A 72,089-nucleotide genomic window follows, 5' to 3' on the forward strand; every position below is an offset into this window, starting at 1 on the left:
GGCTTATCAGGGCCAGAACATCGGCGCTGATGTGTCAGCACCCAAACAGCAGCGCAGTTTCATCAGCACCGACACAGCAGTCCCGGCATGGCAGTACCGACACAGCAACACCGGGACAACTGCACCGTCACTGCAGCACCGGGACAACTGCCCCGTCACTGCAGCACCGTCAAAGCAGCACAAGCATGGTGTCATCGTTAAAGCAACACAGCCACGTCGACAGCACGGGCACTGAAGCACGAACTTATCTGGGAGAGCACATCGACACTGATACGTCAGCACCCAGACAGCAGAACAGGTACATCAGCACCGACACAGCAGCATCAACACAGCAGCATCGACACAGCAGCACCGACACAGCACCACAGTCACAGCAGCACTGGCACAGTGGCACCGACAGCAGCACCAACACGTCAGCACTGGCAAAGCGGCACCGACACGGCAGCACTGGCACAGCGGCATCGACATAGCAGCTCCGATACGGCATCACTGGCACAACGGCACCGACACAGCAGCGCAGCGGCGGTGGTCGACCATTCAGCCGTGACATTCACCAGGCAAGGACATTTCAACAGGCGCCGAATAGGCGAAGCATGCAGCGGACACTGGCCACTTGTATGGATCGCAAATTTTGAGGTAGCCATGTCGCTGTTGAAGTGATCTCATTCTTAAGTCGCAGCAGATCCAGCAGGTCACGATGACGGTGGGCTAGGCCACACCAGCTGGAAACATTGCCGTGACGGCTGATCGATTTCTGGGATCACATGCCTAATTTAGACAAGTCATTGCATCTATTTGGGGGGCGCTCCGCTTGCACAGAGCCCCTTCATTCGACCGGCCATGCCTTCATGTGTTTGGAGACGCTCCGCTTGCATGAAGCCCTTCATTCGACGGTTCATGCCTTCGTGTGTTTGGGGGCGCTCCGCTTGCTTGGAGCCCCTTCATTCGACGACCTACGCCGTTAGCTGTTTTTGGACAGCTTGGGCTCACGTGTCAGGGCTTTGGCACAAAGATGTCAGCGTTCTGTCTTCCGTGTTCTATTAGTTGGACTATTACAATATTACGACATCTTATCTCCAAGCCTGTCTCACCTGTGCGATTCGCAGAGAATGCGACGCTCGACATAGACTGAAAACGTGTTACTTAGTCATGAATTATCTCCCAGCCTATGGCTAGTCATCCAAAAACGCATTCCAAGGTTTGTGTGTTTGTATTTTCTTACTGTCAGTGACGATGACGCTATATACATTACCTTAACGGAATAAAGATCACACACAGCTTGTCTGATATCCCCTGGGACAAGAACAAGTCTAATAGATCACTTACGAATGGATATAAGGGTGGCGTGTCGGCCAAACATCGGATATATATATATATATATATATATATATATATATATATATATATATATATATATATGTCTATATCTATATCTATATCTATATCTATATCTATATCTATATCTATATACATATATATATATACGTACATATATATATATACATATATATATATATATATATATATATATATATATATATACATATTGTCAGAATCCATTACACCCCAAAACACACTGGGTAGAAAAGCTTTACGTGTGTCTGAGAGCAAAAGTAAGCCTGCAAAATATCTTATCCGGATAGTGCAACGGCGCTCATTTTGCAGTCAATGGAATTTCCACACATCTGCAGTCTAACTGACCAGATAAGTACGCCGTTCACAAAAAAATGTATTTATCAATGCAAAATTTTGCGCCTAGCTTTAAAGCAGTGAGTTTTAGAGGTTTGGCTGTAAGGCATCTCAGTTGGCATCTTAATTCACTTCACTCAGTCTTCACTTCACACTTCACTCAGTTGGCACTTGAGGCATCTCAGTTGCGTGTGTTAAAGCGTGAAACCAATGCACTTTGATGGTTTGACTGCAGTTCTGAAGCGTGTTTATATTGAATGGTATTCAGACCATGTCAATAATGGAAGTCGAAATCGTTGTTGGAAATGCCATTACAAAGGTTCAGATCGATGGCGTTCGCAAATATATATGCATGCATAGATATACACTCAAGTGAGCTGAGGTCGAAATGTCCACAGATTAACCCGATTAATACCGATGCTCTGTCAGGCACGCGCCCCGAATTGTGCCACTAAGCGGCACCAAACAGCGACGAGCGCGGGATGAAACAACATAGGTCTGGTGGATGTCATGAAACAATGAATGACGGGCGCCAGTAACCATAGGTAGGTATGCCAGCAATCAATGAATCTGTCCGGAAGCTATCCGCGACCGTATCTCGCCGGTAGATGGCATGACTTCAGAGTGTGGCCGCTAGATGGCAGGACTTCAGAGTGTGGCCGGCAGATGGCAGGACTTCAGAGTGTGGCCGATGACGTCGGCGCTTCAGAGGAGCTCCGCGCTGTGCCGAGGATCACAGAGATGGCTGGCCACCTGGGCAGCCGTCACGCTGTGCGGGGATCGCAGAGAGGGCTGGTCACCTGGGCAGCTGTCACGCTGTAGTTTTACTTGATCTTCATGGTCAGCAAATCAGTAGGCATGTCGTGCATCAACCATTTATGCGTGAAATTCGTCGGATGTTAAAGGGTTTAGCCATATAGGGCTTCCCAGATATTTTCCATCATTCTTCGTAAGTAATATTTTTCTCACAGATATCTTACTTTCCAAACTGTCTCGACTTATTCCCTTTTTGTGCAAGTCGATGGCATATTTTGGTACAAACTTGATATCTTCAGAGCACAGTGCTTCGGGGTCCTGGTGGCGAGACCATCTCGTCAGCACGTGCACGTTCAGAGTTTTAATAGTGCTAAGAGCCTTTTCACGAAGGACAGTCACGTTGCCTTTGGGACCGCAAAACCTGTAGAGTATAGACTGACCCAACCATCTACAGGCGGGATAATGTCTGAATGATCGAGCTAAGTGATCACACAACTTTCTGTTGCTGCTGCGACACAGCGGCAACACAGCGAAATCGACAGCTTCCCTGAGAAACCAGCGCTGAAAGATTCGGTTTGATCGGATCGGAACAAATCTTGTTTTGTGGAAGCACCGCCGCATGTGGCGCAGATATAGGTTCATGACGCATGCGTGTGCACCGCACCGCGTGGCGCACGAGCGTCTCTCCAAAGCTCGCCCGGTGCACGCGCGTCGCTTCGAACTAAGACATCCGAAGAAAGCCTTTGCAAGCTACTGAGGCTTCGCAAAGCGGGACTCGCATTCACGTAAGCCCTTCAGACGGTCGTGGCCTACATCCGGAGAGGGGCTTTCAAAACCGACTCGTTAATCCAGCCTCCATCAATTTCGACGGATTCTGGTGGGATATGTGGGCTGTTTCTGTCACTTTCATACCGACAACCCCGCTTCATCGTAAGCCAGCTGGCGCCTGGGTGACTCCGCGCTCACAGCACGCTGAAAGGGATGTGTGCAACATTCCATCAGAAAAACGGTCACGAAACCCTGCGGCACGTTTTGATTACCCCTGGGAAAACTCCGGCTGATTAGTTTAGGTGGACTTGGCGGCGGCCGCCGTGTTAATTAGTTTGGCGGCCAGCCGCGTCGCCACCGCCCGCATCGAACCCTGGGAATCCGTGACCAAAGCAGCCGCCCAGTTGGGAGTCAGCTGCATTGAGGCCCGTCGCTCTCACGAACTGAAAATCCTACGGGCGGCCAGGTCTAATGGAGCAAATAAAGTAGCACACCAGCTTCGAGCTTTCGTTGCAAGTTTGTATCGACCAAACCATATTGTTTGTTCACACCACTTTGGGATAGTTTCGTTCTGGAGACATGTCACAGGTGGTCGTGATGTGAGGCTTGTCACAGGTGGTTGTGATGTGAAGCTTGTCACAGGTGGTCGCACTGCGAGGCTTGTCACAAGTGGTCGTGATGTGAGGCTTGCCACAGGTGATGGTGATGTGAGGCTTGCCACAGGTGGTCGTGATGTGAGGCTTGTCGCAGGTGGTCGTGATGTGAGGTTTGCCACAGGTGGTCGTGATGTGAGGTTTGCCACAGGTGGTCGTGATGTGAGGTTTGCCACAGGTGGTCGTGATGTGAGGTTTGCCACAGGTGGTCGTGATGTGAGGTTTGCCACAGGTGGTCGTGATGTGAGGCTTGCCACAGGTGGTCGTGATGTGAGGTTTGCCACAGGTGGTCGTGATGTGAGGTTTGCCACAGGTGGTCGTGATGTGAGGTTTGCCACAGGTGGTCGTGATGTGAGGTTTGCCACAGGTAGTCGTGATGTGAGGTTTGCCACAGGTGGTCGTGATGTGAGGTTTGTCACAGGTGGTCGTGATGTGAGGCTTGTCACAGGTGGTCGTGATGTGAGGATTGTCACAGGTGGTCGTGATGTGAGGCTTGTCACAGGTCGTCGTGATGTGAGGCTTGTCACAGGTGGTCGTAATGTGGGGTTTGTCACAGGTGGTCGTGATGTAGCTGTGGTCGAGGTTCGGGACACCACCCACATTATCCGGAATGACAGCTGGCAGGCATTATCTCAGCACCGATCTGGCACAGCACAAGAAAGACGCGCCGATTATCGCGCTCGGCTCGGTCCAGATCGGCGTCGGCTGTTGACGTGCATCGATCATACGAGATCCGTGTGACGGAGCAGCTTCCGCACCGCGCCCAGCATGCCTCTTCGCCATGTATATTGATATCTGAGATGCATGGTCACTGGTCAGCTATACAATACAATCACATAACACGGACACGGCGCGACGCATGACTGTTATGACGACACACTCGCGATCGGTGCACATCGCTGTCAATTACAGTAGGACATGATCTGAAACACGCACCAGCTGACACTCCCAAGAGTTCGCCAGTAACACAGTAACACAATAGCGCACCGCAGATTAGGTTTCACAGACAGGCGCAATACCTGGTCAAAAAGCGCCTTCCACCGCCTCAGGTTGCTCCTGGTCAAGCCGTGCGGCGCCGGCAGGCGCGACCTCCATCTCGCCCGGCGCGCACACCTCATTTGATTGGCACCTCTCTTTCCGGAGGCTGCGGACTCGAGTCTACCACCAGTCGAGGCGAGGCAAGACGACGCCCGAGCGCAAGCGTGTCACGTGACCACGCGTGACCTGCCGCGCCCGCAGCAGGCGCTGATCACGTGGGGCCGTGCCGCCCCTGCCGGAGCGCGTGATTGGCGGAGCGGCCGCTGTAGGCGGTGAGCGCCAGCGAGGGCGGCCCGCGGCTCCGCACCGGCTCCTCTTGATCGAAGTCGTGAATGTCGTAGTACACTAGACTTTGGTCCTGCGGAACAACCGAAGCAGGCCGGTATTAGAGTCAGACGCCGACGTGGCAGCTGGTGACGCAGCTCGAGGCACAGCGAAGGAGCGTGTCATGGTGTGCGTGGTGGGCACCTCATGCAGCGGAAGAGTATCAAATACCGAATATGCAGTATTAAGAGAACCAAATATGCAGTATTCAAAGCGGAAACAGTCGCGACGAGACCAGTTCGTCACAACTTATCTACTACAACTTATATTATCTACTACAACTACAACTTATCTACTATGCATACACAAGCACTGGATACAGATAATGAGAGGGCATTTCGAAGAACTGAAGTCCCTGTCGGCACTGAAGACAGACATGGTGAGAACAAACTGGTGCAAGACGATACATGATTATCCATGAGCTCTTCTAAAGCCAATGTCTTTTCCAATCCAAAACACCATTTCACGACAGCTGAACCAAGCTTCTATGTATGTTCCTGCCAACGGTTGCATCACAACCGGGGTCCATATATCCTCCGAAGCGTAATCGCGAGCCCGGTGAGCTTGTCTCGTCGGTCAGAGTCAGCGTCGGCGCGGCGTCTGTGGTCTGGCCAGCCCGAGAAGGTCTCGGCTGACGCCAGAGCGTCAGCTTTAGTACGGGTCGTGTTCTCTGTTCACGCCATCTTAGTGGTCACCGATGGGCAGCCTCACAGGCAGACTTGGCCTCTGGTGACCGTCGTCAGGGGACGTCGAGGGAAACACGGCACCCGCCGTGAAAGCGAGGACCTTCTTTACCCCACGGGGGATACAACGGTATCCCCCGTGGGGCATACTGGGGTATATCGTATGCCGCACCCGACTTACGCTTGATTCCGCTACGAAGGAATCGATTCTCGACTAGGGATTCCCATTTTCGGTTTCAATTCCAGATTCCGACCGCGGGTTTAAAGCGCAAGGAAACTGTCTCGATCCCTTCTCCAGAGTAGCAGAACTCAATATTGAATACACTCGGATCCCCACTCATAGAGACTTGGCTACATTCCGGTTTCCACAACCGACTCCAATAAAGCCGATTGCAGTGACGGTGGTCCTGAACGGAAGCCACGTCTGTGGTTTGCAAGGAGCCTGGAGTGGACATTCTGCCATCATACCTTAGTAAAGCATCCCGTACGAATACCAGCTTGCATCGAGCGGAAGAAGGTTTTTTACATGTCTTTTTGAGCCTACTCATCGACCACGTCTTCCAATACGTGTGATTAACCTCCAGCTTCGACTTACCTATTCTCGAAATAAATCAATTCCACATTAACTCCAAAATTCAGTGACTCCCTGATCAACTCGGACTCTGCGCAGTCACGTGTCTCCGACTCTGGCCTCAGCCGGTGGATGGCGGCTTGCTGTGCTGTTTCTAGCCAATGGACAACAGTACGCCATTCTGCAGTCCAACCGGCGCACAACAGCGCGCCCTGTCTCAGTTGAGCTGAGCTTGCGACAGCCGGACCGCCCGAGCCGCAAACCCACGTCGGTCGCATTTCGTCCGCAAATATGGCGGTGCTGTGAGAAATACGGACCAGATGCCCCGATGGAATTTTAAACTACGCAAATACCGAGACCGAAGCCCCCAGCTTGGTGATATAAGAACGTTAGGCGGCATACAGATGAGGTCATTTGTGAAACAAAGGGCCTGGCTGACGGCTGCTGCAGTGACAGCATTGTCGTTCTGATTGAAAATTGTTGTGCACATAACACTCTGTTCGCTGGCTCATGGATGATGTTACTGATGGTGATGATGCTACATCGATTCGCTATGTCAGAGAGTCGCACAGAGTACTCACTTTCCGCAGGGATCATGAATCCGTTCGTCAATCCTCAACTATTTAGTCACATTTCGCCATAAATAGTTCCAATTTCCAATTTCCATTTTTTTCATTTCCAGGAGGATTTGCCATCTCTTGGTAGATTTTTTTGCCTCAAAACGGCCTTTTCACACAATTTCCTTTGTGTTAAGCCAGGTACCCCTGAAAGGCTGTAGGCGCGGTCGGGTGGGTCGGGCCGAGCGCTGCCGGCGCCTGCCGTCCGGAGGTCGTACCTGCGTGGCGCGCGCCTCAGAACGCCATTCGCCAGCTGTTGCTCTTCTCAAAGAGCAGCTCGTCGCGGCTGCGCTCGAAGGCGTGGCGGCGGGCCGCGCCGCCGCCACCGCCGCCACCACCGCCGCTGCCGTGCGGTGTCAGCGTCTCGTACAGGCTGTCCCGCGAGCCGGCGCGGCCCGCCCGGCCCGGCTCGTACACCAGCTGATGCGTGGAGCTGGCGCTGGCGGGGTGCAGTGGGAAGTCGTGCGCCGACAGTGTCGGGAAGTCGTACTGCAAGCGTCAGACGTCCGTCAGGGGGAGCTGCCTGCCGCGCCGTCGGGGAGGGGCGGGACGGCGCTTCCACCGGGGTGTCAGTCTGTCGTTGGCGTCTGCTGACCGGTGCCCGCTGGTGGATGCTTGGGTGTGACCCTGCACCGCGCTCTGTGATAGGGTATATATGTACATACATTGAGGCCTGTGAACAGCATGAGGTTTCTACTATTGTTTGAAGGGCCTGCCTTCTAGTTTTGGTGTCACATTGTATTTTGATTGATGGATTTGTTGTTATAAATATGAACTCGCGACTCTGACTCGGTTTGTTTTGGGAAAATGGGCAATTCACAGCCGATAAATTAGCTTAGTAGCTTAGTAGCTTTGCATGGTAAATACCTTTGTACCTTAGTAGCTTTGCACTGTAAGTAGTTCTGTTTGAGAGTAGCCAGGGAAGTGTCAGGAGGCTTCATTGAACCGATTGAGATAATTTTTTTCTAGTGGAGTGTGAGTGCTTATACCATTTACTGTAACCATGTCACAGGGAAGCCTCATTTGTTGTATTACGGAGCCGAGGTCGACAGGAAAGCTAGACCCGACAGCACCCGATTCCTCCAGCTATCTAACTACGTCCCCAGGCACCCTCGAACCACCCGTCGGCCCCAAACACCATCTCCATGCACCCTACCTACCGCTCCCAGCCTTGGCTGAGTATACACCAGCCGTCCCCCAAGCCGCGGTGACCGGTGACCTGCCCGGCCGCCCGGTGACCGGTGACCTGGCCCGGCCGCCCGGTGACCCGCCACTCACCGCCAACGAGCCGCGGGACCGGGGCCGTGGCAGCCCGTGGCCCGTTCGCGCCTCCTCGTCGTCGCCGGGCGGCGGCGCCGGCGTGCGGCCGGCCCGGCCCGGCGCCAGCCGCTCCCCGCCGCCGTACACCGGCGTCATGCAGCGCATGGCCTGCGCCGCGAACGCCGGCCGACCTGAGGCAGACGGCGCTGCCGGTCAGGGCCGGGTCGCACCGACGGCTGAGCAGGGCGACTAGTATTCACATGTGGCGGCCGACACGGACGCCGACGTTATCATCGTCATGTGGCAGATATAAGTAACAGCTGGTACCTACACTTTTAATTTTTAGGAACGAAAACCTAAAATGCTGCAGTACAGATTGCGTGCATTTTTCACTACAGAGCACATGTGCCTGAGACAGGTCATCGGATGCTAATTAAGCCACGGCCAATGGTCAACATACCGAGACAGCGGGGGCATGTTCTGACCCGAAAGACCACCAGGAAGCCCATCGCCCAGATAAGGGCGAGTCGTCTATCTGAGCGCTCGGTCTCATGCATTGCAAATTGGTCCGAGACCCGCCCCGATGGAGCGTTTAGGGTGAGAGTACTCCACAAACGACCATTTCCACCCACAGATGGCTTCATAACCGTCGCACGGGTAAAGCGTCTAGGCCAGACCGGCTCATTCAGGACGCTTCACACCGGCTGATGAATGCTGCGTCCGAGCCTTTCACAGCCTGCATGCAACGCAATCATGAAGGGTCGACGATACCATAGGCATTGTCAGCCGAGTACTGCAGGACCGATGCGTGACCGATACGAACCGCGGCGCCATGAGTTGAGACGGCGATGCAGAGACGTCACATCCCATCGTCCCGTCGACGTCACATCCCATCGTCCCATCGACGTCATATCCCATTCCTGATGACTAACGAGTGGGCCTCCCAGTTCTCCCGTGCCTCAGGTCCTGTAGACGAGTGAAGGGAGACGCGCCAACGACTAGTTGCGGGACAGACATCCGGCCGCGATCCGTCACTGCCCGACGCGTCACCCACCGTTCCTCGTGAGGTTGAGGCTGGCCGGCCGTCACTGCCCGACGCGTCACCCACCGTTCCTCGTGAGGTTGAGGCTGGCCGGCCGTCACTGCCCGACGCGTCACCCACCGTTCCTCGTGAGGTTGAGGCTGGCCGGCCGTCACTGCCCGACGCGCCACCCACCGTTCCTCGTGAGGTTGAGGCTGGCCGGCCGTCACTGCCCGACGCGTCACCCACCGTTCCTCGTGAGGTTGAGGCTGGCCGGCCCGTCCGCCATGGTGCCCTGTAGGTTGGGCTGCGAGGCGTATAGCGGCACCCCTCCGGCCCCGTACAGCGGCTCCGGCTGCGGGGCAGGCGGAATGTCAGCCGACAGTGGGAGGCGGGTGTGACGGCCGGCTGGGACCCGGGCCGCGGCTGGCAGCGCCACGCACCGACACATGGGTACGACAGCCGTAGCGGGTAGGGAATAGATTAGGTGTGGTTAGATATTCGTCCGTTTATCACTGAGTGGGTGCCCGTTCACACTGAACAACTTTTTGCTGGCCACCATCCATTCAAGACGTGTTGTTAATATTACTCAAATGATTGCGCCTTAACAACAGACATTTGCAAGCCGGTGATTTCTTTCCGTGATGCCGTGCAACTGTACAACAAAAACCATAGAGCATATTGCCAGCAATAAACACAATTACGATACACGCGTGATGCACAATGGCCAGTGTGCAGGTAAAGTGTAGTGGAAAAACGTCATGAAGGCCACATAACCACTTCAGCAAATCTGCACACGTTTGTCCACCATGTAGATGGCGAGTGATATGCAGACGCCGCCACATTACCGTCATATTGGCATGCCATTCATCGCCTCTTCAGTGTTGTGAATAGCCATGATGCAGTTAGTCATATTTTGAAGTTGATTATGCTGGGTCCGTATCTCAAACAATGTGGTTTACCTGATAAACTCTTTGACCCATTGCGTGCACTTAAATTGTTCGAATTAACGCGCACGCCGACGCAAACCAGTCGCGCCAGCCGCGACGCCTCGGGCTCCTGCTGACAGCCGCACGCTCTCCCGGTGGAAGCCGCAAGCTCTCCTGGTGGAAGCTGCAAGCTCTCCTAGTGGAAGCTGCAAGCTCTCCTGGTGGCAGCAGGCCGTCCATGCCGCTCCTGTGAGCGCTCCGCGGTTCCAGCTCGGCAACGTCCCGCGGCCTCGACCGGCCGTCAGCCCCGGTGTGTGCCCGTGCGTGCGGTGGTGCTCACAGCGGGCCGTACATGCAGTACTAACTTGTCCGCGGATGTTCGGTTCTCGGTCGCGCGGCGGCCGGCGGTGCCGCGTCCGCGGCCGGGGCGCGCCGCGGCCGGGGCGCGAGCGAGGCCGAACGGTCATCGCTCCGCTCCATAGCGCCGCATTCACTCCGCTGTCGAGCGAGAGCGGCTGGCGACACGCGGCGCCCGCCGCGCTTCTAGGTCTAGTGTTAGCGGAGGGGAACCAGCCGCCCGGGTCGCGCCGGCTACTAACTTTTTCGCCGCTCCTGGACAGCGTCTTCTTGCTGGCCCGGAGGCGGGCGGGCAGCCACCAGGGGCCGGCCTTGGGCGAGGCCACCCGCTGCTGGGGAGGCAGGGAGAGGGTGCGGGAGAAGGCGCCGCCGCCCGATCCGTGTCGAGAGCGCGGCGCCGCCACCACTGGGGTCAGGATGTAGTCTAGGGAGGAGTGAACGGCACCCGCGCGGCTGCGCGCCAGCGAGAGGTGCACGGCCCCGGGCGGGTGGCGTGGCATAGAGGAGTGCACGGTGCCGGAGCGGTTCAGCGCTGGGTGGGAGGCGTACATGGGGACCTGCGAACGTCAGAGGTCCGTCGTTAGGCAGTGTCCGTCGGTCGCGTCCACAGGCGCCGCTGAAGCGGTGAGGTAAGCTGGTGAGTGGCTATAGACAGCGGTGAGATAGGTACTGAAGGTCTACGAAGTGTTAATAGGCGTCAGAAAGAAGCGATACACACAGAAGAGCAGTCCAGGTGTTAGAGCGACACGAGCTACAACACATAGCAGCCGTTTTCACACCGAGAGTAAAGTCAATTGGACTTGGCGATCTGGTGTTTGATGAACCCTGTGGTCGGATGGCAGTCAAAGTCATAAAGGTGCAGGCAAAAGATCCCAATGCGCGCAACCTTCAACAATATTTTGAAAAAACTTGCTGGGCCACGTAGTTTGCTAGTTGTTGGTCGGGAAGAGGACTTTTATTTGTTGTGCTCTCCTCTCAGTATTAGATGAGTTGCGAAAGCCATGGCAAAGCAATTTCGCAGTCCACAGCAAAAGCAAACTAGAATGCATTCGTCTTGGTTCCACCGAAAAGAGTATGAGGTACAGAAAACCATAAGCCTCAGTCCTTTTGTAAGACATCTTGGCCATTGTTTCTGCCTGGTTTGAGGAGCTGTGGTGTGAAAACGACTGCGGTAAAGCACAAGACGGCGCGGCCGCCACAAACTCAAGCTACACATGGTGGTCAGGTGCAGAAGTGAGTCGTGAATCTGTGGTCAGTCCAGTCTAGTCTAGTGCAGTCCAGTCGTGTCTACAGCTCCCGCCACGCTGCCCCGCCGCGTCTCGCCTGCCTCTGTCACCTCTGCGGAGCAGCTGCCAACAACGGACCGTCGGCGGTGCCGCCTGCCAATAACGGCCATCGGAGGCCGCACTTGACGGCGCCACTCACCGCGTACAGATTCTGGTGGCCCATCGCCTCAGCCATCTGCGCCCAGCGCATGCGCTCCTCCATCGAGAGGGCAAAGTTGGCGTGCGCCGCGGCCGCCGCCGACGGCTTCATGAAGGAGTAGCCGCTGGCGGCGCCCAGCGTGCCCATCTCGACCTTGTTGTGGCCCTGGCCGCGGTGCCAGCGTTTGCTGCCGGAGACGAGACAGGTCAGCAGGGTGTCGTTGAGATGTACTAGTGGAGTTTGGTCCATGTGAGCTAGCTGTGTCTCAATGAATGACTAGATGGCAAGTGCAGACAATAACGGTCTCCATGGCACTACAGCACGGACCGTATCGCCATGAGACCAGCCTGACCATGCAAACAGACCGTCTGGGTTCTTTCTATACGATGATGACGTAAGTTCTCATCCCACGACGTTCAGGGAAGTGACTTGTCGCCATTTGTCCCGATCGCGGGGTTAGTTCGAACCGACCCGGCGGTGACGGGGCCTCCCCGTGGCCGGCGCCAGAGCCTGGACTCCGCCGGCCGCCGGACGGTTACCTCCATTTGCAGAGGCAGATGAAGGTGGCCACGATAACGAGGGCGGCTGCGGCTGTGGCGCCCAGCGCCGCGCCCAGCACCTCGCCGTCCACGTCACAACGCGCGCCGTAGTACGAGCCGCGACATCTGTCGAGGAAAATGGTAACTACTACGGCCGCCAAGGCTGTCCGCCAGCACGTTTCGGTGGACGCTCCGACGTGCAGGATTTCTTGAAAACCGGAAATGGTGCAGCCGATGGGTGAATGGTGCACCCGAAGGATGAATGGTGCGGCCGATGGATGAATGGGAAAATCGACGAGCGGCCGCCGCAGTCAGTCGGACGTGTGCCCCCAATTCAACACGCTTGGTTCACTGGTAACTGAGCTTCGGGCAACTACGCCCCTCTGTTTTTGCCCTCGGCAGGGAAAGAGAGTGCAAGGATTGCACGGCCAAAATCATACGCTGAAGTGGCAGCTCATCAACAGCAGCATATGTTCTTCCGACTACATCACTACTGATGTCGTAAAGTGGGGGAGGGAGGGGGGCAGATAGCACGCGACTAAGCTAGTCCAACTGCCCTGTACACCCGCGCCAGCCTCTGCGCTTCAACATAGCAGCCGATGGGCAGCCAGCGGGGCTCCAAAGCCGTGGCACAACACAGCACAACACAGCGCAACACAGCGCGGCGATACTGGACTTGGCGTCACTCACAGGCAGGTCTTCTCCCCGTCGTAGATCTGGCAGGTGCCGCGGTCGCTGCAGTAGTCGTCAGTGCACGAGTCGCAGTACCGGCCGGCCCTCTGCACGTCGCTGCGGTACCTGCCGCCCGACATTAGTTACACGGTGTCATACCAGCCCCGTGTACCAGACGCGGATACTGTGAATGTGGGCATCACTGAGAATCTTTGTGTCAAAACATGTTTTAGTTCAGTTTGAATCGATGAGCGGTCTCGGTTTAACAACAATATACGCCAACAGCACGACACAGGTGCCACGCTTATCAACCACTGCTATAATCGAAACAGCGCGTACGAGACTGTATCGCAACATTTCTTTTGAGCGCATGTGAGACCATCTCAGAGCGTTTTAGCGTGCAAAACCTTCCCCTCTCTGCCGACACTGCGTGCATTCGTCATTCTCTGCTATTCTGGCGTGTGCCTTCACTCGTCTGTCGGCTGATGTCGTCAGCGGCGCGCTGGCACGGCCCGCTGACCTGGCTGTCTGCCGGGCCCTCTGGCGGCGTCACGCCACGCGACATGCCTGTGGCCGCACGTGCCACCCGTCGCCGTTTGCGACACGGCCGCCGTCACGGCTGAGTCAGCGCCAGCGGGGCGCGGCGCCATCAGGAATCATTCATTCTCGGCGCACGACCCGTAAATGCCATCGTTCCTCAATGGCACTGTGGTCTCCATTGGCACTGCGGTCTCCAATGGCACTGCGCTCCCCAATGGGACTGCGGTCTCCAATGGCACTGCGGTCTCCATTGGCACTGGGGTCGCTAATGGCACTGCGGTTTCCAATGGCACTGCGGTCTGCGATGGCACTGCGGTCCCCAATGGGACTGCGGTCTCCAATGGCACTGCGGTCTCCATTGACACTGCGGTCTCCAATGGCACTGCGGTCTCCAATGGCACTGCGGTCTCCATTGGCACTGCGGTCTCTAATGGCACTGCGGTCTCCAATGGCACTGCGGTCTCCAGTGGCACGGCGGTCTCCAATGGCACTGTGATATCCAATGGCATTGCGGTCTCCAATGGCACTGCGGTCTCCAATGGCACTGCGGTCTCCAACGCCAGTGGGCGTGGAACGCACTCATGCTGGCGATTTATCATCGGGCATCTCTTCGTTTTGGAAAGTCACATTCCCGCACAAATGTATCGGCCAATCACAGAATGTAATCCCAGACCGGTACTTGACAAGCCAGATGACCAGCACAAACTCGAGGCTGCTCCCATTCCGCGTTCTCCTTCTTTGGGCACAAGATTAGGAGGACTTGACTCACTGGATAACGATGACTCCCTGGACCAATTACTTCTTAAGTCACATAAACATTCTGTGGATACTTGGAGTTGCTCACGTCGCCCGCTTGAGGGTGGCGGGGGTAGCGTCCAGAAAACACTGCCCGTGCTGACGCGAGAGATTCCAGGACACCCAGCCTTGCTCCCGGCCGGCCGCAGCCGGGGCGTTCCAGCCCGGCCTCCAAGTGCGCGCTACCCTCACCTATCGTCGTATCCGGGCTGACAGCGACAGAGGAAGCTGCCGAACACGTTGCTACACTCGGCGTGCTCGTCGCAGTCGTGCTGGTCAGGATCGCTGCACTCGTTCAGGTCTGTGGATTAAGGGGACGCCGAGTTCACACGCTGGTGATCAGAGCAGAGTTGCGTCTGGATTGCATAGGTGCAATTTTGGTTTATTTCTTTGTATGCTAACCATGCCAACGAAAATAGCAAAACAAACTGTGGATAACTTTGAGACAAAATGCTGTGGCGACGAGGTAGCAACGGAGTGAAAACAGATCAGAGATCCACCGGCACCTTCTAAAACCATTCCGTAGTTGACTCCTCACAGATCGCATAATTAAGCAAAGCAAAGACCCCAGACCCCGAACTCCTATCAAACAGCTGCATCCTTCACCACCGGCAAACCCCTGCCAAACGGTCCCCCCCCCCCTGCCCTCACCTTGTACGCCGGGCACTGGGTTGAGCGGGCCCTCGACAAAGAGAGTCGAGTCGCCGATGTTGTTGTCGCTGGCCTTGATGGCACGCACCATCTGACGCTGCAGCTCGTCTTTGACCTGGCGCCGCCGCGTCTGCGCCGTGTCTAGCAGGCTGACCGTCGTGTTCAGTACCACGCCGCCGGACAGCGGGTAGAACGCGCTTACCCGGTTCCCCATGTAGATGTCGCGCATGGTGGTGCCGGACATGGCCGAGCCAATCTGCGTGCGGGGAAGGGAGACGCCACGTCATTTCACGCGACGCCAAGCTGTTGAAAGACATGCCATGCGCTGGCCGCCCTCATGTGTTAGGGAGAACTAGGTTTTATTGCGACATGGGCTTGGGCACTCGTGCTGAAGGCTCGAGGTTTCCTCATATTGGTGTTTTGGTGGGGAGTCGAAAGGAGATTTTCTCAGAGTTCGTAGTCGGCGGGGCTGAGCTGGCAGCCTCTGTCACAGCCTGAAGTTGGCATGTCAGATCAGGTCAGGTCAGGTCATGGGGTATACGCAGGTACTTCAGTGCATCAGCCATAAGCCTCTGTACGCACGGCGTGCTGAGCGTCCCAGGCCAGCTGCTGGAAGACCTCGGAGTCCGGGTCGGCCAGCGACGAGTCCCAGGACAGGCGCTGGTCTCCGACGCCGTCCACCTTCACCGACATCACCACCGACACCACACCTGCCGGTGACAGGGGCGCCGGCGTCATCACACAATGCGATACCAACACAACAGTACAGCGCAACACTGGAATACGCTTAGTCGCCAGTGCGTCAATCTCGCCATGCGACGTTTTGATGCCATCAAATTTGTACAGAAATGATGATACTTACATCCGTCGTGGACCCTCCAACGTCACAAACAATCGCACCAGCTTGAAAGTCGGTTACGTCTTGTAACAGACCCGCCACTCCACCCACCGGTCGTCCCGAGCGCCACCTCAGCGCACATAATAAACTGGAAATCGCCAACTCCACACAGCGAGATGGCAGCCGAATGGACAACACGGACGCCGTGTAAGCCCCTTCCCGCCACCGTCACCCAGCCCAAACTCGTCGCTGCTTTCGACGGTAGGTGGAGGAGCTGGCTGTCTGGCGGCCTCCGTGGGCGTGTGCCCTCGTGGGCGGGCGGCCTCGGCCGGGAGGGGCGCTCACGTTTGCAGGCCGTGCGAGGCCGCAGTCGGTTGTAGCCGGGCCGGCAGAGGCACGACGAGACGCCGTCCTCAGTCCGGCACCGCTCGTTGTACTCGCGCTTGCACGTGCTGTCGTCGCCCACGATACACGTGTCGATCCTGATGAGGAGCACGTGGCACGTTTTGAAGGAAAGAAAGCTCGAAACGCCAGTGACGTGATGATAAGAGTGAGTCATGTAACATAAGCTAGGTCAACGTCGTACTGACACAAATGGCATAAATGTATTTACCGTAGCACCCAGTCGGCTAAAGACATATGATGAGCTGGTAGGCGCAGTGTTTTGATTACATGATCACCTGTTCGCCTATCCTCTAAACGGAGCTAAGCCACGTCCCCATCTCTGCATATTAACATTTACGTCAATTTATCACGCATCCCCTCTCAACTCATAGTCATATTTTCCCACGCTCCAAAAATCATGGAGCAGCACGATAGGTGCAATAACAGCCACTAGAATGTGTAAATATTCCGGTCGTGCAAATGCGCATCCAATGCTGAATCGACAAGACCCTCTGGCCGGTAGTGTTGAGGCCCACTCCGGCAATGTTTCGCCGGTCTCTCACCGGATGGGCGGCGGTGACGGCCTGCGGCGCTGGCCAGCGTACATCGACGCCGCCTGCTGAGGCCGCTGAGGCCGCTGGGGTCGCTGGGGCCGCTGGGGCCGCTGCGGCCGCTGAGGCCGCTGGGGCCGCTGAGGTCGCTGGCGGCTGGGCGGCGGGGTGGGTTGGACGGGTCGCCGCGTCGGGCGTGAGGGTCGGCTGGACGGCGCCTGACCCACTGGGCCGAGACCTGCACCCACCGTCTGCCGGGCACAAGGACACGTCAGCGCTTAGTGACCGTGAACGATCCCGTAATGAAGCACTGCTCGATAGAAAGCGGCTAAGTACGAGCCACAGCAAGCAAAAAACATGGCCGAATCTTGCGGGAGGGGTTAGGAATTACGGGTAGACATAGTTTACGCGGCGGATTGGGCGTCCATATCATAAGCCAGTACGTCTGTTTTCTAAGCTAAAATGCATCCGTGCAGGTATAACGGAATGCATCTTTTAAATAAAGTACTTCAAAATAATGAGAGCTCTCGTCATGCACGGTGATTTGAACATTCCTGACCTTTTGGAGCGTCACGGTGCCGGAGTAAACGCAGTGGTACATAACAGGGGCGCGGAATATCTCCATCGGTCGACATGACCTGGACATTCCAGAGCATGCTTTCGCAACACGCAGCGATTCATGCGGCGAGTCTGACCTGGTAGGCCCCGCCTGCCTTGGTGGCGTCGGTGGGCGCCAGGTCAAAGTAGGTGCGCCGACCGTCGATGGAGACCACGTTGTTGACGGCGTCTGGCTCGGTAATGATGTCTCCTGGCCTGCGCAGCTGGTTGATATCCACTGCGCGTGGAAGGTGTGCACTTCGTGAGCTTTAGAAAGAGGCTTCCGAAACTAAAGTGGATACCGTCTGTACTACATTATGCAAGGCAAGCCAACTTCTGAAGAGATGCATGGTTTCATGAGGTGCGTAGCACATATTTACGCGCGATTGCCAAGACTTAGCCAACCAAGATCCCTTCAGTGCGAACCAGATGACATTTACAGCCTACATTTACAGATAGACGGACCAGTCTCTGTGTTTACCAATCCCTTGCAAACTGTCAACAAGACCAAACACTTTCTCCGCTGAGCATTTGGACCGAGTCTATGTAAGCCTGGTGATGATCAGCCGCCGGTACCTGGGAAGACGTAGGGCTGTCCGGAGGGCGTCTGCGGCGGGGGCGGTCGGCGGCCGCCGCCGAACCCTTGGGCCGCCGACACGGTGATGTCAAACACTTCGCCAACCCGCTGCGCCTGGATGACCTGGGGTCTGCCGGGCGGCCGGTGCGGCGGCGGCCGGGGCCGCGTGGCGTCCACCACCGACCCCGGCCGACCGGAGAACACCGACAGCGGCCGAACGGAGGGCCGCAGCGGCGGCGTGGCGGCCGGTGCCGGCGGCGGACCGCCCAGTCCGGCGGCCGGGCTCTCGGACGATGAGAGCGGCTCATGCGGCGTGCTTGGGATCTCCACCCACTGCTGGACCTCTCGCGTGGGCGTCGGCGGCGGCGGGTCGGCGGTGGAGGGGCCCACGGGTTTGGTCGGGGGCTCGGAGGTCGTGGTCTCTCGCGCCTCTGTCGTGGTCTCCGAGCGGGGCGCGTCCGTCGTCGTCGGCTGCGACGGCTGGTCGGTCACCGCCGACTCGGCCGTCTCCGTCGTCGTCTCCTCATTCAATGTTGTGGCGGTCACCACGTCACTCTCCCCGCTCTCATCTCCACTCGTCCCGCTCTCCGTCGAAGCTTCCGTCGCCGACGTCGTCTCCGTCGTTGTGACTTGCGGCGGCAGTGGCGGCGGCGGCGGCGGCGGCGGCGAACTCGGCGCAGGCGCCGCCGTGGCCACCGTCTCGGCGCTGGCCGTGACCGTCGGTGCGACCGTCGCTGTCGCCTGCGGCCGCTCGCTAGCCGGCAGCTGGTCCACGTCGGTGACGACGGTCTGCCGAATGGGCGGCGCCGGCGTGGTGGGCGTGGCTTCGCCTCGCAGTGGCACCAACTGCTCGGGCAGCGGAACGCCGTTGGCGTACGGCGCGATGGGCGGCCGCTGCTGCGGCTGGGGCCGCGGGCGGGGCTGCGGCCGCAGCGGCGGCGGCAGGTGGCTCGGGTACGGCCGCACCGCCGGCCGGTTCTTTACAGCCACAAACTGCGGCGGACCACGGTTGTTGATGCGCGTGGGCGCCACAGGTCGGTTGCCGGGCGGTCGCGGTCGCGGCCGCTGCCTGTTCGGGCCTCGGTTGGGCGCGCGGTCGGCCGGCGGACCCACCAGCCGCACGTTGTCGCCCAGCAAGCTGATGATGCTGTTGAGCACGCTGTTGACGTCCGGCTTGCCGGCGCGGCCATCGCGCCGCTCACCGGCCGCGTCCTGCGACGAGAAGCTGGCGCGCGGCTCCCAGGGCGATGGGCTCTGGCGGCCGCCAGGCGGCGGCGCGATGACGGTTGCCTCGCGCGTCTGGCGGGGCGAGGTCTCGGAAGGCTGGTTCTCGGTGGGCGTCACCGACCGCTGCACCCGCGCCGAGGGTATCACCAGCGAGACGGGCACGAGCGGCAGCAGCCGGCCGGACGTCACCTGGACCGGCTCGGACGCGTCGGCCGCGGCCGCGGTCGCGAGCGCCAGCGACTCCGCGTGGAGTCCCTCCGCAGACCTGACCTCTGCCGACCTGACCTCTGCGCGCCTGACCTCTGCCGACGCCCGCGGTGCCAGACCTTCGGCGGTCTCACCGCCCCACATCACAGCCAATTCAGCTGACGGCGGTGCCACGCCCCTGGTGCCGCCACTATTCACCGCGAGCACCGCTGTCGTCGCACCGCTCTCCGCTGCGTCCGCACTGTTGGCTCTGACGGCTGATCGTCTGTGCACTCCACCGCCACTGGAGGAGCCTCGCCGCTCGATGTGATCGGACGAGACGCTCGGACTTGGGGGTGACCTGTCCGGAGCATGGAGCGCAGTCGTGGCCCCGGAGCTCAGGGCCAGTTCAGTCGCCTCCAAGGCACCTGAAACGGAAACATTAATCCTTGTCACGCTTGAAGCTAACCGGTGTTTACCATCAATAAGGAGACTTCCATTCACAAGATGGTCTCACACGGATTTATGATTTATGCGCAATAAACCTGGATCGTGATTACAAGCCATGGCGCTGTTCCGAACCCAGTGTGGCACATGTTTTCAGCTGCGCGTCGCGTTTATCCCCTTGCTTTTTTCTAGGATGACACACTTAGTCACGCTTATGGTTTCTGTCATACAAACACATTCGAGGCCGACCGCGAGCCCTCAACAAAAGGAGCAGGTCAGCTTGTGGTTACGTGTAGACCAGTGCTCCAGAGCTCACAATGCCCCAGCCTTTGTACGGTGTGAACCCAGCCACATGTCATGCGGCGTTCTGTGTGCCAGCCACTTCCACCCGTCGGCGACCTTTTGAAAGAGCCCCGGCAGTCGGAACGGTGATGTGTTTTTGTTCGGCTATCGAGGTCGCTAGCGACGTTAACGCACAATAGCACACAACTGCTGCTGCACGCGTCCGCCGGCCTGCGGCGCCGGCACGCCTCCCATTCTCGGCACGTCCGCTGCTGTTCCGGGGGCGCCGGAACGCCCGCCGGCGCAGGCCCAGGGCCCGTGCCCAGTCGCGCCGGCAGCGCAGCATGAGCGACAGGCACTGGCCGTGAGCCGGCCGTCCCGACGGCGGCCAGGACAGGGCGGCGCGCGGGCGGCGCTCTGTGCGTGAGGCGGCTGCTGCCGCCGCCGCCGCCGCTGCAGTACTAATGACAGGCCCCGTTAGTGGCTGTGACCAGCTGACGCCGGCCGGCGGTCGGGCGTGGCTGAGAGGGCCGGACGGGAGGCGGCGAGGCGACCACCGCACTGGGCGCGCACTGACCGCCGCGCTGGGCGCGCACCGACCACCGCGCTGGGGGCGCGCCAACCACCGCACTGGGCGTCACAAGCGATGGAGAGGCGGCATCAGACCATAATCGCAACATCTTGACGACTGACGATTGACGGCTGACGACTGACGACTGACGGCCACGACTGATCCTGAGTCTAGCCGGGCGGCAGGAGCGAAGGCTGCTCCGTCGCTCGTCAAGAGACCGGACGCAGCCATCGTAGCACGTTGGCGAGCCTACACGGACACTGTGTGAAGTATCGAAGCTCTGCGGACCATGCACGTCAACCCGGGCAGTTTCAGAGCGAGACGTGTGGACATAATGATTCTGTTTTTGTTGATCAACTTAAGCGCTCGGCTTATGTTAAATGTCATCTCGTGGTATCCCATGACTAAGTTCTTGCTGTAGCAACAAACGAGGTTTGTGATTTCATTCCATTGTAAATGCTGACATTGTGGTGGATTCCTGATCGGAGTCTGTCGCCAACCACATGCCTCAATTGGATCGATCGCCCGAGAATGATGGATAGCAATAGCATGTAGGTGATTCGCATGCATATTTCTCTCTAACAAATATCATAACAAGCTAAATACCACTCTGATATGCTCTCTCTCCACCATCCGCTATGACTGCCTGAGCTCCACATTTCCGGCATCAATCCAGCGTGATGGAATTCTGCCACTCAGTCATTCGGCGCCTCGACCGCTAAACAAATGGAGCAGGCTCGTGCCACCATTACCCATTCGTTTCAGCGCCGGGTAGTGGGTGGTGGGCAGTGGGCAGCGCCGCTCCATTTTGGGGCGCTGCCGGCCGGCCGCACCCGGCGTTCCATTTAGGCTGGCAGCAGCGGGCCAGCCGGTCCCATTCCCATGTGCCTACCGCGCCGGACCGTCGGAGCTCAGTGACAGGTAACGGACGAGACACGCACCGACCGCGGCTCCCACAGTCGTGCGTCCTCCTCTCCCACTCTCTCTTTTCATTCTCCTCTCTCCCCTTCTCCCTCTCTCTCTCTCTCTCTTCCTCTCTCTCGCTCTGCCTCTGCCCTCTCCTTTTTCTTTAATCTTTCTCTTTCGTTGTCTCTTCATGGCTCTCGCTCTCTCTTTCTCATCTTGTTCCTTTAAAACGCCGCTTCTGAAGCCTTTATTTGGAGCAATTAAGTGTTCACGGCGGCTCTTCCTGTCCCCTGCTCTCTGCGTGCCTGTGCTGATCTCTCCTGTCACCCCTGTCGTTCCGCTATCCGCTCCACCGGGCAGCATTGACGGATTTCCTGTCTGCCTACCGACCTGGCTGTGGGCGGCCGGGGGGAGAGCCGGAGGATGGTCTGTTTCTGTAGCTGCTCCAGCGGCGGGGCGGAACGCCGTCTGCTCTGCTAGCACCAGCAGAGAAAACACGCGCGGACCGTGGCAGACGGTCACGACGAGTCGCACGGCACACTGCCTGCCACCGGTGATCGTGACAGGGCGATTCCGGCATCGCGCCAGCACCCGCCCGCGCCAGCACCCGCCCGCGGCAGCACCCACCCGCGCCAGCATCCGCCGCGGCAACATCCATCGCGGCAGTATCCGCTGCGGCATCACACTCGGCGCCAGCACATACCGCGGCAGCACCCATCACGACAGCAGCCATCGCGGCAGCACCCGCCGCGACAGCACCCGCCACACTAGCACCCGCCGCGACACCAGCCATTGCAGCAGCACACACCGCGACGGTAACCATCGCGGCAGCACCCGCTACACTAGCACCCACCGCGCCAGCACCCACCGCGGCAGTATCCGCCGCAGCAACATCCGCCGATGCTGCACCCACCGCGTCAGCACCCGACTCACCAGCACCCACTGAGTCAAAAACCACAGCACAAAGGAGAAGCAAACGTCATGTAGCGGATCACTAGGTTGGAACGCAGGGTCTGTACTTACCCCGTTTACCCTTGGTGTTTTGGTCACGTCAAGTAAGACGATGATGGGATTTATTCAATGCGTGACTTCACCTGTATCGTTATCACTGTCAATACTATTAATTCGATCAGGACCAAGCACCGTTCATTAGAAACCACGCACCCTCCGCCAAGATAAGCAGCCCCAAGTTTCATTCACCCTTCATCGAACCCCTCCCTTACCCGGGCCCCCTCCACCAGTCCAGTGGCGGAGAGGAGCCATAGCCTCTTCTGGGACCGGGCCCTTAACCGGGACCACTCACACTCAGGCGCGACGAGCCGAGCGTGTCAGCACCACGCCCCAGCTGGCCGGAGTGGAGGCTGGCCAGGCGCGGCGGCCTCTCGACCACGCCGCCCCGACTATGTGGGTCACACGCTGGAGGGACCGCACAAGGCCCCGCCGCTCCGCACTCTGAGCCAGCTGCGGCGTGGGCGTGGCGGGGGGGGGGGGGGGGGGCGTGGCGGGGGGCAAGTGCACTCACCGCTGGCCAGTCTCATAAAGCGAAACTGCGACTTTTACCCTTGGTGTTCTGGTCGCGTCATGTACGCGTATGGACCCGATTTTTTTTGTGTTTCACATATTTGTTCTAATCCTCAGCGATACATCATGAACTCGGGCCCCATTGACCTGTTTCTAGCTAAGATGCTTACAAGATGTGATCTAAAAGTTATATAAGTTGTCCTTAGTCTACATCCAAATCACCGTATGTGGTGTATTGACATTGATGGTATCGATAGAATAGTCCAGTGTATAAGGCTTTTGAGTTTCCTCTACAAGCGTCACGCGCGATGTCCGTTCGCCTGCACAAGGCTCACCATGTACAAAGGAAGATATGCTAGACCAAGATGGAACGCTGGATAAGATAGACTCGATTCACTGGAGCGTCATCTCTGATAAATGGTAAGGGCATGATCTTTTTGTTTCGCGGTAGTCCCAAATGACTATTAGGTGTTTGTGAAAGCTGTAATTAAAGCTTGCCTTCCATCAGAGCTTTACGCCTCTGGTCATCGTCGTTGCTTTTTTTTTACCTCTTGCTTTCTTTCAGACCTCATGCCCGAATGAAGCCGTCTGGCTCATAACAGCCGTTAGACCCCGCCGTGCCTAACCAGACTGGACCACACCAGATCGGACCACACTAGAGCCAGACCACATTAGACCGGACCACACCAGAGCCGACCACATCAGACCGGACCATACCGGACCCGTGGTCCACGCCGCAGGAACGACTCGGTGAGTCAACATGTAAGACCGTGGTTGTCATTTAACCGCTGATTATGGTTTCTGCTCGACAAATCCGAGGAATGGCAGTGTTAGATTAACGGAAGTTAGATAAGAAATAACTATTCTGGATCGCGCCAGTCGGTAATCACGTTTCAAATTTTCCCGAAGCGTCGCATCATTCAGCCACGGGAGAGCAGAAGAGCTGGTGTCATCAGGGAATGCCACAGGCAAGCCAGGCGGGATGAACAGTCCTGGACGGCAGACCACGCGTCCCTGAGCAGCCCAGCGGTGCGCATGCGCGAAAGTCGCACCAACGCCGTGCCGAGCGTGACCCGCCGGTGACGAAATGTGCGCATTCCTCGGGTGCCAGCGCATGGTCTCTGGTAAAAAACATTACTCATTTCACAGGCATCTTTGGCCCGTTTACATCCCAGTATAGGGTTTGAGAGCATATGCACGATACCGTAATTGTATGAAAGCGCTTTAATGATCGTGTGATAAAACCGGTTGTTTCCATCATTAATCTGCCCGCCCGAGTCAGCTGCCGGACATTATAACTCGCTTGGCATGAATCCCGGTCTGCGTGGTCTCCTTCCGCCACACAGTTCCTTTCTTCATCACTCACGTCTGGATCAACAGCCGGAACACGGCCGGCGCCGTGGCCAGCGGGGCTCCGGCCGGCACGTCGGCGGCGCGAGCCTCGGTGGGCTCCCCACACCGCCGCCAACTTTCACTGGCGCGCGGCGGCAGCCGGCCGCGCTTCCTGCGACCCGACGGCGGCGGCGGCGGCACTTTCTGGGTCACGCAGTGTGACTCAGTAACGGTCCGGGTCGGCGGCCGTCAGCTGACCTCGAGGTTGCCGCCGCACCCCCGCACGCCGGCGCCGGCGGCGCCACCTACGGCACCGCCCGCTCGGCGCCTGCTGAGCGCCGCATCCACCGGGTAAGCCGAGGGGAAACCGAATGCCAAGCGTCGGTGGGTTCAGCAGTGTCGTTGCATGGTGATTGCAAACGGACCATCGTGCCTAGCGCCTACCACTGACGCAGCGTAATGCGACCAGACAGATAATTAGCCTGCATTTGTGGAAACTATTGCGTTTACCACTTTGTGTGACTTCCTAGGCTGAGCGTGGGCGTGCCTGAAGCAGCAACACCATTATGTAGGCCCATTTCCCACCACAGCTGACGCTTGCATGCCGGTAAACCTCCCACATCTGCGCGTGCCGGCATTTGTCCTGCGTTCGGACCAGCACACGGCTCATGACTGATTCATAGGCGGAGTGAAGGCGCTCCCTCCTGTCCGGTGACCGCTCGACCCCGTGTCGGGACCGGTACCGTGCAGACGGCACGGGTTCCGGTCGGGTCGCTGCGGCTGCTGACCGTCGGTTTTGCTCCCCGCCGGTCGCGGGCGGCGCTCGGGCCCCGCGGGAGTGACTGGGGCCCGCGCCAGGAACGGCTGGATGGCAGCCGTCGGGTCTGGTCCCAACACGCGGCCCTCATGAGACCTTCCTTGGCTGGGAAGAGAACGCCGGGGCTGTCCGAGCGGTCGGCGTCATGTTGACGCCCGCTCGCTGCCGCGTCATCGGAACGGGCTGACCCACTTGCGGCCCCGTCAGTGGCGTCTGACCTGCGGAACGCCTCCTCTCGACTCCTCCCTCGTGACCCGCGGAACGCCTCCTCTCGACTCCTCCCTCGTGACCCGCGGAACGCCTCCTCCCGATTCCTCCCTCGTGACCCGCGGAACGCCTCCTCCCGACTCCTCCCTCGTGACCCGCGGAACGCCTCCTCCCGACTCCTCCCTCGTGACCCGCGGAACGCCTCCTCCCGACTCCTCCCTCGTGACCTGCGGAACGCCTCCTCCCGTGACCCGCGGAACGTCTCCTCTCGACTCCTCCCTCGTGACCCGCGGAGCGCCTCCTCCCGACTCCTCCCTCGTGACCCGCGGAACGCCTCCTCCAGACTCCTCCCTCGTGACCCGCGGAACGCCTCCTCTCGACTCCTCCCTCGTGACCCGCGGAGCGCCTCCTCCCGACTCCTCCCTCGTGACCCGCGGAACGCCTCCTCCCGACTCCTCCCTCGTGACCCCATCACAATCAACATTAGTCAGCTGACGATGTCCTGACCCCGTTCGATAATGCTGCTGATGTCTACACAGTACAGTCATCCTGGGCGATAAGCGATCGGGAGTAAGATTGCTTCTCCTGCCTGCTATCAGCGACCTTGCGGGCAAAATATTGTTTGCGGGAAGGAGAATCCGTACTGGGACAGATTTCTCTTTATCAGAAAAAGGTTAGCACAATGTTCTGCATTAGCTATTTTCATCGCAGATTTCTACGAATGGCTTTTCCCGTCATTTCATTTCCCTTCCACGTCAACGGGCGCCTCGCTGTGACCATAATGCAACTGTAAAATGAAGAACATGAGATGGCATCGTAAGCTCAAAGAAGCTAAGAAAACTATTGCCCCGTGCTCAGCTGCAACGCTCAAGATTGTACTTTAAGGACAAATTGGTTTATGTCAGTACTTTTAATTTGCACTCATTGCTGTACGTCACGACTGAATAAACCGAGAAACGCTGGAACAAAAAATGTTGTGATACGTGTGATGACCATGGCATGCGTAGCAAAAAAATGACGAATAAAATGGGAGCCCTTGTTGGCTGATCTGGGCCTGTGAGGTAGTTCATGGCGGGCACCGGTTTGCTGATTTGGACCAGTGAGGCATGGTGAGCTATTGTTTGCTGACTTGGACCTGTAAGTCCATGGCGAGCAGTCGTTTGCTGATCTCTACCTGTCAGGTGGTCCATGGCGAGCTATCCTCTGCTGACCTGGACCTGTGAGTAAGCCCATAGCGAGTTGCTGTTTGCTGATCTGGACCCGTGAGGAAGTTCACAGCAGCTCTGGGATACTTGGCCAATGAAGCGTACCATGCGCTCGCCCGGTGGACCAATTAGCGTCGGCGCGATTTCCATCTGTTTGGTCACACTCCGTGATTTCGCTGCCTGTCCCGTCTGATGCGACCCGTTCACAGTGGTTTACAGGCCAGGATGAGATGAACGGTGCTACTTCCTGACGGCGGGAATCATCCTCTCCGTTGGAAACCTCATCCCGTTGCATACCGGGAATGAAGCACGCTAGAGCAGTGAGTGGGCTCGAACAAGGCAGCAGCGGAAGTGTTGACCGCTTTCCAACTGGTGGGTAGAATCCCGATGGTCAATACAATGAAAACATCTTTATCTCTCACTCTTCCAAGACAGCGTGTGGGCGTTGACTTACAGACAGCTTATATTACATCTGCTAAGGACTGTATTTAGATGGAAGAGCAAGCATGCATGCTACCGCAGCGGGGACATGCAGCAGAGACAGCACGCCTGTTTATAAAATCATAACTATGTCTATGTCTCCGTGGTCAAAACGAATTGAGATCAAATAACTAAATAATCCAAATTTTTTTAGACCTATGATCAAATTTTCAAGACACCCATTGTCATAAACTAGGTGTAGGGTTGTCCTATGTCGGATCAAATGACGCATGTTGATCGCAACTATGAAATTGTTGGTTCCCGCCCTGTTACATGGTTTTAAATGCGTCTCTATGACTGAAGCTCATTTACAAGCCATGGTGTGCGTCATAAGTTGCGATGGCTTAATTGCAAGGGGGGATAACCCCAGCCTTAGGTGATGGCATTCATTTTGCGCCACAACCCAGAGTTTTATAACAAAATCAGTTCTTTTCCTTGGCGCCTGCTGCATTTGGTGACTTAAGCTTGTTGATGGATTCACGACAAAATGGTCTTGCAAGCTCACGGCAGGTAGTATTCAATCATCACGCATTCTCTTGTCACAACAAAATGACACCACACACTCGAAAATTAAACGTGGACGTTAGTTCCAGATCCTGTGCGCATTTATTCATGACTTTTTAAAGTGCAGCTTGCCCGTCAGTCTTGCTTACGTTGCCGTCGGATTCTCCCGAACTCCATACAATGTGCACGAAGGCGAGGGAAGTCGCACCTGATGATCGCTTTCCAGAAACACTCACGCTACGAGGCATTCGGGCAGGTGAATACACGCGCATGAATCGTAAAAATTCACATTTTTTATATCAAAATTTGCTTATTTAGTGAAATCAGAGCGCACGATAAGCAATGCTCGTTGCGTGAGCTCTGATCACACCATCGGGAAATTCCGTGCCAGTCGTGGAGTTTTGTGGTGAGCGTTCAACGTACCGTAAAGTTTGGCATTATCCGACCTACGTTAAGCACGGATCACGGATCGCAGGCCATCTTAGTCAGAGGTGGCTCCTAAGCTTGCAATGCGTCTCTAGCCCACCCTGCCACTGTGGGTCAACACGGAGACAGGCGTGCTAGCCGATAGAGCTGCCGGTGCGGACATTGCATACCAAACACATATCCGCTTTGCATGTCAAAGATTAAAAAGCAATGCATTGGACTTGCCAAGCTTTCACCCCAGAGCCCCTCCGTCTTGCATACCAGCCTTAAACAGTTTAAGATTATTAATATGAACAAGCAGCATACCAGGTAAGCTGAAATTGCAGACTCCTTAGCAGTGCAACGAGCGTTACATGTTACGTCAGCTTAATGTAGGTAACGAACGTCTCACGGAAGCTGTAACGGCATAAAAGCAGGAGGTGCCAGTTTGAATGCGTTGGTCTCCGAGTTATTGTCCGTGGCTTCTCTTCATCCTATGTGGTTCAGCTTAAATTCGATGGAATCAGGTTGTTTTTGTTTTGCTTTCCGTAGCTTCTCTTCATCCTATGCCGTTCAGCTTAAAGTGGATGGAATCAGTTTCTTTTTGTTTTCCGTAGCTTCTCTTCATCCCATGCGGCTCAGCTTAAAGTCGATGGAATCAGGTTTTTTGTTTTCCTTAGCTTCTCTTCATCCCATGCGGCTCAGCTTAAAGTTGATGGAATCAGGACAATCTGGTTTTCCAGATGCCTGTCTCAACGAAGTGTGTTCGTGCCTCTCTGGTGAGCAGCAGAAGACATATTTGATGTATGCCTAGTTAACATGCATTAAGTGTCATCCGTGTCACTATAGAACCCATCACTTCCGCTCGCGCCCAGGTGCATGATGTGATGCTGTCACCTACACGTCATCAGGCATGTATCGTATGGAATGGCAGCCCTGCGTCGGTCAGATGTGGATAATTGTACAGAAATATGGTTTGGCTGTTCCACAGCCCTTCCGGAAATTCCGACATCGCAGGTGCGCATAGGCATGTTATGATGATTGAGCCATGGCTCAATCGTGCGATGGCTCAGCGATTTGCTGTTGCTCTGAACAAAGGACCTGCCAGATGCAAATAGATGGACCTGTTTATGTCAAAGTTATTACGAACAGTCGCAGCATGTTTGTTAACTATCCGGTGTTCATATGTAAGTGTGTTATATTATTTGCTGTATTGGCCATATATCATAGCTCACAGCTCCATGATCTATTCAGAAATGGAGGCCAAGTCATCTAGCAATGAGTTTATAGTTCATAACACCCAGGTCTTCGACAGGCAACTACCTCCCTGGTCGATGATCGTTGTTTAACACAATACCCTATTTATTTTCCGTAACAAAGTGCTGGCCAAACTCATGCATATTGATAGAGGGACGAGTGTTTTGATTTTAGAGGCCCACGAACTGTATCTGATGAGCCTTGGATTCACTCAACACTTACGGTCAAGACGTCGACCAAACGATTGATGACTAGGTGTTGTAAGCGCTGAAGGGATCATGCTGACCCATTTTTTTCTCACCAGAAAAAAAGAATTCTAGTGTATTACGGGCGCCGAAACACTACGGGTTACCAGGGGCGTATGCACATAGTGGTCCCGTGGTGTGCCCACCCCCTGCCCCAGCCCCTTTCCTTATTAAATGCATCACTTTTATCGATATGTCTGCCTGAGTAAATATTAATTGGTTCGTGGTGGACATATAAAGACAAGTAAATCGAGAACACGTAATTCTGTTTTACGCCATGAAATGAATGTCGCACTCTGTGGCGCGCTTAACTGGGCTTTCAGCGAAAGCATTTAAGTTGTATCCCCATCCCCGCCCCCATCCACCCCTTACGAAATTCTACGTACGCTGCGGTCGGCCACCGTAGCTTTGCTGCGCCTGTAGCACTGGCTATGTTACCAGGTTATGGTCAGCAGCTGCGATTCCCGATGGAGTACGGCAGCAAGGTAAGGCATTGACCGAGGCCCACGTGAGGTCGGGAGAGGGCCTGGAGGAGTCCCGAGTGACGTCGCTCACTGCGGGGCCGATGACCTTTGATTGAAGCCTCTGGAACTGGGCGGGGTCACCTGGTGTCACCGACACCCGGTGTACGTGTACAGTACGCCGGCGAACACCTGTGGTGACTGGCGTTGGTCGCCGGCGGCTGGTTGCGAGACCGGTTACAGAGGTCAGGAACAGCTTAGTCCTCACTCCAGTCCAGTCCAGTCTACATGCTACGCTACGAAGCTGACAGTAAAGCGAAGATTGCCCCAAAATGAAGCAGTTGCTGCTAAAGGAAAGTGTGACGGTGAACTGAAACGTGAATTAAGCACGGCTAGACTACCGGTTATCTTGAAATTCTCGTCCAAGCAGCGCGACAGCTTTTCGTTGTGTTCAGATGCAGTCTTTCTGGTGCTGGTCGTATGCCACAGGCTGGTAGGTTGAATAAAGGGGTGTTAGTAATGCTTGACCAGCCAGCCATTCCGGACAACATCATGTTAATGGCACCGATGGGAGTGTGTTACATTAAGGTTTTCAGGAAATTCCCAGGTGACATGCAGGAAACTAACTCAAAACAATTCCAGTGAAATTCTTCAGCTAGCGTCAACCGACATCGGCTGGACATGCCCGGGTCATTGACTCAGTCCTTCCCTCAGCCTACACACAGCACCCCACTGGCTGCTGTTTACTGTTCACGCCGGGCTCCGGTCCCGCCCCCGCGTCCCAGGGGGTCTGCCTCGCTCCCCCGACACTCGCTGCCGGCACGTCCGGCTCGCGCCCCGGCGTGCCTGCCGCCCCAGTAACCCCGCTGCGACACCGGCTCACACAGCGTCAACGGCCCTGCCGTGGCAGCCGTGGCTACAGCGCCGGCGGCGACGGCAGCGCCGGACCCGCGCGCCGGACCCATCGGCTGGCGCCGGCGCCGCACCGCGGCCGCCGCTCGGAATGTGGACCGTGGCCAACGCGCCGGCGGCGGCGTGAGACAAACAAGCGGGCCACGCGCGGGCCGCGGCCGGGCCGGGCCTCGATCACGCCCGAGGAGGCGGCGCGAGGCGCTGCCCGAAGATCGGGTGTGGTCAGCTCATCGCGGTCTCGCGTGGCCGCGGCGTCTTACATGCGCGCAGTGTCGGGCCTCTGGTGGGAAGTGTTTCAGCGGAGTTTCTGCTGCCTGCGTGAATTCAATCGATGAAATCGGCGACATCGCTCGCCTCGCCGCCGGCACAATTCCGAGGGGGCGGCGTACTGTGTGACGACCGGCCACCGCAGCGATGCCGGCCCTGCCGCCGTCGCTGCGGCAGTGTCATCCTCGGAACGGCGGCCGCTTTCACGCGGCATTGTGGGGAGGGCGGAGCGCAGAAAGCCAGGAGTTACGTGAGAACCCCGGCCGGCGGCGGCTGCCGCGGTCCGGCACGCGGCGCCGCCGCTGCTGCCGCCGCCGACGGCCGACAGCTGATGGCGCTGTCAGGTATGACGTCAGGCCGCGTTCCCGTCACCGACCAGCAGCCGGTCCGGCCGAAAGGCGGCCACCGCCCATGGGCGCGCGCGCCAGCACGGGCGCCAGGACACGCGGTCTGCCAGGCCCGGGGGACATGGCTCTCCACCGGGAGAGACCAGTTCAGGGGTACAAAGGCCGGGGGACAGCAGGGAATGAGCGACTTTCAAATGTCAGCAAGTTTGAACATCAAGCCTGTGGTGGCGAGCGGCAATGAGCAAGTTAAAAACATCACCCACTCAAGTATGGACTGGATCACGCACTAAAGCACTGTTTTCGAACCGAAGCGAAGCGTTGAGATGCTCGTCGTTTTTCAATGTTCTGCTGACCTGTGTCTCCGTGGTGTTTGCATTACAATAGACGCATTGTCACACAAGTGATGGCACTTCTGCTTGTCGTAAACCATGCATAATGTCGCGGACTGCAATCAACAGATTAAAAGCGTGTCGCAATTAGACACTTAGAAAGCTCTCAGCAAGGTGATCTCCGGAACGTGTGTCCGCTATGGGCCAATAGACACCGGTGCCTCTGAAGACACGGCGCGAAAGCTGCTGCCAGCGGTTCGCAGTGAGGTGGCCGAGTTTGGTCATTGTTTGATATATGAATGTTTGCTCGCAAGCGTTTTCGGGGGTCAGATGAGTCTACCTCAGGTGAAGAGTGAGTGTGGCTGCGTCGTTCCATACTTGCGATATGCCCACGCTGTCTCCAAATTCTGTGCACTTTTATAGTGTTTCGTCATATGTGTGTCCGATGCAATGCAACGCATCAAGATAGCTTTGAAAGGATGCGTGCCATGTGGCATATACGCAACAAGAAATAAACCAAGAATTTACACTCAAGAGCATGAATTTCGCCGCTAATTACATTTACGGGCGTGCCTAGTCCCGCGGGCTCCAGCGTAGCCGCGAGACATAAATGCGAAGCGGTCACCTGCCATGGTGACTGCAACGCTCCACATAAGGTAGTGAGAACTAAACGCATCACACAAACGTATCAACAGGCTCTGGTGGTGGATACCGCGAACGCGCATCGCCGCTTTAATGCTGAAGCAAGTCTGGGGAGCATTGGCCGCGCCGCCTGAGGTGTTCAACGTTGGCGTCAGGATCGCGGGTGACGACGCATGCAAGAAATGCGGCAGCCAGAGCCGCATCTCGCCGTTCCCTCTCGCTGGCCCGTGATCAGAGGGGAGTTTTTTCGACGACTGAAAGTGTTTGTGGTGCCGCCTCGTAAACCGCGTGCGAGTGCATGGTGTCCGTGACGAGCTCGTGCTGTAAGAAGTGGCACGTATTTCCGGAGATGGCACTCCTGGATCGTGACTGAAGGTTGTTCGAGGGGTGACGAGAGAGTTGTGTTCCCACACTGGTACCAAGCAACAAACAGCAGTTGTATTTGTCACGTACCCCCCCCCCCCCCCCCCTCTCTCTTCACCTGTTTTACAGCATCTGGGTCCGAGTGACTGGTGATGTGATTGGCCCAAAACGCGCCCTGATACGTGGCTCGGGAAAGCTGGAAATCCCCCGTGCTTTTGATGTTATGAAGGTTTTGTCACGTCTTTACAGAAAAGCTTTGACGTTCTCTTGTAAGGAAGGGGTTTCCAATGGAACAAGTAATTGAGTAACGTAACTACTAGAAGAGTGAGCTAAAACATATCCGTCCTTGTTTTGAAACTAAGACAAAAAACACGATGCTTGAAATCAACAGCACGGAACAGAACATTCTTAGAAACACTAAGTAACGGAAAATAGATTAGACCAAGAAAAGAAACATTTAGTATGCACGAGCTAATGCTGTATTTGTTTATCAATGCTGATATTTATTGGTGAAATCAAAGTTAGCTTCTATCAGTCAGTTTATCTCAAGGAGTTAATAGAATAGATTTAATTCTTAACAGACATGCGTTGGCGGCAGGAACTTCGATCCAATAAAACGCGTAAATGCTGGTCCAAAAGCGGTTGACAACGTTTCGCAACTAACCAATAAAGCGCAGCTGTGCAGTTACCCACGAAAACAGCGATGCAGCAGTGCGACAAATCGCGGATGTGCCAGCTTCTGGGAGTGCTTAGCCTCAGTGGTCTGCAAGACTCAGGTGAGGCGGGACAGGAGCGACTGATACCACAGCGCCCAGTAAATCATCCATTGCCAACGGGTAGGCGCCGTTATTGCCGCAGTGTCCCTCAGGTCACTCCGTGTCAGGGGAAGGCACCGCTATTGTCGCAAGTTCCTTCGGTCCACTCTATCTCATTGCGTAAGCCCGCATATCACCATCACAGGTCACACTGTGCAGGCGCGATCAGCATCGCAGCGTCCTGCAGGTCACACCTTGCAGCGGGAAGTCCGCACGCTCTGCACCGTCTATCAGGGTACGTCACGCGCGAGCGGTCATCTCCACAGCGTCCACGCGCCGCAGTGTACGTTCTGTGGGCGCGTCCAGCCCGCACGCTGCCACAGGTCACGCTGCGCGACCAGGGCCGACCTTCGTGGCTCCGGTCGCCAATCTGGCGGCGCCGGGCCGTATTGAGGTCAGCGGTCCGGCCCGGCCCGGCCAGGTTTCTCCTCGCCCGGCGACGGACTGAGAGCGGACGGCCCACAATGGCCCCGGCGGCCGTGAGCCGGCTCCCCAATACAGAGCAGCTGCCCGGCCGCCAGCCAGCTGAACTGTTGTGCCCTGTGCTAACGCGCTATTGATTATGCGGGCTTGCACTGGCCGCGATGCGCTGTAGTCTGTGGTCTCTTGCGCGTTACCAGACACGGTTGGGGAAGATGAGAAACACTGGTCTGTTAAAGCTCTCCGAACAAGCATTACCCATGATAAAATGCTAAAAACGTAGTAATTTCAATGAAAGTTAACAAGGTCGCCTTCACACCTGCGCTTTGGCATATTGGCGTGGTCATATTCATGTTTTGGGCAGAAAACTTAGCATGCAACACAGTCACGACACTTTGCAGTGGTTTTGCTAAACCAGTTAACTTTCTCAGCGCGCGCTGCACGGACAAATGTACCCCAAAACCGGAACGAAAGACTGGACCCCACCCGGAAACTCTACGAAGCCGGACCTCTGACCTGCTTTATGCTCAAACGTTAGAGGTTAGCACGTCAGCAACTCCGGGGGAGGAGGAGAGCTGTTCCCGTGTGTTTCAGCGCGGCAGAGCGCCGTCCCGCTCGCGAACACCCGAAGCCATGGCGGTCCCTCTGACAGCAGGACCGGTGGCACGCAGGGCAGCACTCACCGGAAGCCAGTAGCAGTGCGAGACAGAGCAGCAGCGTCTGCGGTGGTCGCCTCCGCCGGCCGCGTCCCGGCCCTCCGCCTTCCATGGCTGTCCTGGGTGTCGGCCCTGCCCGTCCGTCTCTCCACTGCACGGCACTGTCGGCGGCCGTAGCGTCTCGTCGCGCGTCACGAGGCGCCGTGCGCGTCCATGGCCGCCGCGCGCCGCGCACCGCTCCACCCGCCGCCAAACTGGAACAGGAACTCCGGCGTGTCGCAAAGGCGCGCGCCTTTCTCCCGGAGCCGCACCGCGCCGCGGCCCGCCCCGACGTGACGTCACCGCCGCCAGGGCGTGACGTCACACCGGCAGACGCCAGGCCGGCTGGAGTAGGTGGCGGGGATGATCAGCTAGACCTCTGCTAGTGCTCAGTGTATGCCTCTGGATCGAGAGTTTAGTGTTTGTTCATACCAAAGAGCATCTTTGCACACCTAATTTCTGCTTTTGTCTCTCTTTTGAAATCCGCCCAAGTTACTATAAACGAAGAATCGGCTCCAACTTCAGTAAAAAATAAATAAACAGATTGATTTGACACCAGCGTTATACGTTCCTGAGCGTGCAATGGATTCCTCCTTCTGGCAGTCATAGGTGTATGCCTGCAACGCTGCCTGTTTTTTTACTGATGTGAGCCGAGATCGCTAGTAAATTCAGAGATAGTTTGTTGAGAATACCCGTAGCATCATTTGTTCTTTATGCATATAGGGGCGGCCCAGCAGGGGGGGGGGGGGCAGAGGGGACAGTTGCCTGAGAGTGAGTAGTATGAGTAGCAGTCAGACCAGTGTACGCTTTTACCCCACCCCCTCGAAAGGAGACCCCCTTTCCCATACTTAAGGCGTTGTAGCTATCCGTAGAGCACCACAAAGCAGATTAAGGAGGCTCCATAAACTGATCTAGAGAGCAATGAATCGGTCTCAAAAGGCTCTTTGCTACATCAAGAGAACCATTTTCTGAATCATGAGGTAACCTTTATGAATAAATTAGGCAATGCTCTAGACCAGGGGCCCCAACGTTGTGCTAAGGAGGCCCCATTGTTGACTCGAGGAGTCGTTAAAAACTAGAAGGCCCAGTTCTGTGTTATGAGGCACCCTCTATATTGTGTTAGGAGGCACCCTTCCTTGCGTGTTTTCCATGACCAATGGCCATGCGTGCTTCATCCTGCACCCTGCAGCTTTAATATACAAATTTCGTAAAGCCCTATGGATTCAACCCTGATGCCGATTTCCTCTGCGCAGTTTGTGAAGATAAGGACTGTTTTCTTACGCCGTAGACAGATCCGTCGCCTGACGTCGCATTCCCGGTCTGCTCATATATATATATATATATATATATATATATATATATATATATATATATTCCTGGTCTGCGTACTGCCCTCTGGGGCCTGAGTGGACATGCGTGCATGCTGAGTGAATGGGCGAATGAATGGATTTTGATTATGACTAAGAGCCCAGTATACTTGGTGTGCTTACTTGAATCCCAGCACACAGCTTCTCGTTATCACGTTTGTAAATGTCTAACGATGGTTCATCGATTACAGCTCTCCTGTCTGCCTGAATGTTTCAAAAGATGAAACAGACATTTTCGCCTTAGGTAAGCCCCATCACGAGACAAGGAAGCTGCCTTGGATGACCATTTGTGCTCAAGTTGGTATGTATAATAAGTCACACTTTATCATGACCTCACCTGATTTTCACGTGCGCCCAACGCACATGAAAATGACGAGTAAACAGGTCATCAGGTACCTTCCAATTTATTTCTTAAAATATGACAGCGAAATCAGTCATTCTGATAAAGGCTTCCAGTGGCTATAAACTTGTATTGACAGTTTTTGGTACAACGTCTTCTTCCGCTATGTAATACATCGGTATCTAGGCGACATAATGCGCTATGGACTTATTTGCATACCATATTTAATCTTCGTATTTATGCACGAATTTCTACGCTATGTGGCTAACTTTCACGTTGACGTATGCCTCTTTTTAAATGATTTCAAAACTAATTTGATCTTCCAAATACTCTAATCTCGTCGCTGAATAGTCCATGTAACTGTCAAACATTTCATAGTCTAATACCGCGGTGTTTTAAGACGCATGAGAAGCATGAGAGACGCGCGCAAGTCCAGAATTAGACCATTTTTGAAAAGCGTGGAAAAGAGGCAAAGGCGAGATTTAAACCCGTCATGCAGTTTCTTAAACGGCCTAAATGTGAGCAGAAAGTTGGCTGAACATGATTAAAGGCTGTTTTGTAAGGATATGATATTGATTTCCAATAAATAATCAATCCCATCAACTATCATGATGAATGCAAAAGTTCTTAAGGACAACTGTTTATGGTGAGCTGAATAAATTGTACAGTTGTTGCGCAACCGCTACAAAAGCCTATGTACCAGTCTACAGACTGTGTCTTTGGAGGAGTGTGAGCATAGTTCTCCTGGGCGTTAGTCTTGCGGCGCGTCACAAGTCTGCTGGGGTTACTGTCTCACTGTCTCCGGACGGAGTTCGAGTCATTTTGTGGCGCGTCACTGGGTCTGCTGGGGCTACTGTCTCATTGTCTCCGGACGGAGTTCGAGTCACAGGGGGCGAAATTGCGAAAAAATACAGGGATTTAGCGCAAACAAAGCAATGGTCTAGATGAATTTTTGCCGGGTGCTTGAAACAAGCCCCAAAGCACTCGCTTGTAATTCTTAGCGCGTGTTTCATACGCACATTTATGCGTGACTTGTCCCGGACACAGTCATTGATGTTGCGCTGGCTCTCATTATCAATAACTATGTCTGCAAGAACGCATCAAAAGGCTTTATTTGCATCGTCTTATTTCACTCGCCAACGATCTGAGCAGTGTTCGGGCCAATTCCACTTCAGAGAGTTCATATATATATATATGGCTACTCGTGACAGCCAAGTTGGCCTCAAGGAAGGGTATAGAAATGATCAATATGAATTAAGCTCTTAAAAGAGCTTATATATTCATATTGCGCTTTTGTTGGTGCCACTTCAGCTGTTTTCTCGACGCCAGTATCGTTTGACGGAGTACACCATAATTTCTTTTTTTGGAAAGTTTGAAGGACCCTATGTTGCTGACTACGTCAGGTGTGTTTTGATGTATTGGTATGCTAACTAGGCAGCGGCTGTAACACGGACATATACCTTCTACCAAAAGTTCCCCGTCACCACTGGATCCGCTCAAGGTGGAGTTTTGCAGCCCTACTTATTCGAAGCGTACATGGATGGCCCGAGCGCATTTTCCAGTGATATTTGCAATGGCTTTTGTATTGATAGGAGGCTGAGCAACCACTTAATGTGTACATACAAGCTTGCTAGTTTATCCCCATCTGATTCTCGCCTCAGGAAGATACTGAGAGTTTGCAAAAAAACGGAGTTGTTGGCAATATATAATGTATAGCCACAGGAAAGTGAACATGTAATGTTAAGATCTGCTAATCCGAGAAGTCTCACCCCACCCAAGTTTGTCTTGAATTGTAAAAGAACAGGGAAAGTTTTGAGCACCAAATATATTGGACATTACATATGTGGTGACCTTGTGGATGATGCTTGTATACGTTAAAAGCATCAACTTTCTTTTTGACGTTTTTTCTCATGAAGAAATTCTACTTACAAACGTAAAAGACGTGAATTACTCAGGCTTTCTGCGAACTCTTGCACTGTGCACAGCTGCAGTGGTCATGCCACTCATGTACTGTGCACAGGTGCGGTGGTCATGCCACTCTTGTTCTGTGCGCAGCTGTGGTGGCCATGCCACTCATGTACTGTGCGCAGCTGCGGTGGTCATGCCACTCTTAAACTGTGCGCAGCTGCGGTAGCCATGCCACAAATATTTCATGGCCAAAGTACGTGCTGCATACCGTGCGCTACCTGAACCTTTGTAAGGTTTTTCAAAGTTTGAAAGCCACAGTGCAATTTGTGCGCATTTAAATATGTTGCGCTGCGCAGCTTTGATTAGAAAACTAGAGTACTGATTTTTGTATGCTTAAAGCAACCAGAAATCAGATAGGTTATGTACATGGTTATAGGTATATGATAGGTTATGTATGATAGGTATAGACACTTCCAGTGTGTTCTGCTCGTTTAGACTTGATACAAACAAGAAAGGCCTTCAGCCTCTGGTATTTCGGCATTATGAGTTCAGAGTCCTCATGCTGAGTTATCGGCTTTTCATCTTGCTCATTCCTCGCCGCAAAATACGCGTTACTGGTAACAGCCTGTAGAATGCTGCCATTTCTTGTTCGCGAAGGAATAAGGTCTAGTGGTATTTTCAGTTATTGCATGTGAATTTCCCGATCGTTGATCATTACAGCTCATAGTAAAGTAGATTAAGTATTATAGAATAGAAATGGGCTCAAGGAAAGAAAGAAGAAAAAATTGTATTACACTTGGAATAAAGACGTCTCTATAATTCATTTGCCTCAAAAATGGCGTACAATTGCAGCCTTTAATCGGGCACAAGGAGCTTTTTATGCAAGACATAAGCTCATTAATCATGATTTTGATCATTTGTACCTGCCACATAACCAAGGTTTGCTCTATAACGTCGCATAGCCAAAGCGTCCTGGCGCACTGAATGTTGATAACTCAGCGTAGGAACGTTTAGCTCATAATGTGCCCAACTAGAATGAGAGAAATAGGAAGCGCCGGCTTTCTAAATTGTGCATGAGGAATGTGTGTGTGAGGAGATCTGAATGTTAGTGCTTGGTTATATGGACCAACTTTGGTATCTACAAATGTGACCGAGCCTGTGAGTTCGTAATAAAGACGTCTATCAATTTATCTTTTTTAAAAGGCTATTTTTTGGTAATGTTTGATTTAACGCTCTGTATGACAGAAAGGCCAACGAATTCGGGTGGGGTACCGGTAGTGTAGTGGTTAGGCATCGCGCCTTGCAAATCGCAGATACGGGTTTGATTCCCAATGCCGCCCGCCCCTTATGCGAGAGGAGATGTGGGCGAAGTCATAGTTTAGCATTAGTTACTGATTGAGTCGTGAATCCCAAATGTTGGCTCAACGTCGTCTTTTCAACTAGCATGACTTTACCGAAAATAGCACTTGACCTCGATCGCACCGGGGAAGGTAGATGGTAATACCCCACTAGCTGTAACCAGCTAGACGTGCAGCGCCGCATGAGCAAGGCGATATCAGTCGAGGAAACTATCAGCTGTCATTATGTAGATGACGCCAAAAGTAGGTAAGCCAGTGGATCCCGGCTCAGATGGCAATGGGAACACGCAGAGCGTCGGAAAGTGCCTGGCGTTAGGAGATGATCGGTGGAGGTCTATTGATGTAGTATTGATGTGGTCTCTATATAGTGATGTGGTATATATTGATGTAGTATCTATTGATGGAGGTCCATTGATGTAGTATCTATTGATGGAGGTCCATTGATGTAGTATCTATTGATGGAGGTCCATTGATGTAGTATCTATTGATGGAGGTCCATTGATGTAGTATCTATTGATGGAGGTTCATTGATGTAGTATCTATTGATGGAGGTCCATTGATGCAGTATTTGCGCACTGCGTTGCATTAGTTACTATAGGTATGTAACTTATAAACTTATGAACGAAATGAGGTCGGTCGGCTCTAGTGACTAAACAATATCGATTAACTCTAACAACATACGGTTTACAGAACTGCGGTCAAAGCTTCGTGAAAATAAAAATATTTTGGGTAAGTACCGGTAGAATTAAACAGGTCTTTAGCTTTCATGGACCACACTCTCTATTTTGATCAAGACGTCTCGTATTCAAGATGGATTTCGGAGAAGGTGAGAGCTGCTTGTTTCCAGCCGATTACTGGTGCACCTTTGGGGCGAACGGTACTGAGACCCATCCGTGAGTTGTCGACATTTTCGCCGACACCGTACGTCGGTTTCCTGTTCGCTTGCTCTGGCTGCTAAGATCTGCCAGCAATCTTGAAAAACGCTCCAAGACGAGGGTACTCACGGCCTGTACAGGAGAGCACGTGACTGACTGCAAGCGTCATCGGGCACGTTTACTACCACTATTATCTGTTTTCTCCTCCGTCAGGATCCGTGTGTTTTGTGACGTTACGACACCTTGTCTCAACGTCCAGGCCAGGGATCAACGCATGTTCTTCCACACTTACGAATTTTGAAAACGTCGCCTTTCCATGTGTTTGAAGCCAAATCGTTATAACCTTGTCATGCTGTAGGGACAAACCCACCGGATCCAATAGTTTGCATGCAACTGTGCAACAACTCACACAGCACAACTTATACAGAGCAGCGTTTCTCCTAGATGGTAGCTGCGTAGAGATGCAATCAATAGCAGAGCTGTAATCAGTAGTAGAGCTGTGATCAGTAGAAGAGCCGTGATCAGTAGTAGAGCTGCGATCAACAGTAGAGCTGTGATCAGAAGTAGAGCTGTGATCAGAAGGATCAAAGACATTATCTTCCAGAAAGCCTGACGGACGGGTCTCAATTTGAAGACATACCTGTAGTGCAAGTAAAACCCACTCAGCATACAACCTCACTCGCAGCGACACCTCTAAAAATAGTGCAATGCCTTGCATAACTACAATAAGTAGACTTTTGTTTCTTTCCAAAACCACGAACGAACAATCCCTCATGATATCGGTACCCGCATCGATTTGATAATCGACGAGAATTTCCACACCGACCGGCTGCCGCTTGGCAACGGCTGCAGACGCCTTTTTCTGTGGCATTCGCCTGCAGCGGACGCTCACCGTCACACCTGAGCTGCTGCAGCTACCGTGAAAGATGGATGATGTTGCGTTGACCATCCTCTTGAATGGTCCACCCTTCAGTACATCCGTCCACCGGCTCGTGTTCAGCTTGGAGGCCTGTGAGATGGCCAATGATCCACCATGCTCGACAGTCTGGTTTCACGTAGCACGGAATGGCTGGTAACGCTCCTAGGAATGGCGCGTCTGTACTTTGCAATGTTTCTGGTACAGATTTATTCATGCCGAGAATGTCGCATGCTTGTGGGCCGCGGTCACCATCTTCAGCGTGCAGCTGCTTCTGTCTAGATTTCTCCCTTTCACTACTTCAGGCTATTTTGCTTCTTTGGAGATTATTTGCCGCTTTCTCGTTTTTAAGTCATTGTCAGCTGTCACCATGATTTGCTTTGGGCAGTCGTTTTTGTTGGCATAGAAATGTAAGCTTCTTGTGAAGCCTTTGACAGCTGTTGGCTCATCTGAACTGTCATCTAGCCTCCTGACGTTTGTAGAAATATAGCAGGCTTCTCGTCAAATATTTGCATAACATCTCCTAGATATTTCAATGCCTTTCTACACGTGCTTGATAATTCTTGCGTGAGTGTTTTACATTGAATATCGTTTGCTTTCGCTGCAGGATTTTCGGCTGCTCTGGTTGAATCCGTGTTACTTTTGAAGTCTTCCTTGCCAGGTTCACTTTCATCTACGAAATTTGGACGTAAAATTCGAAAATGATTTTGATTCGGCTTGAACGTCCACTTTTCACATAAATATGCAATTGATATATTGATGATGTCACCCAACCAGTACTGAAATATTCATATTTTGGCATATTCGAGTTGGCTTATTTTGAACATAAGTTAAAATGCATGCCAAACATTGCCACGCTATACGCTGCCCAGGTGTAAGTGCATATATGTTTGCTATTTCCCGGTAGAGCATCGAATAGCCCTTCCATGTTTGGGGTGCACTTGCACTTTGTTTGCATACATCCGCGAATATTTACGTTTTAGGTGTTTGAATTGGAGGCATGAAGAGCTTGGACAAATTGTTTCACGACAATAGCATGGCCATTGTAATTAAGCCTTTCATGTCACAGTGGGGTGCCGGTAGTGTAGTGGTTAACGCGTCTGCGTTAACCACCGCGCGTCTGGGAAACCAGAGGTACGGGTTCGATTCCTCGTGGTGCCCGCCCTTCCTGCCGGGGTGAGAGGCAGGCGACGCCATATAGCCTCAGTGGCTGAGTGCGTCGTAAAACCCCAATGACACACACACATTACATGTGACAGCTTTGTTCATACTAAAGGCAAGATTCAAACTGTTGTTCTGTTAGCGCTTACACATTAACTTGTGCTTGAGCATGACTTTCAAGACAAAGTGATTAGCTTCCGTTAGGAAGGAGCTCAGGCCACGAAGATCTGTTTGATCCCTTGTCAAGCGATCTGAACCATTCTGGAATAAAGCCATGTCACCCCTCTATCTCATTGGCTTTCGTCTTAAACGCAAGCCAATGCATGACTGCATGCGTTTTGGTGTGATGTGGTCCTTTGTTCCTTATTTATTTCCATGAGTCTGCTGACGTACACGCCCGCTTTCAAATGGCAGAAGGCGTCACAGCTTTTGCATTTTTCACTTTATGCAAAACAAAGCAAATCTGCTAAATCATGTATGGAAACAACTGTGTAGATACCACTGCGTCAGACAGTGGTCTTATCCACGTCCTTTACCGGTGTTAATACGATGAAAGTTCTTCTTTGTCACACAGAGACATAAACTTGATGGGCGATGACGCAGTCTCTGGCGCGAACAGATAATAAAGCCGTTACTTCGCTCCGCCGTTGAAATTTTGGTATCTTGTCTCAAACGGCGTTCTTTGGAACGCTCGGTTGACATATCCCTTGACTCGTGGTATGTACGTCGTTGCGTTGATTATGTGCGATAAGAATGCAATGTGTCTGGCTGTTTGGTGAAATCGGGAACGACTGCAAAGTGAACCAAACTAGCATTTATGTGATTTAGCACGAATGTCAATGTCTAACAGACTCCTTTTAGCGCTTGCACACCAGGCAGTCGCACCGGCGTTTTATTGACATTTTGATTGGAACATCTAGAATATCTAGATTTCTCGGAAAAGTTATGACCGGCAGGTGGCTTGAGTCAAAAGGTCGTTACTTACCTTTGGTATGTTTGAAATGCCTTACATGTATGAAGTGGCATGTAGTTGATCACATTTGTTCTCGTCGCATTTTTCAGGATCAACGTCTTTACATTTACGTCCAAGACCGTAGGTCGAAGCTGAAAAGGCGTACATGTTTGTAGCTCAGAGGTACGGACACTATCAAACAGATAACATCTCTGGTGCATTGCCATCAATAACCGTTTAAATATCTTTCTTTAGCCAGAGAATGAGGTTGAACAACCTTTGTTTCTGGACAACTCATTTTCGACTTAGGTACAAAGTTAAGAAAAGTAAAAATGGTACGTTAAAGCTGTTTTGGTTCCGGCTAAGTGCTGCATGATTTTCCATGTGCGTCGCTTGGTGGAATGGATAATAACATCTGCCAGTTGCATATGAACGTTAATGACGCACAGGACATTTTTTTAGCATTTGGTTTGTTACATTTGCCGTTGGTTTGTCATGCGGGTAACCTATGTAGTTTAAGTACGCCATGGGTCCCGAGGACCTGTTTTTTAAGAACAGACCAATTCAAACACACACCTTGTCATATCTTCGCACTGGCTTCTGGTGCCGACATCGGGTGAGCCGTTGACCTCCGGTAAGTACACTGACCTGCACCCCATGACCCGCTTTGTGGTCAGCCCTGCTCACGGCTCCGCGTGCCGGCCGCTGACGCCAAGCGTGTCCGTCGTTGTGCAACATCCGCCGCTGCCCGGCGGGCGACGGCGGGCGACGGCGGCCGACCGGTCCTGCTCGGCGCTGCACGCTCGCCGCTTATCTGGCATTGTTCTCGGTGACGGGCCCAGGCTCGGCCGACCGGTAATGATCCTGTTTGTTGCGTTTCGCTAGCGCCCGCTCGATAACTATGGCCAGCCGGGGCTGGAAACGGCCGGTCCGGGGCCCGTGAATAATGAACTCCAGCACAATGAGGGTGCTTGTCACCCCGGGTGGCGGTGGGTTTTAATGGAGGCTTGTCGTGCGTGCACTCGATCTTTTACCCGGTCTTTATCAAAATTGGTGAGTCATGCCTTGCATTTAAATTGTAGGCGTGGCGTTCATTGTCTTGACCTTCCCCCTCGATGACATGCTTCGTGTAATGAGAAAGGATGGTAGCGTAAAGTACATGATGTGACTGAAGGCGAATTCTTGGAATGTGTGGGATGATTAACCCATTTTCACATTCGATGTTTGAAACAAAGCCCTTAATTATGCCGTAAACTGGGCGCAACTGTATCGGTACAAAGCCAAGTATATTCATAAAAGATCCGAACATTCTTTCTACTGTTCTGAAATGTCCCAAACTAGATTACTTATAACATATGACAATCGAAATCCAGGTTTTAGCAGGAACAGTTGTACCTATCAGTTGGCTTTCTGATTGCTACTTATGTCTCTTGCGTCCGTCGGGCCAGTGTGCAACTGATCCCAATCTTTGTGAAGATACGTTTGCGCTGTATTGCCAATCAGGTCAATGACACGGTCTCAAACGATAGGCCTCTCGTTCAAAGGAGCTGCATAAATCAGGAATCTGCGCCTCCGTCCCATCGCGAGGCGGCGTGATACATGTCGAAACGAAGATTGTCTTGTCCTAATTCAGAGGATGGATGCTAAAAACGTGCCGCCGATGCGCTAGCACGAGCTCTCTTCGCGCCGGTGGCCGGAAACGGACACCACAGCACTGTTCGGGGCGGTTTTATCGCGCCGTGGCGCAACGCCACTACCGCCAGCCAACGCCTCGAGGGAGAGGGCCGCTGTCAGACCGCTTCCGGTCAGAGCTTTGTCGACCAGGGCTGGGCGCATTCGCTTTGTGTTGCACAACACAGTGGTGGATAGGAGATGATGACAGTGAGACGCTAGTTACGCCACAGAGATTGGGCTCAACTGTCAGTTCTTATCTATCGCTTTCCATCGACGACGTGGCCTACGTGAAGTGGCATTGTGCGTTACGGAAACTACCTCTCTTCCTGATCCAGTTCACAGAATCGTCGAGCAGAGAAGTCTTGCTAACGATGCGCCCTTTGGGTACCTTTAAATCACTATTATTGTTCATGGCCACGCCCCCGACTCACTTTTACGTTTCAGATTCCACTATCGGAATTCCCGCAATGTTCTGGATGTGGATGGAGGTGGATGGCGTTGTGGATGCATAGTAATCTTTTATTTATGGTCGCAAGCCATGTTACTATGACGAACAGCTTTCACATCTCAATAACAGAAAGGTGCATAGTTTGCGCATACCTGCGCATAAAACTGTGGTGAATTATGTCAAAATATCATTTATACGCTTCTAGGGAATTGAGCACCATCCACAGACATCAACAACATCGACATAGCGGCTTCCATAGTGCCACATGTGCCAACAGGCTGTGTGGATGGCACATTGGTGCCAGTCAGGGTATCGCACGGCTCAAGGAGATGTACATGTGCCGCAAGGACTTCACTGCCCTTAACCTCATCGCAGTGGCGCTGCAAGACCGAAGTGTTGGGGCCATTAGCGTGCGCTGTTCTGGCAGAATCCACGATCTCCGCATCTCGCGAACATCTGGCCTTCCTGGATAATGTCTGCTGACCAACATAAAGAAAAGCACATATGGCACATTGTTTTTAATATTGCGTTATTTACGTAGCTATCACTGAAAGATACGCGAGAGGAGAAATTGGATGAACAATGGTTTTAGTAAGCCTAATGGATTGAAATGCTCCATTTTATCAACAGCCTTGCAACTATCTACATTGTCAGCTGACTGCGGCTATTATATATGACTGGACTGACTCCAGTATTACGACACGTTGATCTTTGACACCAAATTTTGTCGTTGGACAGGCAGTACATGACGGTGTGGTGAGGTCTGAACTACCAGCAAACACGGATCAATGCGACTTCTGATCGCTTGAAGCCAGCCAATCAAAAGAATCAAACCAAATTCCTCTGAAAATATTATATCAGTTTCAAGGAAGGTGGATCCAGGCCCAGCTCCATCTTCCTGGGAGGCAGCCCTGAGAGGCAGGAGGCAGGAGGAAGCGCCCACCCATCGACACCCTGCCTAATCACGCTGATCTCAAACCCCACGACTGAAGCCGAGTGAGCGTAAGTGCAACCATGGTGAGTGTGAATGAAACGTTTTTGAGAATTGTGTCGTTTGAAATGAAGCTTTACTGTAGCGTGCGAATTAAAAATAGTATTTGGCTATCACGCGCTGATTTTAAATTTATCATGCGCATTATTTCAAGATGCAATTTTCTCCGTCTTTAAGTATAAACGAGTGCACCCGCGCGCCGCGCCCTGGTTGTCACCGCTTTTGCGATTTTCAAGCGCCGCTTCCCTATCGTGTCCCCGGGTACGCGGCATACTAAGGTCGCCACGTCCGTGGCGGTGGCACGGTGTGTGTTGTGGTACCTTGAGAATATTGTACAGAGGATTTGGTGACTTCCTGTCCTTGCTGGCATACAGTCTTGTGCATTTTGTAGTCGCGCCCAATGTTAGCAGTTTCGCAACAATGTCTTTCAGTTGGGTAAAACTGGCTATTTGTTATTAAGGCCTTGGCAACGTATACCGGTCAACACCTCAAAAAAGTAAATGGTCGTTACTACGGCTCCTGTCGCTACACCTCAGACGGCTTCTTTCGCGATGCCTCAGACAACTCCTGTCGCTACACCTCAGACGGCTTCTTTCGCGATACCTCAGACAACTCCTGTCGCTACACCTCAGACGGCTCCTGTCGCTACACCCCAGACGGCTCCTGCCGTTACACCTCAGACGGCTCCTGTCGCTTCACCTCAGACAACTCCTGTCGCTACACCCAGGACGGCTCCTGTCGCTACACCTCAGACGACTCCTGTCGCTACACCTTGGATAGCTCCTGTCGCTACACCTCAGATGGCTCCTGTCGCTACACCTCAGACGACTCCTGTCGCTACACCCCAGACGGCTCCTGTCGCTACACCTCAGACGGCTCCTGTCGCTACACCTCAGACAGCTCCTGTCGCTGCACCTTGGACAGCTCCTGTCGCTACACCTTGGACAGCTCCTGTCACTACATCTCAGACGGCTCCTGTTGCGATACCTCAGACCGCTTCTGTCGCTACACCTCAGACGGCTGCTGCCGCTACACCTCAGACGGCTCCTGTCGCTACACCTCAGACCGCTCCTGTCACGATACCTCAGACGGCTCCTGTCGCTACCACTCCCAGGACGGCTCCTGTCGCTACACCTCAGACGGCTCCTGTCGCTACACCTCAGACGGCTCCTGTCGCTACACCTCAGACGGCTCCTGTCGCTACACCCCAGACGGCTCCTGTCGCTACACCTTGGACAGCTCCTGTCGCTACACCTCAGACGGTTCCTGTCGCTATACCCCAAACGGCTCCTGTCGCTATATCACAGACGCCTGCTGCTTCTCCTCTGCGCTCTGTATGTATGTCACAAGTTAGGTTGTCGGATGTATGTGAAGCTTCGCGGACGGAAATGGCGCTGGAAGCATAACAAAACAGAAGAGCACCACCATTGACAATCGTGTCTGATTAGTGTCTGTGTTATCCTGCAGATCTTTGCACTTTGCAAGACAAAGATAATTTAAGGTACCAAATGACTGCAATGGAGAATGGCAAAGAAGTTTGCTTCGGGTCGCACCTCGAGTCACTTGTCTTTGAATGTCATATTGAAATAAGCGAGGACTTAAAATCTGAACGCTCGGCCGATTTGTTAAGGCAAACGCCACTCTTCTTTTGCAAGGTATGGTTCATTTACGTTCCACATATTAAGAAGCCGCATAATGGGAGTGAATTTTTAGAAACCTTAGAGCGACATGTCCCTCTCGTCCGCACTATTGGACTGCCAGAGCCCTCTTCCAGACATTAACTGACGAGATGGCGCTACCTAAGTACTCGGCCACGATAAAGGTGGCGCTAGCGAAGAGCCCTCCACCTCGCGCGAGAATCGCCGGCAGGCCCGCGGCCTGATTTCATGCACCGCGAACTTCATGGCCGCTCGGTAGGCTTTAGGGGGGGGGGGGGGGTGCGCCCGGATGGTGGCGTGGCTACGCGCCTGCTGGCAACGCCTAGTGCACCTGTGACCAGCGTATGTCGCAACACAAAGAGACAAACATCACAGTGGAGCGGGGACGCGGTGCTGACAAAAGGGGAGGAACCACATGCGCCGACTCGGCTACGTTTGCGGCGGCCGGCCACCGACGCCCCGGAAACGCGTGGTGGATGGGTCAGCAGTGGTGCCACTGCACCGGCATGGACGGTCGCCTGGTGCGCCCGTGTCAGTACCAGCCAATCACAGCGCTGGTACCAAATAGTCGTAACAGTAGAGTCGTATAAGGGCGGTAGGCAACAGGTTTGTTTCTTGAGGATGAGCACGATCCGAAATCTTGAGTACCGGTATATAATCGTTATTTAGCACTGCAACGTCATTTAGTTAGTACCTCCCGCTGCACTTAAGGCCTTTAACCCAACATAAGAACTTTCAACTCACCATGCTGTCACTTTTAAAGCTTAAAGCTGCGTGATCTGAGCTTTTTGGCAGTTTTTTTCTCGGGGGGAAAAAAATTGAGCTCTATATCTTTCAGTGGTGTGCTGTTTCGGCGTAGCCAGGCAGAGCATTGTATCTGATTTCATCACGCTGATGAAGTCTAAGCTTCTCACTAGGCATGAAAGTCGAGTATAAATGTTTAAAAATGGCGTCGTGCACTAGTCTTCATTTTGAAAGAGCGAGTAGTCTCACTTTGCCGGGGCTCACCTTAGCAGTTTAGTTTTTCATGGACCGTTTGAAAACGCGCTGGATTTTTTTCGATTAAACGCTTTTAGTTTGCCTTCGATATGAGTAAACGATCTATGAGTTTCGTGGCGATGTTAAAGACACTCAGTCGTTCGTAATGAAGGCTGAATGGCCACTGCAAGCGTGTAGCAAAGGTGCAGGTAAGGAATTACTTGTTGCGTACATCTTGCAAGAATACCACCAAGTCAATTCAGAGCTAATTCCTATTTTTGACGTCGTATTACGACAAGCGACTTCCAAGAAACATTGGAGCACGTATCTTAGTTCGCTGCTAGGGGTGTTTGCGGTATGCAGTTGAGCTCGATCACATACTGCTAGCAGTGCAAACCACTGTATGCGTAGAGGCCCGCTTGGACTGCATAATCCGAAGCTTATCAGCATTAACTGACATGGCAGTTGATGCCTGAGCTGACACTTCAAATGTACGGTTGAAAATGTCAACCTGAAAAGTGTCACGATAAATGCAATGTATTGCATCATATGTTGTCAGCTTAAGCTATAAAAACGGATACTGGTTTCCGTAACGCAGACTCTTCAAAAAGAACAGATGTAACCTCTCTATGCCTCACCAATTAGCCTAGCCTTTCAACCGATAGTCATCAGTTGTAACCCTGATAGTCAAGCTGTGCAATCATGGAAAACCATGGTCAGATCTTGTCATGTAACCACGGGCATTCACAATGGGATCAGATGGAATGGTCATGTCAGGTGGACGATACTGCTTAAACTTTGTGGCCACTGCATGAAGCCTAAATGGATGCCCCACTTTGTCAACAGTTCGCTTCATTTTGATCACATAGCGTTCTAGGGTTTATTTGCTTAACCTTGCTGGCTACAATCGCTGTTTGCTTACAAACACCAGCGTTGATGTTTTGATCAAGTGATGCAGACTAGTAAAGACAGGCGCAGAGTTGTGGACCAACCAGTAGACAAGAGGTGACACCGAGTCGTGAACCAGATGGTCCAGTGTTCTGCGCCATCACCGGTGCACCGTTAAAAACTGCAACAGCTGTGCTAATTTTTTAGCGCAGTCTTTCAAAATGGTCCTTGAAAAACAGGTCTTCCTCCCAAGTTACCGCAACTATTAGTGCTATGAGCAGGCAGCAGGTGGCGTTGCCACGCAAACGCGTCGGCAGCACCCGTATTTCTTTCGCTAAGTCCATAAGCCCAGCTCAGTTAAAGGCTTAGTTGAAAAGCTCCAGCTAAAATTCTTCGTGCATGACATTCCTTTGCACACCTGTGTCGTCAACTGCGTTCACCACCCAGCAACTTGGCAGCAGACTGCGTTGACTAGATGTCAGCCCAGCAGGTCGCTGTCGCTGTCGCTGTCGCCGTGTCGCTGTTATGGTTAGAAAAAGTCGAGAGCGGGAATGTTGTCTGTCCGAATACAGGGCCGGTTACTGGCGGTAGTGCGTAGGTAGGCAAGCAATGTCTCGTCTGGCTGATTGAAGCTCAGTACACATTAATGCATGGAGTTCATAGCAAAACTGTGAGCATCAATGAGCATCAACGAGCATCAATCACGTTTGGAGCCTACGGCAGTGCACATTGGCATTTGCAGTGCCCAGTGCCTTGTTTTTGTGAATGTAGCAAACAGACACGTTCAGTATGCCCTTGAAGTAACATTTCATATCGTAAGAAGCAGACAACCGGCAGGAACACGGCCTGACACCGAGCTACAGCTAACTCTTTAAAATTGTACGTCTGTTCAAGTCAGGAATTGGTTGTCTGTTGGTCTGTCAGCTGCAGACTTCAGATCTGAGCGATTGAATATCATCCCGTGGGCCATGCCTCGCTAACGCTGAGGCTCATCGGCACGGCTCGCGTGCCGCAAAACACTCATCGCGCAGGTACAGGAGGGTTTACACATCATACGCGTATGGGGGCAGGCGAGTATGCATCTCTCCACGCACTGGGGAAGTAGAGCGGCGTTTACCAGTGTTCTTGTGTAGGTGTCAAACAAGGCTTTTCACGGGCTGGGGCTTACATCACACAGTTTTAAAATACACAGGTTAGGACTGACAAATATTTTTAAGTTGCCTCGCTCAAACTGACTAGAGTAGATTGCACGAGCTTATGCATGCTACATTTGCCGGCATACCAGGGAAGAAATGTGATGCATTGATACGTCGTATGTGAAATGTTCTAGCCACAATGGATTAGACGGACCGGGCTAACGGTTCGTGAAAATTGTGGATTAGTTATCGGATCTTATTTCGAACTACAGTGTGCATTAAAACGGATCGGATTCGGCGAATGTATAGCACCAAAAGTACCACTACCCAGCGGCCCCACTGAGCGCCCTTAGCGGAGCGTGTCGGAATGGGCTGCCTTATTTCAATCGACTTTTACACTTCAGAACAGGATTGATCGCGTGTCAGGGTTGACGCTGGAGCAAGGCAACACCACGTCAAATCGCCAATAGCAGCACCACGTCAAAGCGCCAGTTAGGCCTGTAAGCCACCGGCAGCCGCACCTCACGTCACAGACGCCGAGTATCGCCAGTCAGCGCGGGAGAGCATACAGTGGAACAAGGGGCGGTCACGTGACATGGCCTGCGCGGTGCCGGCAGCCGCACTCCGAGGAGACCCAGACCAGGCCGACCGGGCCGCGCCAGGATCGCATATCGCGCTGGATATGCAGCAGGCTGACCAGCGCCTTGGAGCTGTTGACGCCTTGTGTGGTGATGGCGTCGGGCAGGGCGTTGTCTTTGGTGCTGGGACGCCGCTGGTCGCATGCTGGGACTCAGCATAGAGCCTCACGTGATGCATCCGTCATGTTGAGCTCTTACGTATGCGGATGCACCGCAAGGGACTGCCCTCGGCGGATGAACTCAAGGACAGGCAGCACTGGCAACACCAGCGACTCTAGACTACTTCATGGATGTAGCATTCTTCCTTTTGTTGTACCACGATCAGATTGTCGCAAACCGGATTTTATACCAGGAAGGTTGAAGGGTGCTTATAAGGGCAAGCCCCTACTTTGGAATAAATCCACTCTTAAAATTCACAAGCTGAAAATCACTTGTTCCCTTTTTTGGTGACACAAAATGTGTTAGCTTGCTGAAGGTCCTCGAACTGAGTTAGCCAAACTGCAGTGTCAGTTTGCATTTGTGATCAAGCAAAAGACATTTGCTTAACACCAGCGGAATGAGATCCGACTTCGGAATCGAACCAGTTTGGGTCGGAATGAGATTTGGGCTCAGTGCCATTAGCTGCTAAGCTGAATTGGATTCACTAATGATTGCATTTTTGCACAATTAGAACAGTTCGTTTTGGCTGAATCACTTGGTGATTCATCGACTTTGGAGGCCATAACCAGTGTCGTTTTCCCATAGGACCCCAGGTAGATTTCACCCGTCATGAACTAAATCCACCATTCGTGAAATCGAAATACAACTTTGTGAAAGCGTAGTGTCACCCTTGATAATTTTGGCTTCTGTGGCTCACATTACATAGCATGCACATATAATGTAATGTGTTCCTGAACGTCCGATGGAATGTACTCTTACGCATGTTCATCATGAAGATATGGCATATATCACCATATTTTCACTGTGTTATAATGTAGCTTTGTCGTTGTTTGACAAAACTTTATAGTGTAGTTGTCAATTTTGGACAATTTCTTCCTTTAATTAGATCATTTGAACGACATGAAATGCATTGAGCGAGGACGAAGCCGAAATAAGGAACGAATGCATATATATATATATATATATATATATATATATATATATATATATATATATATATATATGTATATATACATACATATATATATATGCATATATATATATATATATATAATGTATGTATGTATGTATGTATGTATGTGCGTGTGTGTGTGTGTGCGTATATAAATAATATAATATAAATCATGCATACTATATTTAGTATATAGGACATAATAGAGAGAGAGAGAGAGAGAGAGAGAGAGAGAGAGAGAGAGAGAGAGAGAGAGAGAGAGAGAGGAGAGAGAGAGAGAGAGAGAGAGAGAGAGAGAGAGAGAGAGAGAGAGAGAGGAGAGAGAGAGAGAGAGGAGAGAGAGAGGAGAGAGAGAGAGAGAGAGAGAGAGAGAGAGAGAGAGAGAGAAGAGAGAGAGAGGGAGAGAGAGAGAGAGAGAGAGAGAGAGAGAGAGAGAGAGAGAGAGAGAGAGAGAGAGAGATATATATATATATATATATACATTTATATATATATATATATATATATATATATATATATATTAAGGCATAACATAACTGTGTCGGTGTCAGACATGCATTCAGCTCCATTTGCTTTGATTCTCATTTGGGATCGTTTCTGCCCTTGGCGTGATCAAGCGCACGTGCCTGTCGGGTGCAGATGGGACAGCCTGGTAGGAGGGATGGGTAACGGTGGGTAAGTCCTGAAGGCCGACTGAGCAGGAGGTGAGGGTCGTCCCGCCCCCGAGAGGCCTGCTGGTTGTGGAGCGGCCCGAACCTTAGGGACGGGTGAGCGCGAGGGGTGCGTCCCCCAGGAGGAGGCCTGCCGGCGGTGGATGAGTCCAGAGGGACGGGTGAGCGCGAGGGGTGGGTGCCGCGGGAGGAGGACTACGGTTTTGATGAGTTCAGAGGGGCGGGTGAGCGCGAGAGGTGGGTGCTCAGGGCGGAGGCCTGTGGTCTTTGATGAGTCCAGAGGGACGGATGAGTGCGAGCGGTGGGTGCCCCGGGAGGAGAACTATAGTGTTTGATGAGTCCAGAGGGGCGGGTGAGCGCGAGCGACACGCCCCTGGGAGGAGGCCCGGCTGTCAGCGCCGTCTCGCACCGCTGGCCCCGGCTACCGCCCGGCCCGGCCTCGTGTCGTCGCCTGTGGTACCGTTGCGTCGTTTGCACAGCCGCCCGGACTTCACTGAACAGTTATGGCCGACATGTGCAGAAAACTCACACCTGAGATGGGTGTCGGCGGAAGCGCAGCGCTTCCGCATTTGCGCGGTTTCGGCGCGAGTTAATGCGCGCGCTGTATGCGGGCCGCACCAAACATGGCGGGAATCCGGTAGCGTCACTCGCACATTGCCAGCTACGCACGCCGCCGAGCAGACGGGCGCACCGGTACAGAACACGGCGCTGCCGTAACGGTGCCGCGCGTCGCTGCCGGTGGGCGCACCTGAGCAGTGCCGGTTGGATGGGCGGCGGCATGGATGGTCGCTCGACGCTGATGGGTGGGGTGTGTGACGCGTCACGGACGCCCGGAAGCGTGACGTAAAGCAGTGGACGGCTGCGAGAGAGAAATGCCTGGCTGATGACGATGAAACGTCCCGCGTTCCGTCTGGAGGTACACCCTGCTTCTCACGATCACTGCAGGGCTGCTGCTACACGTGAAAGTGCTGGATTAAGGTTAGATTTCGCTTGCAGCTGGACGCTTATGAGTGCTAGCTGTCTTCATGTGCTGCAGTGAGAAGATGGAAATTGTGATGGAGTTTTGCTAGGACGCACTGGCATTGCATGGACCATGGCTTGGACCGAGGTCCCCCTCCCACACATATACCATGTAATTGGAAACATGGTATGTGTGAGAGGGGAGAGGCCGTGAGACGTCATATGTGGACAGGTGGCTTTTTCAGTTGTCAGGTGGTTACGAGCGTCACGGCTGTGTATTTCTATTTGTACTCCACTGACCAAAAATAATTGGACTTCGAAATAATGAGAAGCATTCTTGTCAAATTTCAAGCTTTCCATAATTATGATGTGGCCGTGGCGCAAAAATTATTACTCTATTACAACAAATATTTGCCCGCCTCTCTCGTAGAAATTTCGACTTACGTGGCATGTTTGGATGCTATAAACATACAGAGGTAAAACAGCATATACAAGGACGGGGTTATTTGAGAGGGCTTATCTTTTGGTTACAGAGGTACCAGATGAGCGTTTTGTGGCTGAGTTTTGCGAGCTTTGCATTGTTGTCAAATCGCGAATATTTTATAGCAAAATATATGCGATGTATCGCATTATACCTATCAACTAAATAAGTAACTAGTAAGCTCGTTCCTTGTGCAGGTGCTACAAATTTCAGAACCTTTTCGCGACAATTTTTACAATAGGCACAATATATGGCGACGCGTTACAATTCTAAGGACGCTGACCACATCTCAACTATTGAGACTTTTTTGGGAGCCCTGATCGTCAATTACTCCTGGCAGTTAATGTTATGCTTTGCCAGGCAAACTGCCAGACCAAGCTACCATTCAGAACATTACTGCGTTTTTCACTTATGTAGAGAGAACAGAACAAGTGAAGGAAAAGCCAACCATTTTTTTTGTTGTTGTTGACGAACATAACTGCCTCTCTCTCTACCTGTTATGTTGGCGCGCTTTAGGCACCAATGGATTGAACACCCTGCAAACCATGTTCAACTTAAGTTGTAATGCGGCAGCAATCGTACCACCTGCTGGTGGATGTGCCAACTGGACGAAGCCCCACTCACTGGCAGCCGCCGCTGCAGCTGCCGCCATCTCACGGCTGGTGCCGCCGCGTCTGTCGTCGACGGGCCCCGTCGGCAGCCGGGGCTAGCGGTACCACTCCGGCACCGTTCCCGCCCCAGCTCCGAGCGTGGTCGGTGTGAGTGTGGACCGTCCGGGCGGCCGAGCGTGGCGACCGGATCAGGCGCCGGCGCTGCTGCCTGCCTGCGCAGAGCGTCGCCGCTCGGTCCGCTCTGGCGGAGGTGCCGTCCACCCGGCAACGCTCCGGCCCACGTGCGGCAGAGAGGCACACCGGGTAGAGCAGCGGCGGCCTGGTACTTTCCCCGCGCTTACATTTCGCCGGCGGCTGATCAACTTTTCGTCGTCGCACGACGTTCACCAGTGCGTATGGACGGAGGATCCCAGTCCCTGTCACCCTCGGACGCCGTGATACCAAAGGGTCGCAGCTGCGTGTCGCGGCTGCACCTGCTTGGGAGGTCACATTCTTCCGCGGCCCCGCACGGCGGTAAGGAGGCCCACACATTAATTGCGTCCACGTCACGGTCGCTGACGTATGAGCCCGTTTGTGAATACTCTAAGGCCGCTGGATGCATACGCAAAGCTTACCACTTGGTCCGATTTGTAGGTGGGGGCATTCGGATACTCCATGCAGCTTTTTATAGTGCTATCATTAGTCATGATATATTGTTCAGGTGAATACATGGCAAGGGGACACGCACCATTTTATTGTTCTGCAGATCGGGAGGAATCCCGTCAAGGAGAAACTTCGTTTTCAGAGGCCCGCACGGGAAGCCTGCCACTGTTTTCCGCAAATGCGTACAGACAAAACAGATCCATGACTGCCTATTTTAGCACATGTGTAAAAAATCGTGGCATCTCTTCATGAATCTTATCATGCAATGCTCATCGCAAGCATTTGATCTTAACGCTGTCATATTTCTACGAATGGGCATCTTCACCTCGGGCCGTGCGGGAACCGGGCGGACCAGCGGTGGGTCGGTATAGGGGTGCTGCTCGTACTTTCTGGGACTCAAGCTGCCGTCAACGTACCAGAGCACTTGGTCCTGCCCACTCGGCCACAAAGGCGTCACGATATGATTTTTGAGGCGGTCCACATTCTAGAATTGGTCCAAAGTCAACATTGAGCATTGTAATCGTAAATGCATGCATACTTTTCAGGAGGTATTTGAACGTTCCGGGATTTTTGTCACACTGCTTTGGGTACATAAATGTTTGCTAACCCGGGTATTTGATTGTCCGGAACAGCAGACATTCCAGATCAGAATATTGGAGCATTTCAAATCAAAATGCCCAACTCTGGCATGCACCCACCCGGTGTCTTCCAGGGTTCATTCCCACTTCGGCGTCCCTGTACTTGAGTTCTGCCAGAACGTCGAGGCCGCGGTCCGCCTGACGCATAATCCCGGCAATGGGCGGTGACCGCCGGTCGGAAGTGAGTCATTTCCTGCCGCGTTTTAATGTGCCTCGCGCAAAAGGCTGCGCTTGGGAATGTCCTTCCAGTGTATTGAGGAAGAAAACATCCATGGCGGGAATATTAGGCGGTGATGGAAACTGCACATTTCCTTAGCGTATCGTAGCGGTAAACTGGCACTTTGCTATCAAAGTTGCGGTGACAATAAGGTCCAATTGTTATGACTCATGCCCTGTCGTGGGAAGTTTGAGCCACTCAAGGTCAAGGGCCATTTAAGGTGTGATCCATAATTTGATTTGATATTTAAATTCGAATTTGCGCACGTCAGGAGGCAACTCCACACAGTATGTCCTATTCTCAGCCTATGACTCTTCTCAGCCCCGTATCCGACAATGCATAAAACGGTGTGTCAAGTGCTTAACGCTCACAGACATCACAAAGCATGCACTCGGTCACACATAGTAATGCTAGCAGAGCAGTCAGTCACCTCATGAGTACCGCGCTGCCTTGGTATCATATGGCTTCGGATCCCGATCTTAAAATGCGACGTCGTATCATGTGGCTTCGGATCCCGATCTTAAAATGCGACGTCGTATCATGTGGCTTCGGATCCCGATCTTAAAATGCGACGTCGTATCATGTGGCTTCGGATCCCGATCTTAAAATGCGACGTCGTATCATGTGGCTTCGGATCACGATCTTAAAATGCGACGTCTTATCATGTGGCTTCGGATGCCGATCTTAAAATGCGACGTCGTATCATGTGGCTTCGGATGCCGATCTTAAGATGCGACGTCGTATCATGTGGCTTCGGATCCCGATCCTAGAATGCGACGCACACACACCTTGTGCGCATGGTCGCCGGCAGATCATCTCTCCGGCTCTGGACGCAGGTGGCCGCGTGCGCAGTTCATGGACACCAGTCGCGTCGCCTGGTGACGTCCGCGGGCGGGAGGCCGGCTGGCGACGGGCCCGCATCCGCCGGTGACCGGCGGCCGTCAGCAGAGCCGTCCCCGGTGCAGGGCTCAGCTGACGGCGCAGTCAGCTGGCGCGGCGCTGGGCCGGTCCGGCCGGGTGGAACGGGCCAGCGCGTGGCACCACTAGATCCGGCAGTCGGAGCCGAGCTGGCGGCGGGAGGGGCGTGCGAGCAGGGCAGCTGCGGATAGCGTCGGTCGCGTGAGACGAGGGCACAGACGGCCAGCTCTAGTTCAGGTGAGGAACAGGTCGGGCCTGGGATCTGTATATCGAATGGTTAGACCTGCGTGGACGACGCGGCCTGGACGGGTGCTTGGCTTGTTTGTGGATCTAATTCATGATAGCGGTGCGATACGTCTCGCATGCCGTCGATGAAGTGCGTCTCACACCACGTGATTTCGTGCAATAACGACGACGCGGGCCGGCTACGGATTTCGTTCTCCGTGGCGGGGCTAGGCGAGAACAATTAATCTGGCAGTTGGGGCAGCAGCCTGAACGAATCCCTTTGCATAAGTAAACGACAAAATAATGGTCACCCCGGTTGAAGCTATTTGGCCCTTGCGGTATAATGTTCGCTTCACCCTCGCTAAGTAAAGCCACCTGCACCGGCGGATGACAGCGCCCTGCGGTCCGCGTGGGCGGCGGCTTCTGTTGCGTCACGCCCAGCGGACCAGAAGACCGGCCTGGGGAGGGGAGGGGAGGGGGAGGAACTCACTGGTCAGCGCCGGTGAGAGCCGTCGAGCGGCACGGCGTTGTGCGTCCCACCGCTCACCATCGCGCCGCACGGCATCACTGCTCATCATCACTCCCCATTATCCCACCGCTCACCATCCAGGCCAACGTCATCACCGCCGCTCTCATTTCACAGCATCCACCGCTCATCATTCCGCGCTCATCATCTGGTTCCGTGCATTGACCACTGGCGGGCAGGGTCAGCCGGCGCGTGACCCCACTTTGTTCCTGGGCGCGCCGTTGTCAGCCGGACTAAGCTTCCTTGCCGCCTGCAGTCTTGTCGATCGCTCAACGCTCGGGTCACCGACCCGCGCGACACCGAGCCGTGCTCGCAGGCGACCGCATAAAACAGCCGGGGACAGCGCGACGCTTGCGACATTGTTGCGTACTCGCCCGCAAGCGACGGACATGGTCAGCGTCAGAGGACCGGAGCGCTTGTTGAGAGACTGGGCACGCAGCATTGCGGGGCAACTGCAAGGGTCTCTCTCCTCACATCTCCTAAGCACGCATGGAAATGAGGCCCCATTTTTCGACTCTGTCTAGCGGAGTATGTCAGGTTTACAGCTTCACTGTCGAGATGCACTCCTCGACCTTTCCATGTGAGTACCGTTAACGTCATTTTGTCGGCGCTCGCGACCTTTCCGTTGGCATCCTAATAAGCCGAGCCATTTTGCCGACCGCCCGCCATCTGGGAGAAGCTGGACCACGTTATTGTTCGAAGCGATCCCGCGGGTCAGGCACGCATCCTTCACACATCCTTCATCGATAATTTCGCGATGTGACCAGGTGCGTAAAGGATCTTAATTTGTGAACTTGATCTGACGGTAGCCCGATGTATCATGCTTGATGAAATCTGATGCTTGATGAAATCTATCACTATCTGATGAAATTCCCTGACTGGGTTGATGAAGCGTGACTCACATGTTCAATGTGCACCGGTTGTACAACTCTTGCAAGGTCAAATACCCCGTGATGTTTACGGTTAGGGTATCCGGTTTTATACTCTGGTCAACATGCCGTGCCAGATATCTATTCATGCACGTGCGCACGGGGTGAACCCTTCCATCTGATGGATCGAGCACTCTGAGAAGGCCAAAAAAGAGTTATTACCTTGACGTATGAACTTTGAAAAGCGGGGAGGCAGCCGGTGCGCTTAGCTCTGGGTGATCCTTTTTCGCACGGCTGGAGCTACATCTCTGGTGCATTTCGTAGCTTCTCTGGACTATGAGGAAATCGCGGTACGTTCAGCTGTTATTTCAGATGAATGTGGCGCGCAATGCCGTGACCGGTTCGCACATTTTTTTCTCTGTTATTGAAACAAAATGCTGAGTTCTATATCACTGGACACAGGAGACAAAACCTGAATAATCCTTGCACACCTTAATGCCACGAACCACTTACAACATACCTGGAAACACGAGGGGCCGCGCGAGAGCCGGCCGTGGGACGAGACGCACAGAGCGGCCGCAACCGTGACCCCAGGCGCGCGGCTGGGGTTCCAAGGCCAGACGGCTAATGGCCGCTCTTCTGACCAGAGCAGGTTTGGCCGCCGCATACCGCGAGGCCGTCCTGGGCCACGTGCAAATCCGATTAATCTTGCCTGCACACTGATTGGCCACTGGCACATCGCGACGACCAGTCAGAGGACGCCGGCGTGACGGGGATTAGTCATTCTAAAGCTCCTGTAGCTTTTTGGGCATTGTGTTTGGCTTATCGTTGTACCGGAACTTTTATTGTCATTTTTCGCCGCCGAATGGCAGTCGATAGCTCTGCAGAAAAGGCTCATCGATGTTGCAGAACTATCTGCAAATACCAGTGGCGAAATAGCGCTGACAGGATGCAAACAACAACAAACGAGCGCAGTTTTGTCGATTATTGCCCGCCTCCGGCAATTGCGTGGGGCTTGGCGAGGGTTACATTATGACTTAATAGGCACACATTTACGTTTAACCGTGCATGCAGTTAATCTTTCATCCTGTAATAAAATCTTGTTTGCGCTTTTCGGGACCATGACAATTGCGACCATGTTTGCGAGACAAGCTTGCACAAAATCAATGTACCGAAAAGGCCAGCCCACGCGGCGTAATCCTGTGACGCGCAGTGCTAGTCAGCGCGACGGGACGCATGAAAGTCGAGGGCCAAAGAACAGGTATTCCCTGGACGTCTGAATTTTAAAAAACGGAGCGGTGGCCGGTGCGCTCAGCTCTGGGCGCTTCTGGCACCGATCAGCTGGTGTGTAGAGCGTCTGCCATCGCGGCGGGCCGGCACAGCGACTCTGTGTCCGATCCGTTGAAGGCGTGACGGGCCGGCCGCCGACACATGGCCGGCGGCGCTCACACCGGTGTCCGCCGCGGCCTCGGGGCACCGTATGGCATCGGTGAAACCGGCCGGCTCAGAGCACGCAGCGACCGTGAAACGCGCCCGCAGCCTGTCGCCCTCCCAGACGAGAGCACGCGACAACGGCAGCGAAACCTGACGCGCGCCGGCTGGCGCCCGCGCCCCACCCGTGGAGGCGGCGGCACGCAATGAGAGCGGCGCACGCGAGCCAGTGCCGCATGCTCGCGCCGCACCGAGGAACGTGGGTCCACGGCGCCGGCCTGGATGCGGCGACCCCGCTCGCCGTCCCGGGAGTTCAGTGTCCCTCGCGCTGGAGGTGGATGCGCGCCGATACCGGTGTCGATGTGAAGGGCACGTCGGTACAACAATGGCCAATCTAAAATCCGCCGGCGTGCCGACCCTTGTCGGAGCGTGGGAAATCGCCACCGGCGCCGGCTTCCTCCGCCCGCTCTGATTTTAGCTCGACCCTGGCCATTTTCTGCACCCTTGGCGCGCTCTTTTTGTCCTCTGTGGCTTTTATTCGTACGGTGCGTGTGGGCGAGCCTCGACGCTCCATAATTCACCCCGCCTGCTCTAAAACTGGGCCGAATGTGGGTCACCGGACGTGTTATCTCCGCCATCTGTGCGCAACAATAGAGCTCGTAAAGCGCCTGTCGGGAACGGGCACTATAACAAGGACAGGCGCCCTCTTTGTCCCAAAGCTCTTCCCACGGAACCTGGAAAGAGGGCGGCCCTGAACGTTCGTGGGCGCCGGCCCTACGGCGGCACCTACACGCGCCGGGTCTCTGCGCAGGTGGCGGCCTCCTGCCTCGACCCTGCGGCAGCGGTCAGCGGGTCCGTATCGATTGCTGTAGTAACTGCTGCAGTCTTCTGTTTCGAAGCTGCAAGACAGTGGTCAGCCTGTCTGCCAGGGCCGCTGCAGTCTCCGCCGCAGTCTTTTGTTCCGAAGCTGCGCGACAGCGGTCGGCCTGCCTCTCAGCAGTCTATTGTTGGGCTGTTGCAGCCCCAGCTGCAGTCTCTTGTTTCGAAGCTGTGCGATAGTCGTCAGCCTGTCCCCCTGGGGCACAGCAGCACCCGCCGCAGTCTCTTGTTCCGACGCTGCGCGACAGCGGTTAGCCTGCATGCCTTGGCTGTTGCAGTCTCCGCCGCAGTCTGTTGTTCCGACGCTGCGCGACAGAGGTTAGCCTGCCTGCCTTGGCTGTTGCAGTCTCCGCCGCAGTCTTTTGTTCCGACGTTGCGCGACAGCGGTCAGCCTGCCTGCCTTGGCTGTTGCAGTCTCCGCCGCAGTCTTTTGTTCCGACGTTGCGCGACAGCGGTCAGCCTGCCTGCCTTGGCTGTTGCAGTCTCCGCCACAGTCTCTTGTTCCGACGCTGCGCGACCGCGGTCAGCCCGCCTGCCTTGGCTGTTGCAGTCTCCGCTGCGGCCTCTCGTTCAGACACGGCGCGACAGAAGTCCGAGCTGCTGCAGCGCCCGCTCCGAGCTCTGCTGCGCGACACAGCTCTGCGGCTGGCAGCGGGGCTGCACGGACCGCCGTGGGCTGGTCGGTCAGTTCTTCCATCCCGTGTTGCGGAATGCACACGCGCACGCTTTAGTATGTGTGCCCGAGGTAGAAAGTCGGGGCTCAGGGTCCTCGATTGAAGCAAGACTGCAGGTCCAGTAGTTCTTGCCCGTGCTATCGGAAATATCTCGAGTTGAGCGCGCAGGCACAACGGCGCCCGACCACAACGCCATCGACGAATTAGAGCTATCACTTTTCCCGACCAAACACCATGGGTGCATTTTATTGGCGGTGGGATATAGCGGTGTTTTGTAGTAACTCAACGACAGCATTTCTAACGTGTTTGCATGATTATGTGCGAGGACATTTCCTGTAACACCGCAATGTGAACCGTTAGGAAAACAAACCCGACACTTGCAGCAACCGTGTGACCTAAATACAGGCGGGACTTGCCACGAACTACTTAATAACGCAATTGTATCTTCTTTACCTAAGGTGTCTAATTCACAACATGTAGTCGACTCTTGATCAATGATAACAAATCACTGAATGCGGGCTGCTCACAGGTGCCAGTGTTTCTGTCCTTTCCATCCTGACGGCGCTTGGGCAAAACTGGTATATGCTGTTCAGTGCACCTAAGTCACACAGCAAACGTGTTCCGCCTGGACTAACAAATCACCACTCCACTAGACGCTCGGCGACTAGTCCATTCCACGAGAACTGGTATAGAAACATTCTGGAGTCACCATTTCCGTCGATCTACGTGGCCATAAAAACATCAAGGGCATAATTACAAACGTGCATGGAGCTTGAATTCTCTGTTATCTCGTAGCTTTCGCATGCCTTGTGTTCCTTCAATGCCAAAAACTTAGTCTGCTCAAAACTCAAAACAGGTCGACGGGACTCATGGCTGCAGCATTGTTTCGGACGCCAGCTGGCCAGTTGCCTGCCGAACTTCCCTCGGGGAGGGGAAAAACTGGAAAGGAGAAGGCTGAAATTGACATCAGTTGATATTTTTATAGACGCCGACTTATTTTCCTCCACCATGTGCAGAACCAGACGGTCAACACCCCTGCCTTCGATCTTTCAAACACTCCGTCCGAACCTCCTGATTGGATGAATTCCTGGGATCAGCGGCAAGCGGTGCTTACTGATGCCATACATAACGACATGGCAAACCATCAGCAGGAGATTACTGGATGAGTTTTTCACATCTCTTCATCACTCACCATGCCAAATCATCGCCTCTCTTTATTTTAAAGGGTAGACTGTCCCTCACACAGCTGAAGACTGGGACGCGCTTCCCGAAGCTTCGATAGGTTATCCTCCCGTCGCGGCTTTGTACGTTTAGTCAGGCGTCCCTAGCTCCCACCCAAACCGCCACTTTTGAACGACAACGGATCCACAATAAAAAATCATCGCACTCGCATTTGAGCATGCCAGAATAGAATCGTTATCCCTTCAGCATCAACAGTCCCGGTGTACAAAGCCCGCCTGTTCATGTGGCTGTCACTTGGAAAACACAAAACATTCCATCTACGACTCACATTTCTAAGAACAGCACCGACTTCCACTGCTGGCATCCTAGGCTGGTGACCCTGCTTTAGACCACACATTTCCGAAATCAATCACAAATTAAAGCTCACCTCAATGGCAGTAAGAAACCGCAATGATAGGAATGGGTGACCTGTTCTGTGCACTGACCTGCATGGCGTTCAAAATGATGTGTCTTGTGCATGTTTGTGCCAACGGAAATTGTGTTGGTGAGGTGGGAAGGCGGGTAGAGAGCGGACTGGTTTGCAGGTTGCAGAAGATTGGCGAGAGCGCAGAGAGTGAAGAGAGTTGATTTAGTGTACAACGTGCACTAAATCAGTTCTAAAATGCACTAAGATGATTAATAAATCATAAGAGATCCGAACCGCTTATGCCTTAAGTTTCGGATCAACATTAAAGCAATTAAATTTTGAGGAGTCGTTGAGTGACTTAACCATTATTTATGTGAGCACACGATTCAACGCTTATTTAAGCGACGAAAGGATTAATTTCAAGTTGTCACTCCGCGCCCGCATTTTACCTGACATCCATCATGGTATACAAAACTGAACCTCACAGCTGGTGGAGATAGCCTGGGGCTCTACAGCACAGGCGACAATCATGTTTTGCTTTCACGTCTGCACTCGCCGACACTGTAGGGCTGAACACACTAGCTGTTTTAAATCGGCGTGAAAAAGACGTCGGTATTTATTATGCAAGACGCGGCGCAGTCAGTACAGTTGGCTGGTAATGTGATCTAAAATAATAATATCGATGTTGCCATTGCTTCCAAGTACTTTTGAAAACGGCTTCTGCCAACATGTGATGGTCATACACGGCCACGGTGTGTTTTCCCCCTCTTATTGCGTACTACTGGTTCATCACTATCATTTTTGTGAGCAATTTTTACATATGCTTTTTCCCGGCCCGAGCAAGGCAATCATGGTTCCGCAGTCACGAAGAGCTTCGAGCACTGCACGCCGATGCCATTTGGGTGTCGCCTGCGTGCTGGGGACGACTACTGAGGGCTAAACTGTCTGCGTGCTGGGGACGGCTGCTGAGGGTCAAACCGCCTGCGTGCTGGGGACGACTGCTAAGGGTCAAACGGCCTGCGTGCTGGAGACGGCTGCTGAGGGTCAAACCGCCTGCGTGCTGGGGACGACTACCGAGGTTAAACCGCCTGCGTGCTGGAGACGGCTGCTGAGGGTCAAGCCGCTCCAGAGCGACGATCACACAACTGGCGGCAGTTGGCGCTGGCACTAACAGAAACTGTGTGCTTCATGGTCGTTTTGAAGGCGTGACACGGCGTGGTATTGCATAACATCTATAGACAGATCGCCTGAGGCTGCGCCACAAAAGCAGGCTGCTGGTGCCGTGCGCGCCCACATCATACTGTGCATGCTTCTGTAGATATAAAGCACAGCATTCGTCACTATACCAAGATACTGGAGACCCCCAAAATATGACCGTAGTATTGTGTGTTTCGTGAGGAGCTTTGGCCATTGCCGCAAAGTTGTCTCGCTTCCTTAGCGGTTGACAGAAATTCTGCAAAAAAGACTATGCTCTGGGGTGGGGAAAGCCTGATCTTCCGTTAATTAGGACAGCGCCGCGATCACGCCAGCGGTAGCAACACATACATGATACTATATATTGGATGTTCAGCATGGGATTAGTGCAAAGCATGTGTTGGTACAACCACTCGTGCCAAGCTTGCTATCCAAGCAGCGAGGACACACCAGCTTTCTTCCGACAGAAATATGATTGTCGCTCATAATTCCCCCCCCCCCCCCCTTCCCACACATACTTACTTTCCCCTCTTCACTGACTTATGAGGCTGCGCTTGTATAGAAAAAACAATGGGAACAAAAGCGCGGGGTTAAACGAATAATTGATGCACATGAAACAACACAACTCTTTCAGATGCTGCTGCAGTTTGTTTTCACTGTTACATTATTTAACTATAACCTGCTGGATAGAAATGCACGTTATAACCGATTTCCTCAGGCGTTTTTTTTTTCTCTCAAGCGCACCGAATGCGGTTCAAACGCAGGTGACGTAAAGACAAAATGTGATCTACAACGTTTACACGAAGTTGCTTAAATTAGACTCCATATCAGACTGCTCGTCATCATGCAACTCATACCCAAGGTCCGAATTGTCGCTGAAACCATCCTAAAAATAGAGGCACACAAAGCCGAAACGTCCACAAATATGGTGAAAATGACTTTCACATATATAAGGCAATAGTACTAGCCTTATTCCACGGAGAAAAACCAGGAGCATGGAGCTATAGTTGGGTTGATATTTCGACAACATGACTTTATCGGAACAATAGCAGAAGTGGATTCAAAATTGCTTGCCGATGATCCTACTCGATTTTTCAGCTGTTTTTTGTGAAAAAAGTTTTTGCTGGACAACAGCATTCAGGGGATTAAACAAAGAGCGATTGCCAGCCGTTACCACGATACAGTACCTATCGAAGAATTAGAATGCGCGAACATACGTGTACATGCAAACGAATTCAAGCAAGTGGGCATCACGCATCACACATGCATGCAAGCATGCAAGCGAATCGAAGTAAACAGGCATCGCACATCGTGCATCAGTTATACATGCAAACGATTTCAACTGAACAGGCCTTGCACATCAGCAATCGCATTCAACTTGCATGTTTGAATGAAGCGTGATGGGTGATGCCCATTTGCTTGAATCCGTTTGCATGTGCACGTATATTTGCGCATTCTCATTCTTAGATAGGCACTGTATCGTGGTCATGGCTGGCAATCGTTCTTCTTTAATCCCCTGAATGTCGGTGTCTTGTAACCAATGGGCTTGCTGTTTCAAAAACGACCTGAAAAAAATCCAGTAGGATCATCGGCAGGAAGTTTTGGATTCACTTCTGCTATTGTTTCGATAAAGGCATGTTGCGGAAGCATCAACCCAACTATATCTCCATTCTCCTGTTTTTTTCCGAGGAATAAGGCCAATACTACTGTCTTATCTACGTAAATAATGTTCCTCGTTAATGCACAGAACAACTTACGTAACGATGAGTTTCGTGCTAGGCAGCAAAACGTGCATCCAAGGTATGTTGTTGCAAGCAAGAAAGGCAGTGAGCTTCTGGTTTTTCAGCATTGTGAGTTGAGTGCTCTTATTCTGAAAATAATCGACCTTCAGCATGCATTGAGGTATTGCTGAGACGACGTTAGCGAGCAAGCATTGACTATATTGACGAAACCCGACTTTCCGGCTGTGTTCATTGCCACGAGTGGACAAACCTAAACAAACTGTGACATTTAAAGACATGCGAAGGTAAAGACTGGCCCGAATCGCTGCAGATCCTCTGTGCCACTATGATAGCTGTCGCAAAGATTAGGGTGTTCAGCAAACTTCTGACATCGGCAATTGCGCGGTTGATAACCTAAGGCGACGGACGCGCGCAGGACACCTGATAAAGCATATGCAGACTATAAAGCTGTCCGTGACATCAGTTGCAGTGGCTAGGAATTTTGGCCACCTGAAAACTATGAGCCATCAGTTATTCACGATCCAAGGACTGTACTCTCCACAAGCTGCTAATTTGCATTTTCGCGATCGGCTCCTGGGTGTTGACTCTCTACCCGGTGTTTCCTTTTCTTCGCCTGTCGCGGCGCCTCTCGCGGCTGCGCTGCACGTGTGTAATCCCGAAGTTGTCGGCAAACCGGCTGCCTGCGTGCGTGCCCTAATTAGCAGCGGTGTGTCCCACGGCTCGTGCCTTACCTAGCAGCGGTGTGTCCCACGATTCATGCTCTGATCAGCATCGGTGTGTCCCACTGCTCGTGCCCTGATCAGCAGCGGTGTGTCCCACGGCTCGTGCCCTGATCAGCAGCGGTGTGTCCCACTGCTCGTTCTTGGATCGGGAATCGCTGACCTCCCTGGCCTGCATCGTGCCTACCACAACCGGACCCTGGAGCCGCTTCTGCTGACCTTTCGGTATTCGTGTTGCAGCTTCTCCGACGATTGCACTCTGGAGTTGCTGTCAACAGTCTGTACCCCGTACCCCGTACTGCCAGCAGTCAAGTACCCCGTACCCTGTGTTGTACTCCCACAGTCCTGCCCTGAAGCCGCCCCTGCCGTCCATCCAAACCCACAGTTGCACATACCTCGCGGCGCGTCTCCCCGCTGACCATCCCGGCCCGTGTGTTGCAGGGGTCGGCTCCAGCAGCGTTACGGCGTCGTCATGGAATCTCTTCTCCTCGCCGCACCCGTGAAGATCCCGCGGCCCAAGTTTCAGACGTCGCGCGGCTGCTACCCGAAGGAGCCGCCCAAGGACTACATGGACGAGGCGGCCGAGGCTAAGGACACGGAGCGCAAGGAGCCGGCCGATGCTTACACCACCGCCCAGCTGGGCAAGGACATGCATCAGAAACTGTGACGTCACGCGTGACGTCAGTGGACGGGTGACGGACTGATGCGATCGGGCGCGGCGGACCGCGGCTCCCGACTGGCGCCATCCGGGGTCGAGGGAGGTCACAGAGCGTTTGACCTGGGCGTGGAAGAGATGCGAGACGACGATGTGATGATGTGAGGTGGGGGCGGCGTTTTCAGGTGACTGAGAGTCATGTTTTGGGTGACTGAGAGCCATGTTGTTGGGTGACTGAGAGCCATGTTTTTGGGTGACTGAGAGCCATGTTGTTGGGTGACTGAGAGCCATGTTTTTGGGTGACTGAGAGCCATGTTGTTGGGTGACTGAGAACCATGTTTCCGGGCGTCTCGGCCGTTCATGGCGTGAGTGGCTGACCTTGACGTGGCCGTGCACGGGCCTGGCTGTGCCCGATATTTGTACAAACCAGCTTCGCTTTTATGACGGTGTTGTGCTTGGCCGTTGCCGATAAGCTGGCCCAATAGATGTCGCTTGTAGTTGACTTCGTTGGGAATAAATAAGCATATTTCATTCGGACGAATATCGCGCGCAGCGGCATACCATACAGTGATACAAGACGTGCGACCCCACCCGAGGATTATTCCGAAGGGGTCTGATGGAGCGCCGGATAAAGTTAAGTCGACTACGTTTGAGCCGAACTGTCAATCCGTTTAATGGAAATTAAGCTTCCTGTACGAACTGGGAGTGTTGGCAGATCGAGAGAAAACGCAACAAATCTAGATCATTGAGGGGCATTACTTCCAAATACTGCACTGTGCCTGGTTAACAGGGCAGTTGTTATACTGCGCCGGAGCACATCATAATCCAGCATGACACCCGGTGACAACACGGGCAGATGTCGATGTCGCTGCCCAATCAGACAGCCGCGATTGATATTTGACGTTTCCTCCAGAGGAAAGGGCACCAAGTGGTGCGTAGAACAGTGAGCTATAATCGCTTTTGAACCAGGGTGGGAGTGAAAAATGTCATCACAAAAAGACCAGACATGAGTGAGCAATTCAGTTGACAAAAGTTGGAGCTCATGAGTCAGCGAAGACGTTCCAGCAAACAAGGGCTTACATTTCAAGTTGGCATGGACGCAATGTCAGAAACATGACAATTTTTTAGCGTCCTAGGTCATACACTGAAACAAAACGCATTAAGAAAAAACTGATGGTGTGATGAGCATCAAAAACTATGTAACACCGATCACGGAATTTTTTAACACGAAAGAAAGCAAAGGAGCTCAACAACAAAAACAATGACCAAAAATTCAACAAGCATAAAGCATTCAAACAAAAAACCTTAAACTCTTGCACATCAGCACATCACCAAATCAAATACCATAGCCATACCTTTGGTTTCTGTTAGGATAGGGTCAGAAAATATAGATATAATGTCACTGTCTCTGGTAAAATACCAAGGCGTATTCCAATGAAAGCAACCTAACTAAAGTTAAAGTGCCCTAAACCTAAAGTAACCTAAATTGACATAAAGAAGCCTTACCTTACTCATCCTGTGTAGCCCATTTGTAGCACAGCAACATTTGTGAGTCTCTGCTTGCAAAATTCCTACTACCACTCGTCATGCAAATAACCAGCTGAGCCCAACTTGAAGCAGCCCATATGTTGAACACCACCTCAACTCACCTCACCTATACCTTGCCAGCAGCATTTGTGGTAAAACATGATAAAGCTTATTTGTGGCTGGTTTTAACTCGCGTATTGGATCAAAAATTTTGTGTCAGCCTGCTGCCGCCAAACAGTTAACAACGCACAAGTCAAAAGCCCTCAAATTACTTTGAACAACTTATTCTTATTGTCGTAGTTAGCCTTTGCCACGAGCGATGGTGAGCATGTCCCACAAAACAATCTCTTACCTCCAAACATAACACTGCTGCAACAAAGGCATCCCTTAGCACGTCAAATTATCAAACGTAAACGTAGCGTCAAATTGACTCCACAAAGGTTTTTCTAGAATGGTCTCCGAACGGCGCGGCGTGGCCGCGCCAAATTTTGCACACCTGTAGACAATTGAATAGCAGATCGTTGACATCACAAATTTAGATTTATCTTGAAAGGTCGCTGACCTATGGTGGGTCAAAGTCAGGCCGCGGCTTCAGAGAAGGCAATTTCTAGGGAATCGTCCAATCTGATGAAATAACGGAGTGTTTGACGAAGCCATACATCTCTGAGATGCTTTCTGAGGCACCACAGATATCGAACGAGCAAATTACGTTGACCTTAGGGCAGGTATAAAGGCCAGACCAAGGTCAAAACCAACCTGATGTATTACCCTAGGGCTTGCTGTATGGGATGGTTCGTGGTGCTTATTTCAAATTTATTGACAGCAGGAACCGCATTATACATCGTCCATCGACTTCCTAGAGTTCAGAACAGGTCATTGACCCAAGATAGCCCGGGTCGACATTTTGTTTTAGGAACATACTGCCTAGCGTAATCTTTGTCGCTTATTCAAATGCAAAACTCGGAGCAGTCCTGTATTATTTTGGTCACCATGACCTTAAAAAGGTCAAGCAAGGTCACTGACCTCAAGTGGGCTTGTGACCTTTTGCTTAGAAGCAGTTGCCTAGGTTCTGGGGGCACTTTGGAGACCGACCTGGAATTTGACCTCGTTTCACCTTATTTGACCTGAAGGTCATAACCTAGGGAGCTCAAACTTTGACCTAAGTGAGTTCACGTACAGGTCAAGACACCCTGTGAATGTGGTGTCTCTGGCGTTCTTAGTTCCTGAGATCTCCCGGGGGTCCAATTGACCCCCACCCGAGCGAAGAGTATCTAGCCGGCCACCCGGGCGCGTGTTAACACGCGCCCTGACTGCTCTGAGTTCTGTATTTAAATAAGCGACAAAGATTACGCTAGGCATTATATTCCTAAAACAAAATGTCAATCCAGGTCATGTAAGGTCATTGACCTGTTCTGATCTCTAAGAAGTCAATGGAAAATGTATAA

At 53.2% G+C, this 72,089-nt stretch overlaps 1 protein-coding gene and 1 long non-coding RNA gene across 2 annotated transcripts; both read right to left on the reverse strand.

Annotated features, from left to right (window-relative positions):
• Nucleotides 1–4,637: 4,637 nt before the first annotated feature.
• Nucleotides 4,638–8,454, reverse strand: LOC119103530 (uncharacterized). Its single transcript, XR_005094773.1, has 3 exons — nt 8,378–8,454; nt 7,318–7,588; nt 4,638–5,262 (listed from the first exon to the last, which is right to left on the reverse strand). It is a non-coding gene; the product is annotated as an uncharacterized LOC119103530 (long non-coding RNA).
• Nucleotides 8,455–8,476: 22 nt separating this feature from the next.
• LOC119102794 (uncharacterized) lies at nt 8,477–57,627 on the reverse strand (the record flags this gene model as incomplete). The annotated part of the gene is made up of 17 exons (XM_037226247.1): nt 57,541–57,627; nt 19,202–19,447; nt 18,981–19,138; nt 18,235–18,431; nt 17,757–17,896; nt 17,172–17,312; nt 17,074–17,111; nt 16,472–16,608; nt 15,871–15,998; nt 15,289–15,544; nt 14,830–14,938; nt 13,321–13,428; nt 12,631–12,756; nt 12,092–12,278; nt 10,909–11,223; nt 9,630–9,735; nt 8,477–8,550 (listed from the first exon to the last, which is right to left on the reverse strand). Coding segments are annotated over exons 1-17 (2,553 nt in total), but the record flags the coding sequence as incomplete, so codon positions are not given.
• Nucleotides 57,628–72,089: the final 14,462 nt, after the last annotated feature.

The sequence above is a fragment of the Pollicipes pollicipes genome, unplaced genomic scaffold (assembly GCF_011947565.3).
Source record: "Pollicipes pollicipes isolate AB1234 unplaced genomic scaffold, Ppol_2.1 Scaffold_5724;HRSCAF=6776_pilon_pilon_pilon, whole genome shotgun sequence".
NCBI lineage: Eukaryota > Metazoa > Arthropoda > Thecostraca > Pollicipedomorpha > Pollicipedidae > Pollicipes > Pollicipes pollicipes.